The sequence below is a fragment of the Magnolia sinica genome, chromosome 3 (assembly GCF_029962835.1).
Source record: "Magnolia sinica isolate HGM2019 chromosome 3, MsV1, whole genome shotgun sequence".
Classification (NCBI taxonomy): domain Eukaryota; kingdom Viridiplantae; phylum Streptophyta; class Magnoliopsida; order Magnoliales; family Magnoliaceae; genus Magnolia; species Magnolia sinica.
Window position 1 is genome coordinate 97,676,778 of NC_080575.1, and position 72,089 is coordinate 97,748,866.

The window sequence follows — 72,089 nt, forward strand, 5'->3', positions numbered from 1 at the left end:
AAACCAGTACATATTTTATTTAAACCATTAATTAAAAAAGCTTTAGCCAATGATTAGAGATGTTTTCAAGATACCTTAGGTAATCACGGCAAGTTGATGGACGACTTTTCCCTCCACCTGCAATTAATGCAAGTGACCAAATCTTAAGGTTGCCAAATGGCACTGCCACACGCAACCAGAACCATCACAACCCTTCGTCTACGTCTCTGGTTGTCGCTGGAAATCAACATATAGTATGCTGACACGTGGTAAGAGCAGATAGCTCACGGGGGACGTGGATTGCCTACCATAGGCTTTTCCACCCAGTTGGAAGCTAGAAGGTGGGCGACCTTGATGGAAACGGATTGGCTACTCCCCCTGCCACCAGCCCGGTAGCTGGTGGTCGTGCTCTGTGGGCCCCACCATGATGTATGTGTTTCATCCATTCTGTTCATCCGTTTTTACAGATCATTTTAGGACTTGATACCAAAAATGAGAGGTGGAGCACACAACAGGGAAACAATAGTGATTGGATGTCCACCATTAAAATCCTCCTAAAGCCTTCTGTACTGTTTATTTGACATCCAATCTGTTGATTAGGTCATACAGGCTCAGATAAAGGGAAAAAACAAAAATCAACTTGATCCAAAACTTTTATGGCTCCAAAAGATTTTTAATGGTTGACGCTCAATCAACACTGTTTCCTGTAATGTGGTCCACTTGAGATTGGAATATACCTAATTTTTGCTCTCATTCCATAAAATGATCTGGAAAATAGATGGACGGCATGGATGATACATATACATCATGGAGTAGCCAATCCATTTCCCACCTTGATGTTTGTTAGAAATCCAACCCGCCCGTCTGTTCTTACTTCTTACCGCTCGTTTTAATTTGGAAATAAATGCCCACAGTTAAAACCTTCTTAGGTCCATCAAGATGTTTATATGCCATCCAAACCGTTTGTAAGGTCATTCCCATTGGGATGAACCGAAATACAAAAAATTAGCCTGATACAAAAATTCCAGGGCCGTACGAATATTTCATTGGTGGTCGTTCAATCCCAATTTTTCCTTTCGCGTGGCCCATTTAAGGTTTAGAACAGCCTAATTTTTTATCGTATACTCTTAAATGATCTTAAAAATCGGATGTACGGTCTGGATTTCTAACAAACATCTATTAGGGCCCCACTTAACAACCCGGAGCACGAACTTACTTTTTTGCACGCAATCTGCGTCCGCTCAAAGTGATTTCACTGACTCAGCGACTAAACCGGTCTGACTAAAGGCTGACATAAGGAAACATGGCGCGGATTGGGTACTGCCACCACCAGAACCTAGTTTGAGACGGACGGTCCTATGAGGGGCTCCATTGGTCCACCAGGATGTATATGCTTTATATACACCGTTCATCGATTTTGACAGATCATTTTAGGGCATGGGCCCAAAAATAAGGTAGATTGAAGAATCAAGTGGACCACACCACAGGGATTGAATTATTACCGCTGAAAACTTCCTAGGGCCCACCGTGATATTTATTTACCATCCAACCTGTTCATAAGGTCACATATACCAGTATGAAGGGAAATCATAAATATCAGCTTGATCCAAAACTCCTTTGCCTCTCAAGAAGTTTTCAACGGTGAGCTTTCAATCCCCACTGATTCCTATAGCGTGGTCAACTTGAGTATTCAATCTGCCTTATTTTTCGGCTCGTGATCTAAAATGATATGTCAAAATAGATGTACGGCGTGGATAAAACATATACATCACTGTGGGCCCCACAGGGCCACTCACAGGACCGTCCTTCTCTACCCAATCCGCGCCCGGCTGAGATCTTGTAAATACGGCTGACTTGTCGTGTCAGCATGACATCTGAGCCGTAGAAAAGGTTCGCCCCACCTTGAAGATTATGTGTCAGAAAATTCAGGGCCATCCATTCATCATCTGAGCCACATTGATCGCCACAGCAATTATAATTCATACGTGTCGCCTACCTAATTAATGCCTGGATAATCATCATGGAGGGCCCACCTTTCGGACGACTCAGATGTGTCAAACACATGTCACTCGTCACGTAGTCTTGTTAGCTCATTTGTTTAGCTTTTTTCTTGTCATAACTCCTAATCAAGAGATTAGAAGTTGTTTACTCAATCAAATCAAATGGGTTTCTTTAATTTCATGTCTTAACTACTATTCGTTTTAGTGGGGTTTGTTTCACCTACTATAGTTTTTTCTAAGGTTTCTTTCATGACCTGTAACACTCGAATCAATTTCAAAATCTTAATTGCAATGTTTCTTTACACGGCACGCGTGACATGTGGCAGTCTGGTTGTTGATCCAGGTGATCCTATCATTGGATTAGGTTACCGATGGTGTAGGAATGGTCGCCTTGAAATGGACGATTCAGATGGGAAATGGTTAACGGTCACTATTTCAACCATGGACCATCCAGGGTAGGAATAACTAAATGAACGGTCTGGATTCACTTCCCTCCCTGCCACGTGTTAGATATTGGTAACTGGATGCCTTTCCCAGGTCCAGCCAATGCAGTACTTTGAAAGTTTTTATGGGTAGGGGAAGAGAGTAGATGTGGTATACACTTGAGTTTGGGTGTCTTTCGATCCTAACCCTCTATTTCGTAGGAGCTAGGCAGGAAATATGTCATCATTGGTTCCTTTTGTTACAACTTTTCACGGGAGGAAAACATTGATACTCTGGCCGAGTGGGACCGATGATACGCAGGCACTCCAGAGGTTATTTAGAAATTATAATTGGCATGCAAGTAATTTTAACCAAGTGTCCAAAGCATATGCCCAATTGAAATGTATCATGACCTAAAAATTAAGATTTTTTCATCAGTTAGAATGTATCCAAGCAAAATTAATGGATTCAAGCAAAATTGTTTTGGTGGAGATAACTTATCTCTCGTTTTGCAAACTCATTTATGCATAGAATATAAGAAAAATAAGAACATTGTATTCAATACAACTGAAGTAGGACATGCCACTCATGCATTCCTATCACTGTTTGACATACAAAAGAAAGTAAGTTGTTAGAACCACACCTACTTCTATGTAGGCATGACGTAATTGAGATCCAAGCATCTTCCCTACGAAAAAATTTATTCTGAATTAATATAGAAAAATTGTCATTCAAAGTTTTGATTATAATAGAACTGTAGCTTTTTATCTAAGCATTGTCACCAAATGCCCAACCTATCGAGTTTTATTTAACAATGGTTTTAGGATCAACTTACTCGCTCGCCTACCTCCATTTCGAATGAAAATGTACGCTTTCAGTTTAAATTTGAGATGGTAAGAAAATTTACTATTTTTAGTAATTTTTATTTTCGTTATATCTACTTGTTTTTAGAGTTTTATAATTTCCGTCTTTTTAAAAATTGCCTGTAATAATGCTAGGAATGCTTTAGCAAGGTTTATGTTAACGTTTCTATTTCAGGTAACTTCTAAATGAATTAAAGAGTTTTGATTTCCGGTAACTTATAAATGAGTTAGGGTTTGCTTCTTTTCTTTTTTTAAAATTATAAGTGATGTGATGTAATTAGAAAGTCTTAGGATATTTCTTAAAACAATTTTAATTTTTTTAAATCTTATAGATTTAAGAACTACCTTATAGATTTAAGGTTTTGTTTACTTAAGGAATATGGTGATCATCTTCTCATTATTTCACGCACTTTCTTGTGTTAGTTGGTATCAGAGTGAGGCTTTTTCACGATTCGATGACATCTACCGATGGTGCGGAGAACAATCTCATGGACGCTCCTCTAGGGAACGATCCTATGACAGTAACGACGTTTGAAGCTTTTCAGTGGGAGAATTTACAAGCCTTGCAAGGACTATAGGCAGCAATCGATCGTTTGATGGGGGTCTTAGGACAGACTCATGTCATGATAATGAATGGCGTGAGGTTGGTGTTGGGGCTCGTGGTCATCATGTTCGTGGGGTGATACCAATGAATATTTGCAGACCACCACCCAATAATGGTGGATCTTTCGATGATGAGATTGATGGTATGGTTCTCCAGCAAGGAGAACGAAAAGGCATAAGGCCGGATCGAGATAGAGACTTCAAAATGAAGGTTGATCTTTTTAGCTTCAATTACCAACTTTACATCGAGGACTTTCTCGATTGGCTTCTTAAAGTTAAATGATTCTTCAAATATATGAAGATCCTTGATGAGAAAAGGGTCAAGCTTGTGGCTTACAAGTTAAAGAGTGGAGCCTCGACTTGGTAAGAACAACTCCGACTTTCACGAATTAAACCAAGCAGGTGAAGTGTCAATCAGTACATGCTAATGAATGAAGCAGTTGATGAAGACATAATTCATGTCGAGCGTTTATGACTAAGTATTGTTCCGACAATACTAGAATCGTCGACATAGGAGCTGATTCGTGAGGGATTACGCAAGAAATTCTATTACATGTTCGCGATAAATGATCCGGTTGAGATCGAGTTGCAATAAGTCACTAGATTTATCAGTGGTTTACGTACAACAATCCAAGATCATATTCAAATGTAGCCCATATGGATGATGAACGAAGCGGTCAAATTGGCCACTTGAGCGGAGATGCAACTGGAGCTTCCTAATGTACGAAAATATGCTTCAAATAAGGTAATTACTTTCGAACCTTCGCAAGATGTGGCACAATCTCGAGAGAAGGATCTTGTGGAGAGTGTTCCCGCCCTCCTTCAACCGAGAGCCAAGATTCAAGGAGTGGCCAAGTTATATCTCATATGGTAGTAACTGTTGCTACTGGTCTAAGTAGAAACTTTAATCCCTACGCACTGCCTCAACCGGACAAGTGCTACTAATGTGACCAACCTGATCACCGATTCAATGTGTCCTCAGATGCAGATGGTTAACATGGCCATTAATGATGGGGGAGCAGAAGATGGAGATGACGATCTGGAAGTCAATGACACTAAACACATTAAGGATGATGGAGAAGAAGGCGAATGGACCTACGAAGATCACGATGAGTCTCTGATCATGAGGAAGCTCTTGTGCAAGCTGAAAAAGGAAGTAGATCCATAACAACACAATAGTTTTCGAACAAAGCACACAGTGAACAAAAAATCTATGATATGATCATAGATTGCAGGAGTAGTAAGAATATCACGTTGAAGACTATGGTGGAAAATATGCAACTAATGACGGAGAAGCACCCATCTTCATTCACGATTGGATGAATCAAGAAAGTCAATAAAATAAAGGTAATTGAATGATGTCATATTCCCTTCTTCATTGGTAAATATTATAAGGATGAAGTGACATATGACGTAGTTGATATAGAAGCTTGTCACATGTTATTAAGTCAACTATGATAGTATGATGTTAATGTTATATGTAAAGGCCAGGATAATATATTTGTTTTTGCCAAAGATGATAAAAAGATTATCCTCACCCTATATGAATGGAGAATCAACCTAAGACTTCTAAATTGTAACATTTTGAGTTTTTTTCGTACTTGAAATTAGCATATACGCAAGCGTTATTGTCAGAGAACTATATGAGTTTGATTAATTACTCATAAGAAACTAACGAACACGTCCGGTCACTTAAATATTTTGTCTAACCATGTGATCTATTAGTTAAAGACCAATATCTAAGTGACCCACTATCGATAAATCAGAATGTTGTAATTAACTACAATATACCTAAAATCTACTTAACTAAGGGGTTAGATCATGATTACTTTATGTACAAAAAAAATTAAATTGACAAAGTAGCTATTTACTATAAAAATCAATGAATTAAGGTAATTAGTACCGAATTACTAGAGCTAGGCAATCCTGACCCGATCTGACCAAATCCGATCCAATCTGAACTGATCCGACGGCCTGTATCAGTGCGGATCGAGTAAGGCAGTCCAAATCCGAAAGCTTTTCGGATCAAGTTCGGATCCATACCTATCCGAACCGATCCGAACCAGAATCCGATCCGATTGGATCCGATCCGGACCAGGTCTAGTATTTTTACCCCTAAGGTATATATTTTATCCTAACCTTTTTACACCCGAACGAGCGCCAAAACCCTAAATCTCCAAATCCCTACCCGCTGGATGCTACCCGGCCTCTCTACCCGAACGCAAGATGATTCTTTTGTTGTTAATATTTCAAGTGGAAAAATACTAGATTTTTTTTGTATTTTCTTAGAAAATAGGCCCTTGTTTTTTTTATTTTCTAACTTTTCTGTGAAATTGCAAAAGAAGGGGAAATTGGTTATTTTCCTTTTCAATCTTGATTTTTGAAATCTGGGTTTTATGAAGTTGGGTTGCTTCTTCTTGATTTTCACCCCAAAAGGTAACCTATTTCTTCTATTTTTGTCCATTTTCTTGTGAATATTACTCTGAGAATGATGCATTTTATGTTGGTTTTGTAAGAAAACATATTGTAGAATGGAAGAAATAAAAGATGAGATTTTAATGTTTTCTTAATTTTTTTTTCCTCTTCATGTGTAAATTTGCTTAAGCTGACATGTCGTGAATCTTCGTCATTTCAGGTAAGTTTCAAGCTTTTATCATGTCCGCCACTCTTAAAATGCAGAGATTTATGTCTTTCTACTCCTGTATTTAAGCAACAAAGATGCATGCTTGTCTGAATGAGTATTGTAATTAGAGCTAGATTTCCTTCAAATTGATTGTTTAGGGGTCTGTTTGGCTCGTTGTTGTTTTTTTTTTTTGAATTTTTCAATATATATATATATATATATATATATATATATATATATATATATATATATATATATATATATATCTGGACCGAACCATGCCCAATCTGATCCAACTCGGTTTTTCTGACGGAGTCGAACTCAAATCGGACCGGGCAATGCACATTTTGGATGGGTTCGACTCAGGTGACCCGGACTCGGTCTCGGATGGGATTGAGTTCGGGTCAAGCCATTGAGATTTTAGATCGGATCGAGTTTGACCCAATCCGATCTGATCCGGACTGATGCCCACCTCTACGAATTACAATTTTCACTTATTTTGAATGGATCATATCACAAACATAGGTCATCCAGGGCTAGATAATCACACACGATAAATTTCGTTAACTGTTTATTTTCATAAATATCCAAATTAACCAAACAAGTTTTACACCACTCGTTAGTGGGCCGCTAAACATGAAACTATAGAAACACGTTCGTCTTAGCGGGCTTGATGTACATCACAAAATAAACCTCATAAATCACATCTCGAATCGTTCAACTTGAGCTCATAAGGCGAGTACATGAGATGTGTGAATACCCTTAAGATTTGTCAGGAACTTAAATTAGCCTTTGTACCAATAGATCATGACCAAATTTAGGGCATCAACCTAAATTAATATCTTACATATATTCGTATAGCCGCGACCTCGATCGATGATCGGTAACCATCAAATTAATTTTTAATCATATCCATCGATCGGCGCATCCAAATGACGGGATGATCGTATCCATACGTAAATCATCACTAGCGACAACTAACATATGTCATAGATCAACTTGTACGTCTCTTGGTGGGCCCTAATAGTAAGATACAATCTCCCATAGGGTTATAATATTAAGTACGTAGGCTTTATGTCCATTTGCACCACACCTTGTACTATAAATACCCATTTATTTCACTCTCCCTCTCCCCATACGAATTTGCCCTAACAAATGAGAGAAAAAAGAGAAAGAGATGAAGAGATAAAGAGGAAGAGAATGAGAGTGAGTGAGAGGAAGGTTCTTTGTGCTTATTTTCACCAAGTTTTCTTCAATCAAACCTTAGCTATTGTCTTCCTCTGTCGGATCCACCTACACTTGTGATAGGAGGTAAGAAACACATCATATCTTCCAATTTAACCACCTACGGTTAAATTTTATGAATCTTATATGTTTTCATTCTAATTGATTTAGGCTTTGGTGATTTTTTAAAAAACCCTAACTTTAAGCGCGATTAGGTCGCGTGAAACCCTATTAAGGTAAAGACTATTCTTCTACGTTTCCTTTTATCAACCCTTGATGGTGATAGACTATGATGTCTTGTCGATAAGTAAAATACTAACTATGCATTTAATGCTTTATCGTAGTAACCCTGATATTGATAATATTAATAGTTAACATGTATGATGAAATACTTACTCAATAAAATATTTATCCCATTGGAGTTTTGTTACAGCTATTTTTTTTTATTATCTTGTTAGTATACCCCACTATCAGTTCACACTTCACTGTTAGCCACCCCCACTAGGGATCGATACCAAGACCTCAGTATTGAAACGAGGTATCTTTCACTTAGTCTAATTTTGTTACAGCTAATGATTATGATTGTTGATGCCAAGTTGTGTTTAGTGTATACCTTGTTTTAGGCATGTTTCATACACTTGTGTTTTGGTATGACGATGGTATTTGCGGATTCTAATTGATGTACCCTGGAACATATTGCTTTGTATGGATTTAAGCTTGATATACTTGTTAATGTTAGCATATTTCTATATCATTGTTTAAGTTCATTTTCTAAATTAAACTATCATAGAGAGAGATCGAGCCTTGCCAATTGATGAAGCAATGGATGGCCGCCGTAATTGGTCATTCCCGACTAATGTGGCCAACCTAAGTGGAACATGGGCGATCAACAATAGTCAAAAGTATATGGGATGCTTTGTGCCAAATGTCGGTTTGTCTACAATCTTCCCTTGGTCAATTAGATCAGTCTAATACCTGGCTCGATCGCCTTTATATTTGGTAAATGTATGACACATTAAAAAATCTATGATACCCTGTTACCAATGAATGAGGTTCACTCATAACCATTAGTGTGTTACGATTCAACAAGTCTTGAGGGCTGGTCATGGTGGTATGAGATACATGTCCAAACTATCGACCTACATTAGGGTGACGTGCTTACCACATCGGTAAAACATTGGGTGATAAGCTTCCCCGTAGTGACCACCTAGCTACCATGTTGGTAATGGATTAGATGGTGTGCCTTCACCACATTTGGGGCTTAGGTGACGACCTTCACCCTAGTTGTAATTCTCCGTAGGCGACGAGCCTTACATCAATCTAATTGGGTTATATAGACTACTAGGTGATGAACCCAAATATGGATCAAGGGACACTGGCGATGAGTCGCCTAGTGTCACAATGAGACATGTGATCCAAGTAGAGACATGTGTTACGTTAACGGTATCATAGCTTCGCCAACATGCTGTGTGAAATGAAAATAATAACTTACCTAGCTAATCATGCATACCATCACATTGTTAGGTTGGGTTGTGGGCCAACCATTGCGCATATGTTGACGTCCTCACTGCTAATAACATTGATATGGAAAGTTTACGATTGTTGTATTCCCAAGCTATGTATATGCATTTCATGTCATCCATGCATTTAAAGAACTATTCTTAGGGTTCGTATGTTTTGTAATGTTGTTATTGCGTATGCCTGAAAGTGGTTGATAACATGTGAAACTTCGGATAATAGTAATATTAAGTCGATAACTCATTCCCACCTAAGACGATATTTTAAAACATTAACCAGACGATATTATTGATGCAGGTACCATCGAGGTCTCAAATGTGGAGGCATAGATCGACTCACTTCGTTGCTGATATTTTTTGGGCGTTAGGTAAAACAGAATACTCTACACTTTATTCGTTATAGACATGATATATTGGAGTTCCTAGCTTAGTGGACTCCATGGTTTAGTATTTATGGATATTTATTGTGACTTCTATAGTCCTCATTTGGGCGAACACCACTTTTAGAATTGTATATTTTGAATATTAGCCATATATTTCTAGGTTTAATTATATATCTCCACTTAACTTTTAATGTCATTGATTTAAAGTTACTCTGATTATTGATCATGCGTGAATGTTAACCGAACTACGTAGGCATGGGGAAACTCACCCACGTGCATTATTGCTAGGTTTACACTCGGAAAGTCAGGATCAAAGTCTTCATACTCGGGTGCTAATTTTTGGCGTGTCACATAAAGCAGAAGGGCAGACTCTCCTAACCATATAGAATTTCGTGAAAAAAAATCAAAGAGAGAGGAGAGATATATGCATTGGTCATAAAGTGGGAAGAAGTAGAGACCACAAACATTATAGAGAAGTTGAAATCGACATTATAGGAATTTAAGGTGATAATGCTCGATGAACTTTCCATTAGGTTGCCCCTCATACCGTATATATAACACCATATTAACCTCTTCTGATAGGGTAAGTTTGTCTAATTGCCTTCATTATCGAATAAGCTTGAAAGTGTGGGAGATCTTACAAGGGCAAGTGGAGGAACTGATATGTAAGAATCTAGCGAGGAAAAGTATAAGTTCATGTGTTGTTATTGCCCTATTAACGCCCAAGAAGGATGAGAGTTGGTGCATGTATATTGACAGTTAGGTTATAAATAAAATAATTGTGAAGTATTATTTTCTTATACCACGACTGGAAGATATGTTAGACATGCTGGAAGATGTGAAGATATTTTTTAAATTGGATCTAAAGAGTGGTTTTCACTATATCCGTATTCGATAGGGCAATGAGTGAAAAATGATATTTAAGACCTAAGAGGGTTTATATGAGTGGTTGGTTATGCCATTTAAACTTTTGAATGTGCCTGTTACAATTATGAGGTTGATGAACCAAGTTCTAAAATCGTTTATTGGATGATTCGTAGTAGTGTATTTCGATGATATTCTAATTTATAGCTAGGGTGAGACAAATCATGTGGAGCATCTTAAGTAGGTGCTTTAGATTCTTACGAAAAATGAATTGTACCTCAATCTAAAGAAGTGTAATTTTCTTACAGATAACCTCTTATTTATGGATTTTGTGATGATGTTCATGGGGATTCATGTAGATGAAGAGAAGGTGAAAGCCATCAGGGAGTGCTTGGTTTTGAAAAATATTGAGGTGCGAAGTTTTCACGAGTTGGCGACTTTTTATCATTAGTTCGTAAGGAACTTTGGTACCATCGTGATCCCTATTACTGATTGCATGAATAAATGAAAGTTTCAGTGGGCGAGGAGGCAGCCCGAAGCTATATAGAGATTAAGGAGCAATTGTTTACCATTGAAGTAAAGTGTGATGCTTCTTATATGAGTAGTAGAAGCGTGTTATTTCAAAAGGGCATACTGTAATATTCTACAATGAGAAGTTAAGTGAGACTCATAAGAAATGGTCAATATACAAGTCGGAGTTATATGCAGTCGTCTAGGCCTTAGGCCATTGGAGACATTATCTGATACAAAGAGAGTTTATCCTTTATACGAACCATCATGCATTCAAATATATTAATAGTCAAGCTAATGTCAATTGTGTGCATGCCAGATGAATTTCTTTCTTGTAGAAATTCATGTTTGTGTTGAAGTATAAAGTAGGACAAAAGAAGAAGGTTGTCGATGCACTTAGTAGATGAGTGACCTTACTAGTTACCATGCGTAATAAGGTTGTGGGGTTCGAGTGCCTCAGAATTATATGCATATGACAACACTTCAAGGACACATAGGCCAGATGCTAGGCGGGTCAATTGAGTGACTTGCATAATCGAGAATGGTTTTCTCATCAAGGAAAACCAATTATGCATTCCACGGAGTTCACAGCGAGAGCACATCATTCATGAGTTATATGGCGGTGGCCTTGGCGGTCACTCAGGATGAGATAAGATTATAGTCCTTTTGGAGGAGCAGTATTTCTAGCCACAGTGGAAGATGAATGTAGGGAAAGTAGTGCAGAGGTTTCATACATGTTAAACATCTAAGGGGTGGTCACAGAACACAAGCCTTTACACCCCTTCACTTGTACCTGATGACTATTGGGATGACTTATCCATAAACTTCGTGCCAGGTCTTCCACGGATCCAGCGAGGTACGGATTCAATATTTGAGGTGGTTGACAGGTTCTCCAAGATAGTCCATTCATCTAGTGTAAGAAGACTTTAAATGTGACACGTGTTGCTAATCTGTTCATCAAAGAGGTCGTGCGACCACACGGCATCTCAAAGACTATTACTTCATATCATGATACCAAGTTCCTCAATCACTTTTGGAGGACTTTATAGCGGCGATTTGACATCACCTTATGGTTTGGTAGCACTTACCACTCTTACAGGGATGGATAGAAAGAAGTAATGAATTGCACACTCAGGAACATCATACATTATATCTTTAGTGATAAGCCCAAGTAGTTGAATATTGCTCTTACGTATGCAGAGCTTGCCTTCAATAACATGCATAATCGGTCCACTGCCAAGTTCCCATTTGAGTTTATGTATTGCCAAGTTCCCAAGCATACACTCGACTTAGTTTCGTTGCTTAAGTTACGAGGTATGAGTGTTGTTGTGGAAAACACGGCGAACTGGATCGCAATAGTGTATGCCAATATCTAAAATAAGTTATAGGAATCTAATGCCAAGTGTAAGGAATAAGCTAATAAACATTGGTGCCACAAGGTTTTTGAAGTAGGTGATAATATGCTGGTCCACTTGCACAATAAAAGATTTCTGACTAGGACATATAACAAGATGAGGAATATGAAAATAGGTTTTGTTCCGATGCTTAGGAAAATCGATGATAGCACATTTATTATTGATCTTCCTGAGGATATGGAGATCTCACGAACTTTCAATGTAGCATACCTTTATGAGTATCATGACTAAGTCCGTTGAATAACTCGAAGACAAGTTTTTTCCAAGTGAAGAGAACTGATGTAAGATGTGTCAAAGATGCATTCTTAGTATATCTGGACTAAAAGAAGCCCAAACGAAAACGAAAGTAATCGGTTAGAACCAGACCCAATCTTACATAGGGTATGATGTAACTGGGTCTCAGGCATGTCTAGTAAAGATGCATTATTAGCACAACTGGATGAAAAGGCACCCAAACAAAAGCGGAAGTAATTCATCAGAACCGAACTCAGTCTTATATATGACATGATATAACTGGGTCCCAAGCATGTCCAATTTCTGGATGTGAAAAATTTATTATTCAAAGTTTTACAGTAAAATAGCTGTAACTTTTGATCGAAGCGTCGTCAGCAAACACGCAACCTATCGATATTTATGTAACAATGGTTCCTTCGTTTCATAGGAAAACACACACTTTCGGTTCAAAATTGTGATTTTAAAAAAGTTATTATTTTCTTTATATCTCCTTATTTTTATAATTTTGGAATTTTTACTTTTTGGAAGTTACTTGTAATAATGCTAGGAATGCTTCAATAAAGTTTATTTGGATGTTTTATTTTTGACAAATTAGGCTTTAAAAGAATTTCTAATTTATGTAACTTCTAAACAAATTAGGAAATTATAATATTGAAGAGTTTTTATTTTGGATAACTTTTAAATGAATTAGGGTTTGTTTTTTTCTTTATAAGGTGATATAATCAAGAAGCCTTACGGTATGTCTTAGTATAATTTTGAATTTTCTGATTTTTTTTCAATCATGTTAGATTCAAGAAGTACCTTTTAGATTCAAGGTTTTGCATACTTGAGAAAGATGGTGATCTTCTTCTTATTATTTCACACCCTTCCCTATTCTCTTTGCAAAAACAAGAATTAATAAGAAAGATAATTTGCCTATAATACGAGGCATGCAAGGAATAAGATGTTACATGCACATATTTGAAACGTGTTAAATGCCTCGTATACATGATTATCTAAGTTTAAGCGCCTCACATGTACACACGTGCCACCATCAATCATGTGACAACATATGTCAATGTCGATGTGCCATAAATGGCTCACATGCCACCATTCATATTATGTTATACTCCCTATAACATGACTTAGGCAACTCATGCTGACACAATTGGAAGCAGACAACCCAAGCTGACCCCACTTTGCTTGCATTAAAACAGGGATGGTTACAAATGAAAACTATCTATCTGTGGAGGCCGATTGTGGGCGCTACCAAAATCAAGATGGTTCAACCAAACTGATTTTGGTACGGTCTCAGCGACAGTGGGTGCCGCGATGTAGCTAGTTCAATTTGAGTTGATTTATGCCATGTTTACCATTTCTAAATGCCTGCATATCAAATGTCATACTCAGCCGGAGTAACAAATTATTCCCCATTTTCAAAGATACATTTTTTATTTTTTGACTTTATTACCAAATGTAGAAAAATGGGATCTTGGATACTTAAACATTTTTCATAGAACTAGATTGAAATTTTTAAGAAGAGAATTTTGGTTCCTACAACTGATTATCTCCCCACGTTTGCCAATGTGGCACATGTGCGTGTTATTTAGGTGGTTGTTCATCTAGTCATTCCCACCGCAGTTTTCCCTGGCCCAGCAACCAGTTAAGTCCGGCTATCAGATGGGCCATGGAGATGCATGGGAGGTCTCACTTGACAATGCTATTTGCTATTTGCTCAAGTGCACACTACCACCCAATCTCACATGCACATGTAGCATAGGCATTTGATGGCCTAGGACGAATCACATCCATTCATTCTTGTACAGGAATGGCCAGAAGAATGAGGCCCACTTGCAAGTGCTTCTCAAACAAACATAGACCATGTTTAACAAGCAATTGGAAAATGCCCCATGATTAACACATAACTGCATTGAATTGGTTTCGCCCAAAGCATCGGAGCAATGATCTTCCATGACTTTTGTGTGCATCCCACGGTGGGGTCTTGGACTGGAGTGAAGTCAGTATCAAGGTAGTCGTTGGAGTCCCAAATTTCTCTAGAAACCGCTGGTATGGTGACAAGTATTTTTGGCAACTGGAGCGTTGATTTGGTGGGCCACCACATGGATTGGCAATGGGCCATAAAAATTGCATTGGTTAGACAACCCAGGGCCATCCAATTGTTGTGAGATTTGGCCATTAACTGCATACCACTGCCCCATTTTGAGTTCACCACCCCTTTATTAGGCCACGAGATTTGACTCGCTGCCACATATTGATAGGCTTAACAGGGGATTGTCCATCCATATCACGGCCCATGAGATCAACGGTCCTGATCACTTTTCATCTCTCAAGTTTCCCAACCCTATAGAAGTTGCCAAAGTCGATGGGCCACCTTTTGTAGACCCCGAGCACTTTGACACTCTTAGTGTACCCATGCTTTTAGACACATGGCTGGTTAAACCATCGTTCGAGACCATTCTCTGCTCACTTTCCAGTGGCTGCTATGAAATGTCTCACCATTACCGGAAATTTTCCATCTGATCAATGCCATATAGAAATGATGGCTTCGATCAAAGGTCCAATCATCAAAATAAACAGTCGATTCCCTACGTAGGACTTTATCTAATGTCTTCCAGTCCAATGTCAGGAGCCTATTCTCATGGCACACTTATACTCCTACATAAGATAAAGCATAAAGCTCGATTAGCTCACTCTACTCAACTCGAAAAAGCTCAATTCGACTCGGTTCGAAACTAAGTTCGGGCCAAGTCGAGCTGATTTTTTTAACTTGAAAAAATTTCATGCCAAGTTCGAGCTTACCCGAGTTCGACTCGACTCGTTTCGAACACCAACTCGAATCGAACCAGTTCGGTGACTTGGCTATTTTGATATTGATGTTGCTCAGCAAGTGTTTGATGAAATGACTCAAGAAAGTGTCGGCTGGTGGTGTGGAAGGTATGGATATGAAACAAATACCCTTGTATCTTGATTTTCATATTGCCAAGTGTTTGATGAAATACCTGCAAACCAATGGTGCTGCTTTACATTTTGTGAGAAATTGAAAGTGCACTCCATGTGTTTGAGAAAATGCCGCAAAGGCTCGATCTTGACTCGAATTGGCCCGAGCTGCTGACCGAACCAAGCAGAGCTGATCTGAGTTCGAGCTGGGGACAAAGCTCGACTCGGTTCGACTCATGTACACCTCTGCTTGTGGTCGAACCCAATGGTGGAGACCTTCCATACTAGCTATCATCAATTCGCTCACACAGGACGATTCCATGATAATGTACTTAGAACATGTTAGGTGGTCATGAAAGAACAGGATACTAAGTCCATGGAGCACGACTCTCCCTTGACTAATGATTGTTGCGTCCAATTTCAAATTCCCAAAGATAACAAGAGAATCTCTCCTTTTAAAACACACACAATTCAAGATATACCCACATACCAATACAATTAAGATACCCACATACTAGTCATAGCATTAATAACATATGTGCATACAACCTACTACCATCATAATCTACAATCAAGATCATCAAATCAATAGTTAAGGTTAACACATTGGCTTTGGAAGACACCAGTCAAAGAGATGAACAAACCCACCCCATCAATGTCCTGGAAGATAACACAGTGGAGCTAGAAGAAATGTAATATGGTAGAGACATCCCCTCTAAAGGATATATGGCCGAGTAACGTGCAAATCATGTCGGCCCATATGCAAGGCCCTAGCATGGATGGTAGTCATAAAAATCACTCCTACTGGACAATCCTATAAATCTGATCAGTGGCCATTAAAACGTAAACCATCTGCCTTAGTTCCAACCAATATATCGGATGAACAGATCCATACATCACCCTGCCAATATTATGGTTCTTCGGGCTCTACCACATCATCCCCCAAGGAAGGTAAGCATTGGCTCCTATGGTAGGATCAGTTGGTGTTTGGTGTCCAGATCTGTGATTGGTGTCTTGACAGAGTGAGTTTCTTGCTGACTCAGCACAAAATCTCATTGACTCAGTTGAGTTTCAAGTCAAGTCACCCAATCTTAGAACACCATGATATGCTGTCCAGCATCATGGATATCATGGATCTTGGAAACCATTGTGCAGTCAAGATTTTGGAAGTGGAAATGATGTTGGATGCAAAGGTGGGTTCAGCTGGCACTGCTGCAGAAGATTGCAGGTGGGTATCTGGTGGGGCAGGTTAGCCTGTCGGACTTTTGGGCCCAACCTAATTCAAGTCATGCTAAGGCTGGAATACTAGGACCGATGCCAGGCCCATGCCTAATAAGCCTACTTGTTAATCAGGCAGGTCTCGGGCTGTCTAAGAGCCCATAAGCCCAAGCCATGCTATCCCAGCTCCTCCCATTTAGGGTTCCAAGGGCATTTTTGTCATATATCTAAACAAACCAGATCTTCCAAAAAAGTGGATGGCAGGGTTCTGGCCTAGCCCAACTCGGGCTCAGGCCCTGATAATCATCACAGGCCTGGCTCAGTTCTGTTTGTTTAGGCCCATCAAAAGCCCAGACCAGGCTCAGGCCTAGGGTTTACTATACTAGACAGGTTGGGACAGACTCGGCCCAGCCTGCGGACCACCCTACTGGGTGCAGGTCAAACTGGGGGAAGAGACCCGAACAGTAAGGAGCCATTAATTGCCCACTGCAGAATCACTGGATGCTGGGCATTTCACCTTTCTGGAGGGAGTCAAATCCTTGGGGATTCAAAAGGGGGTAGGCAAGTAGAGTCATGAATCTAAAGGAGCCATGAGATTTGCAAATCTATGACTCATCACTCTATGGATCCAAATAGCCCCTAAAGAATTTATAAACAAGAGAAATCACAAACAGACTGAACGCCAAACAGAATGAAGGGGGAATATGAAAAAAGAACAATGCATACAACTCACCACAAGGCAGAGCAGTGTTTTCTTCAGCTCGTAATTTAAAAGGCACTATCCAAAATCTTTTAATTTTACTTCAATGCACATGCAAAACCTGCTATAGCTCTTCCTATGGCTACCTTTCTGTTCCTACTGATACACCATGCTACTGCTGTTTGACCTACAAAAGAGGGAAGGAAAAAAAGGGGAAAAAAAAATTTACTTGATGATATTATCCAGAAATGATATCTGCACCCACCCTAATTTATTTGCATACATTTCCATTTTGGGAATTGAAATGGTACAGATTCTTAGTCTTTCAATGCCCAAAAAATGGACAATAGTGATGTACGCGGATTAAAAGGAGTGGGTGTAAATAGCAGCTCCCTAGGTCCATACATATGTTAGATGGGGTCCGGGTTGAATTGGATGTCACCCCATGTTGCCAACTTGAGGTTGCATTTTTTTAATCCTTATCTATATAGTATTAAAAAGTATAAATAATCAGCTAGAACTACCTTTGTTATCTGCGCACTACTGGCACTACGACTTGCGGATGGAGAGATCAATGTGCAGGTAAGCAATGCAAGCCACGAAAAGCAGGAAAAAGACAGAAACCAACATCAGCGGCTCCGCAAGCATGAAAATAGGGTTGAATTTATAGTAAACCTGCGAAAAAGAGAGGCCATTATGACAGGAGATGTTACAAATGCATGGGACTGCATAACACATAGGAGCAGGACAAAAACCAAAATGCCAATTTGTCCGTACAATGACGAAATATATCATCACACTGGCGTGTGTGTGGTCTCAAGTCAAACCGGTTGGACTATAAGTTAAGGTCCAACCAGTGGACAACTTCCAACCTTTCATGTATATATAACATCCAACAAATCCAATAGGTTGGCCCAATCATAAGTCACCTTTTGGAAAATTCAGCAACAGCCACTTATTAAGTGGACCAAACTTGTGTTTTGCTTTTACCAATGGCTGGACGTTGTTTTTTATGGTGTGGACCACTTCATGAGTATATAGGGCTGACTTTTGCAATAGGAAATCCTCCTGGTGGAGCCAACCTTTCAGCTGGACTTGAGATCTCATACATATACTGCTATGCATACATACGCATATGAGATTTCCGGCCATATTCATGCATTTGAAGCAATAAGAACCAAAGCTACAAATACATCTTAGTTATCAGCAGTCTTTTATGTCCATACAAGTGACAATCATGTACAATATCTGGACTGCTCGTGTTGGTCTCTACTGTGGGCTAGTCGTACCACGAGAATCATGACAGTGGGGTGATCATAGCTTGTGTGTGGAGGATTTCCATGTTGAATTTTGACGGTTAGTTGGACTGCAACTGTCCATTTACTCATTGTTTGAAGTCCTGCAATTTTTTTCTAAGATAATATGAACATATTGATTTTTGGGGTACAACAAATCCATGGTGGGGCCCAGCAGATGAACAAGATCCGGATCTTGCACATGTGTGCTGCATGTTGTATGGAGATAGACTGCTCAATAACTAACTTGGATATAATTCCTGGAAATTTGAAATATAAACAAGAACACTGGAACATGAGGAAAGGAAAATTGAGTTTTTCCCCTATTCACATGTTAATGAGGGACCCAGAAATGGGTCTTTCCAGTTTTAAAGAAAGATCACAGATCACTTTATGTAGTTGTATGTTCACAGCAATGTTAAAAAAGTTCACTATCTGCTTGGAAATCAGCAGAGTCAACACTGTTTGGTTGGGTTTTAGCATCTACTTCAAAATGCCCATCTTACAAGAAACTCTTGGCAGGTTGATGTTTTATAAATTCAGAAATTTCCATTAACTGGCTGAATCCAAAGCAGTCATCAAGAGACGGACTTGGAAGTCAGCTTTTCGAGCATCGGATAGTATAGTTGGGTTGGAAAATCACCTGGAAAGGAATGGTATGCTCAGGGACGATGTTTTCCTTCTTCAGAACCACAACATGCCTTCCAACAACATCAAGGTATGAATAACTTCTCTGCAGGAGAATGAATATTTTTTAGAATTTAAGAACCTGCAGAAGTCCCTGACGATATGCCATAAAAAACATTCATGCATCATCATCATATCCTAATCAGTGTTTTAAATAGCGGTATCATGTTGTGTAGTGTTCAACTCTCTATAGAGTGTAGCTTACGTGTTCAACTCTCTATAGAGTGTAGCGTAAGCTACACGATATGTCTATTTTTATTTTTATTTTTAAATATGATAAATAGTAAGAAAGAAGCAAAAAATATAAAAATGCCTAAAAGATTATTCATTTTTTCAAGTATAAGCATGTTCAAACAAGTTATTAATTATCATTTATCAAAAGCCAATCCACATATATAAATGTCATAAACCAAATCAAATAATTATCACATCAACAACTTTCTAGGCAAACCACTTTAATTAATAATATCTAATTGAAAACCACAAGTTACAGCTCACAAGTATGAAAAGAAGCAAAAATCCCGCAGGTTTAGAGTATGACGTAAAACACATATGTCATCTATACAAAGAGGGGTTTTTCAAAACCCTTTTTTAAAGCTTAGTTTTAAAGGTTTTTTAGCGTGTGAGCTTCACACCAACTTTAACAAAGGATCACCACCATTTTAAGTGAAAATAAAGAAAGAAAGGTGTGGTTTTAACTTTACATTTTAAGTTTTTTTGATATATAATGTGACTTGTACACAATTTTTAACTAAAAATTTTAAAAAATAAAACAAAAAATCATTGTAGCATACGCTATGACCCCTGTAGCATACGCTACAAGCCTACAAGGGATTTATGCTATTTAACCACGCTACACTACATAGCCTACACTACGAGCGCTATTTGAAACATTGATCCTAATCCCAGCTTTATGATCCCACTTCACCAATTATTCAAAACAAGAGTTCTCCTGATCACTGGTGAGAGTCCAATGAATGGCTGCCTAGGTGACACCAACCTCCTTTACCTGGGCTTTCACAGGCTGCCTACATGACATCAACCTCCTCCTTTACCCAGGCTTAGGACTAGCTGCTGCACCAATTCTGGGCAGAGTTATGAATGGATGCTTACATATATTTACATACATCTAATACCCAAATGCATTATTAATTATGAGCTGTTTTCCAGGAATTTTGAAAATTTACTGATTCACTTATTCAAGCTGAGAACTTATGTTTTCTCAAATTCTGAATAGGTTCAAAAATGCTGCAGGAACTTAATTTCCTGTTCTTATTTTCATTTTCCTAGAGAAAATTATGTGGCGGTCATGCGAACATGGACTTTGTCTCTATATACAAGCATGCATACAAATGTGGGAAGTAATTCAGTACAGTTGTCTCAGTAGAACTTCCACACAACCCACCTTCCACAACACACATGGAAGGAAAGCAGAGGATCTGGACTTTCTGTCTAGTGGTCCCTACCGTGGACAGCACATGGTTAAAAAACCATAGGAATCCTAGCCATCCAATCAGTGGCTTTCCAATGGATTGTATACAAAAGGATAACAAAAAACATTGAGGCGGATGCTCCATCCCACAGGCTGAAGAACAGGCATCTAGATTGAGTGAATGCTCTCATGCCAACAACCCATCTGAGGTAGCAAATATTAGAAATAAAATAATAGGAATGCCCTTTACAGATTTAGGTATTCCTAGGAGAAGGTCAAAAGCAATCCAGTTCTCTCACTGCCATTGGGAAATCTGCACTGAGACCAAGGGTTGAATCGCTGACTACAGTAATGCCCAATAGAGAGAGAGAGAGAGAGAGAGAGCAGAAGAAACTTTTTTTTTTTTGAAAGATAAGAGCGGAAGAAACATAATTTTGAGAGAACAAACAGCCAATCAATTGAATAGCATGAAGTTTCCTCCAACAAGCAGCACAAATGGGGCAAATCTGATCATGACCCATCTGACAATCCAAGTGAACACCACTGGTGTATGGAAAGCAATCCTGCAGCTTTCCAAAGGATCATCTTTTGGGAATTCTGTTTTAGGTGGCTGAAATTGGGCTCGTCCAAAGCACGTCCATTCCTAAACCATGAGCAATGATGCACCTTGCAGCTCGGCACATACCAGCCCAGGCCACCAGTTAAGGGAGAGTTGGAATGGGTGGACCCGCTATCATGTTTGAGCCATCCTGTTTCGGGGGCTGCAATTAGGCTGCACCAAAGTATGCCCATGCCCAACCCGTGAGCATAGGACCCGCTTTGCAGCCAAGCACAGCTCAACTCATCCACAAGCTGATGGAAGGTCTTGGGCTGGGTGGGTGCCACTATTCAAATGCTCAGCCAAAAAGCACGCAGTAAGTTGACCAGGGCCACATCAACATATTGCATACTTTCTCTTTGGGGTCCCAATTCAGGACTCGAGCCTGGTCCAGGCCAGACCAGTTGTCACCATCTATTTCAAGCAAAGGGGAAACAAACACATCATTGTTCTAGGCATAGCAAACAGGCGTGGCTTCCTAACGATGCTTCAGGAAATAGACTGTATCCCCCTCGAAAGGGCTTCTAGCATAATCAAACAGAAACCAAAAAAACCTAAATGCTCATTGACCCAAACAATCGAGTCGCCAGGCTCTGACAATATGTAAACTACTTGAAACCAGCAAATACCACAAAATCCCACAATGTTCTTCAGGTTGGGACTTCATTATTTCACCATAAAAAACACTTCCAGCTACCCAAAACATTCATCAGACCTTGCTGTTTCCCTGTTCCGTTAGCTAAAAATGTATACAGAATGACAAGACAAAGCTGGAAACCTCACAAATCATCCAGCAAGAATGGCAAACACTAGTCAAGTCATCCTTGATTTTCTGGAACCTGGTTACTCTACAGAAAGGTAACTAAGAAAACCCCCAGCCACCAACCTAAAAAATGCATCCAACATATCATGTTTGCCTACAAAATAGTCACCCCAAGCTCTTGAGAGCAACTGACAAGCCCTGGCTGCGACTGCAATAACAAGGTTGACACAGTCAATCAAGGTAACTAACAGTCCTAATCGAGTGCAATCTTCAATGAGATTGTATCAAGTTTCCACCACCAAATATGAGTATTTTCTGGACTTCTATAACAAATTCAGCAAATAACTTCAATTCCTGGCAACCTAAACAAAATTTCCAGCACAAATCTTGATATCCATGAGGGTCATTTAATGAAATATAAAGATCCCGCAGCAAAAAGACAAATCAGTATATCACATACCGGATTCAAGAATATAAGAGATAGAAAGGATATAGGTCTTCAACATGATAGAGGGGTACAATATAAAACCCTCAAAACAAGTCCACTTTCTTCGTATTTTTGTATTCTTCTTTTTTAGGATAACCACCACTGAAATGAAACCAAAAAAGACGAGAACAAGTCCATGTTTCGTTTCCCTAAAGAAAATACAGGAAACCATAATCTAACTCCGTTTCTTACTCTCTTATGTCTGAATAAACACCCACAGTCCTAGCAAACTTAACAAAACCTACTCTAACTCAACCATAGACTTATTCAATCTCATCCATCAAAATCTAACAAAAAAGACTACGCATCTCCTGAAGTTCCATTGAAAAATTCCACCGCTTTCCCCATGTTTCTATGCATTTCCAGTTATAGGCGATATTATAAGCGTATCGATATTGTTTACATATCCTCGGCCAATGAAACTTGAAGAGATATTGATACTTCGAACACTGCTCTTTCGAACGTTTATTTGCCTTGTTTCAAGGCGGAGGAGTCAGTGGATCACCTCTTCATACATTGTCCCTTCTCTTCGGATATCTAGTGAAGTGTTCTTCGCTTGGCGGGGGTCTCATGGGCTATGTCCAGTTCTATAGATGATCTCTTGTGCATTGGCACGCAAATCTAGGAGGATCCATAGGGAAAAAGAAGTGGAGGGTACTTTTGGCAGTTTTATGGGTTGTGTGGACTTAAGAGGAATAATCGTTGTTTTAGAAATCTTAGTATTTCCTCAATTGGGGTGTTCTCTAGAGTTCTTGTTTTGTTTCGGGATTGAGCCCCTTAGCCTTTTGGTTCCTTGGGGTTTCTTGCCAGCTGAGGGGCTGGTAGTTGTATTTGTTTTTCTTGTTCTTTTGTATTTTCTTTATTGTGTTTTTCTCTTTGGCTTTGCCTAATAAAATTTCTCAACTTAAAAAAAAATTAAAAAAAATAGTACGATGTATGATATTCATCTCAAATTATTTCAAAGTTTGTCCTTTCTTGATTTATGATTATCATAGTTCTTAATGGAATTGCATAGAGGTGGTGAGAAGGCACACGAGGGCTTTTCACTTACCAAGGATGGGGCAAAATAGGGTTTCTAAAGCCAACCCCTTTGAGCTCCAATTCTCAAACACAACATAGCTATGGCTAGGCATGTACTGGTACTGCATCGTTATGATGACCACAAGAAGGATCTCCCAGTTCTACATGAGGTGTAGTTGATGCAGGACAATTAACCACTTGCTCTAAAAGCTCAAACTTTTAGAGTATGGCGAATCAATCCCTTTATCTCATTGCCCAGGCCCCACATCTCATGGGTTAGGACCTCAGTTGAACCCCCTCACGTGCCCTAAATCACATGGATACCGCCTCACAAGGCCGCTCACCCCGAGTGTGCCCCTGCATCCCACAGCTACCCCACTCGAGCCTAGTGTGAAAATGCCCCTGCATTAGTAGTACTAGTTGACCTCACCCTTGTCCAGTAACCACCTGATGCAGGACAATTGACCACTTGCTCTAAAAGCTCAAACTGATAAAGAGTGGCAAATCAACCCCTTTATCTCATAGCCCAAGCCCCACAACAAATGGGTTAGGACCTCGGCTGAACCCCCTCTTGGGCCCCACTTCACATGGGTTCCGCTTCACACGGGATCCCCACCCCCCCCAGCAAGTGTGTCCCCGCATCTCACAAGCTACCCCACTCAAGCTCAGTGTGAAAATGCCCATACGTTACCACCCCCGAGGAACCCAGGATCACAAAGATCAGCGCTACTCTCAGTCCCCAAGAGAAGTAGGAATACATCGAGTTCCTACAAAGTAACATGACAATCGAGAGAGAAAAGAGCCTGAAGGCCCTAGAATTTTGTAGTAGACACAAGATGGGCCTAGATCCTTGAACATTATGGAGAACCCCTGGTACTAGGAATCTAACTAGGAAGAACCTAGATGGTTTTTGGAAGCATCCTTGACCTTTAGATGCTTTCCAGGTGGGAGAATGAGGATTGTACTCAAGACTTGGTCAGACCTGATCCGGATGGAGTCTGGACACCATGAGTCACGACCTGACTCGAGACCGGATGAGTCAGCCTGAGTTGTCAAATCTTAAATCCTTGATTTTGGGTGGTGTATAGCACACAGTGTTCAAATTATCTCCGATATTATCTTTATCTCTAGCTCAGCGATACCGATAACGTTGGTAGTATCAGAAATTCCAGGTATTAGCAATCTATCGCTAAGTATCGCCAACATATCAATATCACTAATATAATCACCAATATTTTCAACTATGTAAATTCTAGGTGTCGCTTGTATTGCCAATGAATAAATATCGCTAATGTATCGCCAATATTTTTTACCATGTAAATTCTACGTAATACTTGTATCATAAGTGTATCAATGATATTTCAATAATATCGCCAATGTATTGATATCATCAAAATTTTGTTTATTAAAAAAAAAAAAATTTCATTTTTTTTTCATGGGCACATGGTTGTATGTAGTGTTCAATTTGTTATTGATAATATTGATAATATCTCGATATTATCGATATCACAACATGCGCGATAATAAGACCACAATCTTTCGTTCCTTTCCAATTGTTGATGATTACTTGGTGAAATATCATGTGTTGTTGATATTTTGCAATATTGATAGATGTTTGGATGGAAGGTTGGATGGTTAAATAGGCCGGATGGGATGCTTGGACTGATTTCTTACACAGCACATGCTTTTAAGGCCCCATTAAATGGAAACTAGTTATGTATGCATTCTTTTTGCAATTTTTTATTTCTAAATTACAAATATGTACATTTTAACATCTCCTGAAGTTTTGCTGAAAATTCAACCATTTTTCCCATGTTTCCCCGCATTGCTGGTTATCAGCGATATTATCGACAATATCAATATTGTTTCCGTATCCCTGGCCAACGAAACTTGTAGCGATACCGATACTTTGAACACTAAGAACACATAGGGTATGCTGGATAATACTGCACTTTTTAGCTTAAAAAACTTAAGTTTTGGGGGAGGCCTATGTTATTTGCCACCACTTTGAAAATGGTGTGACTCATCCTCATCACACGTGGCACTGATTTACAACTATTGAGACCATCCGACTTGTCGTTCCCTATTGTGGATGGGAGCGTATCTCTAAAATCACACTGATCAACAAATCCCAACCATATGTACAACCATTCCAACCGTACATTGACGAGTCGCAACCATGATTAAATGGTCTAAAACTTACACATGAATCTAGCCTCTATAAAACATTAGGCTTTAGAAACATAGCACTCGAAGCCCTAATACTTCAGTGGTGCCCTCACTACTGGCCATTGTTTTCTAAGGTGTGGCCTTCCTGGTGATTGGATATGCCTGATTTTTGGGCCATCCCATCATCATGTAGAGTTCACTTGATGCGCAGGTTGCATAGAAAATGGCCCCACACAAGTAGTTGAATAGAAACTTCAAAATACGATTATGTATACTTGTTTCGTAACATTTGCTGTGAAACTGGTTGGTGTGCCTGTTTTGGGGTTCAATAGAAGTGGGTTTAAGTTTTGATACTTGTTTTGAAAGTGCATTTATTCGAAAAATCAAGCATTTTTTTCTTAATTTTTGTGCTCTTTTTTTTCTTTTTTTTTTTTGTTGAGAAATAATTATTTTATTAACAGCAAAGAAAAACTCTACAAAAGAAGAACAAAAAATAAAAATACATACAAGCCACCCCAAGGGCTAGGCAGCCCAATCCCAAATAAACTGGAAAATCTTACTAGTTGTAGCCCACAAAGGTTCTTCCCTATTCCTGAAGCATCTCTTGTTCCTAGCCTGCGACATAAATTGGAAAAAAAATTGCTCTCTCTCTTTTTTTTAATCTTTGTTTTTACTATTTTTCCTGTTATTTTTACATTTTTCTAATTTTCCTGATAATTTTTCAAAACTTTCTGGGCAAATAATTTTTTTTGGCTGATATGGGCTTATATGGCCCAATATGCCCCATATCAATTGTTTTTGGGCCCCAGGCCAATGCGCCAATTTATACCATTATTCAAAACCTTGGTGAGAACATGCACTCATATTTTTTATGTTTTGAAAAAATTAAAATTTCAGCACTTATAATCTCATATTGGTTTTAGTGATCAAATTGGGGTTAAATGAGCACGGATCAAATCTATTAATATAAGCAAAGGCTTTGGAAAGAAAAGTATGTGGTACTCATAGTCATCTATGGTAGCATACATTATTATATACCAATAATATTGAGTATCAATATGAATTTACAACCTGGTTCACGCTGACATGTGATAACAAACCATGCTTATGCCACTTGGTAAAAGGAAAGGGATCAGTTTTGTGAAGGGGCATTTTCAATCAGTTCCTGAGAAAGAATGTTAAGCACATCCTATTTCTTGTACAGATCAAACTACCAAATGTAGATAATATGCTCCAATTTTTATGGAATATGCCATCATGTGATTAACAGATTCCATGCAATTCCAGATCTTGCAAGAATAAGGTGGAAGTTGTATTACACCCAATAATGGTGTAATCTAAAGGGAAAAAAAGAAAACAAAAAAATAAAAATAAATAACAAGAAGGCCACGTGTAAAATTAAAATAAAATAAAATAAAACTACAAGAGCAGGCATTTTCTCACAAACAAACCATTTGGACATTCAGTCCCTAAAATGCCAATGTTTTGTGGCCGTTTTCTCACCTTTGAAAGCATTAGGGACATGGTAATCTCTATATTGTTTCCTGGATGAAATGACAAAGATGTAAAATAAAATTAAACAGAATTACCTCCAGACTTTGCTCTACTGTGAAAGGAGCTACAGAAAAGGGGTCTTTTGATCCCTCCGGAAGCACCACCTGAAATGTAAATGTTTACGTTTCCTGTTAAAAATATCTGATGTAGTAGTTTACATGAATGCATGCTTCTAGGATCTTGACGTAATATCTGCAGCAAGGAATACAGGAGTAGATTACAAAGATGTGTTTCAGACTTGGAAAACATACTTTAATGGTCAACTTGTCAACCACTGTCTCAACAAGCGGGCATCCAAAACTGAAGTTTAGGTAACGCCTGCCATCGGATGATTCGAAGAGGAAATCTTGCAGTGGTAGCACATATCCAATGACAAATGTGGATTTCCAACCTCCAAATAAAGGATACCGTGGTTCTATTTCGAGTTCCGACTGTTAAAAAAGAAGAAGAAGAAGAAGAAGAAGAAAAAAAAATCATGTCAACATAATATTTTAAATACAGTAATGTTGTGGATTTCCAACCTCAAGTAAAGGATACTATGGTTCTATGTCAAGTTCCGACTGTAAAAAAGCCATAGTTATCGAGTCAGTGTACTTAAACATAACATATGTGCGAGAGTGTGTGATCCTCATATTGAACAGTTTTGACTGCCAATTTCTGTCCAGCCAGTTGGATAATTTCAATACCATCAGATGTGTGCAACACCCAACCAGTCCAAAAGGTTGGCCCCCATTGTGAGGATCACCTAATGTATAAAATAATAATAATAATAATAATAATAATAATAATAATAATAATAAATCAGCCCAAACCATTCATCAGGTGGCACCGGTATTTTTTTAAATATCAGCCATACAATGTTTTATATGGTGTGGCCCACCTGAAGAATTGATCACGCTGATTTTTGCACTAGGTGATCCTCATGGTGGGGCCAACCTATTGGTTGTACGTGAGCATTTCTCTGTATGTATAGAGAGTTTTGGCCACATGTATTCAACTCTATCATGGCTTAGAGTCAAACTGTCTGGGGCAGATGGGTATATATGGTATAATACAACCCCGGTGGCTCAATGAATCGTTTAAAAGTTTGGTTAGTTCCCAAATGATACTCTCAAATCCTTGGAGTCTACTCCTGAGAGACCTTCTCACCAATGACAAAGCTTCATTCAGTGCGAGTAGTTATTTCCATTGCTACAAATTTGGATTGGCCATTACATGTGAAGAATGCTTATTTGGTTGAAGAAGTTTATGTGGAGCAACCACCTAGATTTGTTGCTCAATGGGAGTCAAATAAGGTATGTTGTCTTAAGAAATCAATTTATGGGTTGAAACGGTCTTTAAAAGCTTTGATTCAACAAGTGTAGTAAAGTGTAGTTCGAATTCAGGACGAAATGTAACCAGGCCAACCATTCTATTTTTGTTCGGCAAAGTGACATGCACTACTTTGTTGGTGGCATGGTGTGCCATAAAAGCTGTTATGTAAAGGTAATGGTCGCAACCGTTACATGTTATGGGGCCGTAAAGGCCGTAATAGGCGTAACAGAAAAAATGATCTGTAAAGCCCGTTACAGCCCCTCATGGTGAGCCGTAAAGGCCATGACATAAAGGTAACGGCAGTGTTTTAAATATCGACAATATCGGCCGATATATCTTGTATCCCACCTGTGCGATACGAAACTCGCAAGTAGTACGATATGTCTCACATGTTCGATCTGGTAAGCATTTTCGATTTTCGATCCTTTTTTTTTTCTATAAATCATGTTAAATCAGTGTTAAATTGTTACAAATCCATAGTTTTTCATGTTTTGCATGAAAAATCATGGATTGGGAGCTTCAATTTCGAGATTTGGAGGAGATGGGTTGAGTTGCGGAAATTTTTTTTAAAAAGTGAAAATTTCCCACTTTCTTTGCAATCCTTGTGTCCAAACATAAAATCAAACATGTATATAACCCAATCTAGTTATTCTTCTTTTGCTTTTGAATGTATTGTTTGTGTTTCCACACGTCTTCTTACATTTATAAATTATATGAATAGACTTTGAATATACTTGCATCAATTCAGTTAGACAATGCATAGATTAGGACCCCATGCAAAGAAAACCTATTATGAGCACTTATTTTTTGTAATTTTTTTATTTATAAATGTGTGTTGATGTCTTTTTTAACAATCATTAAAGTTTCATTGAAAAATTCGACCAATTTCCCCATGTTTCCAACAACAACGATACATTACGCGATACAACCGATATATCCCATGTGATAACCGATACATATCCATATCCCAAGGGCATGATACGTAACGCAATACCGATATTTCGAACACTGGGTAACGGTGGCAATCATTACACGTTACGGGGTCGTAATGGACATAATAGTCGTTATGGAAAAAAATGACCCATAACTGCCGTTAAATGGCCTGTTATATCCCCTGTAAAGGCCATAATAGCCCCGTAATGGTTTGTTACAAGGCATATACGGGTTTTTAAATATATATTTGTTTTCAACTTTATGGGGTAGATATAGGCTTTTTAAGTTTTTTCTTCAATAAAAGAAGAGATCGTAAAAGCCATTATGAGGACCGTAACAGCCATTACGGCTCGTATCGTAAAGGTAACAGTGGTGGCCTACCTTGCAACCTTTGTAACGGCCCGTTACGCCCCCCATAAAGGTAGTAATGGCCCTATAATAGTCCATTATGAGGTCAATACAGGTTTGTTGGGGGGTTTTTCAAATTTTTTTTATATTTTTTTAAAAGATATTGTAATAGCCATTACGGCCCCTGTAACAGCCGTTACACCCTGTATTGTAAAGGTAACAGCGGTGGCCGCAACGGCCACCATTACCATTGCGGAATACCTTGGTTGGTTGTATATGTATACAACATCATTGTCACAAGCAGTAACAGTACAAGCGTTGACAAGTTGAAGAAATTCTTACAACAACATTTCTATTTTTAGGACTTGGGCGATATTCCTTGGACATTAAGGTGGACTCTTCCAAACATCTATCTGTTTTGTCTTAGGGTGGAGGAGACAGTGGATCACCTCTTCATTCAATGTCCCTTCTTTTCTTCGCTTAATGGGGGTCTTGTGGGCTATGCCCAGTTCTATAGGCGACCTCTTCTATGTTTGGCATGTGGATCTGAGAAAAGCCTTAGGAAAAAAGAAATGAGAGGTCATTTTGGTAGTTCTTTGGGCTATGTGGGCTGAGAGGAATAATTGTTGTTTTATAAATCTTGATATTTCCTCAGCTGGAGTGTTTTCTACAGTCCTTGGTCTGTTCAAGGATTGGGCTCTTAGTTTTTCGATCCTTGGGGTTTTCTCGCAAGCAGAGGGGCCAGTTGATGTAATTGTTTTTTTCTTGTTTGTGTTTGTTCTTGTTCTGTTTTTCTTTGTCATTCTCTTCTTTTTGGCTTTGCCTAATAAAATTTCTCATCTTAAAAAAAAAATTTTAAAAAAAAGGTGGCAAGGTGGGCATCAACTTGTCACAACAAGATTTACTAGACGAGACAAGTCTTCTAGGAGCCAAGCCTGCCAAAACTCCCATGAATACAAATCAAAAATCTCATCTGGATTAGGGTGAATTAATTAATGATCCAAGGAGCTATCGTTGACTTGTAGGAAAATTAAGTTATCTAACAATCACCTAACTTGATATTACAAATCTTGTCAGTGTGGTTAGTCAATTTATGTGGGCTTCCCGGGCTCTTCATATGAGTTCGTGCTTCATATCCTCAGGTATTTAAAGGGAGCTCTTGATCATGGTATCCTCTACAAGCGAAATGGTCATCTTCAAGCAGAAGGATATTCTAATGCAAATTGGGCCGATACTCCATCTAATAGTTGACCTACATCTGGCTACAATACTTTTGATGATCTTATAATATAGAAGAGTAAGAAGCAAAGTGTTGTGGGCGGCTTGTTCAAGTACTAATGTAGAATACAAAGCAATGGCCCATGTGACATGTGAGCTTATTTGACTAAAAACATTAATGGGAGAACTTGGGTTTATAATTGAGGTTCCTATGAGCTTATTTCGCTAAAAACATTAATGGGTGAACTCGAGTTTATAGTTGAGGTTCCAATGAAGCTTTTTTTTTTTCTTTTTCTTTTTTGAAAGGTAATATGGGCTCGAACCCATGACCTCAATGTTGAAACGCACTTTGTCTACCACAGAGCCATGAGCTGTCTCTTATATTGCCAACAATCATGTCTATCATGAGAGGATCAAGCACATTAAAGTTGATTGCCACTTCACCCGGGAGAAAGTTGCAACTAAGGAAATTTATATGTTATTCATTAAGTCCCAAGATCAACCGGCAGATATATTTATGAAATCTGTGTCATACTCAACTGGCTCGTCTCTTTATCAAGCTGGGCATTCATGAAATATATGCTCCAACTTGAGGGTAAGTGTAATTGAATGTGAATGTGGGTTGTTATATGGCTCATTCCTAAGCCCATCTAGGTTTAGGATGTGATGGTTATTTTTTCCTTTGTTGTTAATGGCATTCTTGTAAATATTTAAAACTATTTTAATAGACATGAGAGAGGTGGGAACATGAAAACCTTAATTCTCATTCTCTTTCCCTCTCTTTTTCTTCTTCTCTTTCCTCATTTCTCAATCCATCCACAAAGGTGATTTAAGTAATGCGGTCTCGTGGGCTGTAGGTTCAACCTATCCTTAGAGGGTCACCAATTTAGTTATCAGCGTATGGGCAGGCAGGTTGTTTTCATGCACACCCCAAGAGAGGCAAATCGTAAAATGGATGAGCTTGCTAAGTCTGGGTCATTGAGGGATCCTTACATCATCAACATGAACTAACCTCTTTCATGAGTGCCTATTTGGTTGTCATTTTTGTGGTCTGTTTGAGAGGTAGGGGAGTCTGTTTTGGTTTCTTTCTTTGCTATGTTATGAGCAGGCTGTGACTTGTTTCGTTTAAGGTTGTCTCTTCTCTTTGTAGTCTTTCTTTTAACAAAATTCAGTGTTATTCATCAAAAAAGGAAAAGAAAAAGGAAATCCAGGTGCTTTAGATCATATGTGAAGTATGCAGCACTAAAAAGGTATCATGCGTGTTTACGAATATGACAAGTTCTTGAACATTGTTTGTTTCTAAATCCAAATTATATTTACTTGTGAAATACAAAATCCAAAATGGCCATATTGTCTTTGCTGCTATGAAGAACCCATGGTACCTGCAGAGTTTGAAAACTTAACAAATAACTATATACATGAAAGCTCACAAGTTCTAGCAAACATGTTCCTTTTTGTCGAAAAAATGAATCATGCGTGACTTACTACTGATAACTAAACATTTTGATGATATGGGAGCTAATTCTATTTCGGATCAGTTATGTTGATCAATTGTGCAAAGTAAAATGGAAATAATGAAGTAACCTAAAATACACTGAATACATAAAAAGGAAGGCAACATTTTGTGCCTTTTCAAGCAAGCACATAAATAATAAATTTAATCCTCTCAAGAGAAGAACATGAAATGCTAACTTCAAAGTCACTGCCCACTAAAGGAACACTAAACTACATACAATCCACACTTAGGGCAGGCCGCATAGAAACTCTACCTTTTCAAGCTGAATTGATATAATTCTGGTATAACACGAGCAACTCTAAATCCTCCCAATAGAAAGAGCAAAAGATGCTAACTTACCTTCTGAGAATCAGCACGCAAATGTGAAGTTGAGATGTTCCCAATTTCATCCCGATAGTAGACGGAGTGCACACGAGGAGGCAGTCTTGCAAGAAGATTCTTAAATGAAGAAACACCACTAACAGATGGTCTTGATTGATATTCAACCCTGCCAAAAAGAGGTCCGGAAAGCTGAGGTCGTTTTTGGCATTTTAAATGTCATTTTTGTGCCTAAATATATTTTTCTTTAGAAAACATTTAACCTTTGTGTCATGTCCTTTAGGCAGATAATGAACTTCTTCCCAGTGGATGTCAAAATTTAAGCAAGTACATACATCTCTGGAACACAACACTGTAATCTTTGTTTTTTATCGACAAAATGCATCATCCTTTATTGATTGTGAGAGAATAGTGATATAATACGTAGGAGGACCTGGTGTCCTTTGTATACCTCAAATGTTAGCATACAAGTACCAAAGTACCAAGAAAAACTCACCCATTTATGAGAAATCAAGAAGAAAACTTGATGGTATTTTTTGTTACTTTCACAAATTTTGACTCCCTCCAAGAATCGAACATACGCACCAATTTACAAAAAGAAAAGAAAAGAAAAGAAAAAGGAATCCTTTAAACCAACCTCGAAAAAACTCCTTTGTGTTTTGCACCTGCATGAACCAGTTTGTATCGCTCTGTGATCTGAAGGCTGCCCCAATGAGATACTTCCAATTCACGTTCAAGCTCCTCGACAACAGCAAATGGATGGTTATTCTCAAAATGCACAATTATAGGAGAAAACGAGTAAGGAGAACGGTCATCATAGCGCCCATACTTTAGTTCTGTACCCGCACGGTTAGTAGGATCAACTCTTGTATAAGATTCCAACTTGGTACTAGGTGTTTTCACGTATGTGGTCTGTTCTATAATATTGTAAGGTGACAAGATTATTGCACTATCACGGTAATATACAAGTTGGGAATCTGACTGGCCAATCTCTGTCGGGAAAGGTTCTAGAGAATGTGTTAATATGAGAAGCACCTCCAAGGTCACAGTTTCACCAGTGTTTAACGGTTTTTGCAAAGAGACAGAGAACAACTGGGCACCATTTGGTGTATCAGGTAACTCAGTGGGGTTTACATCAAGGGGTACAATTGTTCTCTTTTTTCGTTTTCCTTCAATTGAAGCCGCTTTTATTAGTGCTAAATGTTCAGCTTGTGTTGGTGGAAAGGCAAGAAGGATTTCTGCAGCTGGTGATGTTCCAATATTTTCAACCTGAAAGAGATTCACGAATCAAATAGAAAAACTGGAAAACATGAAACTTGCTTGACAATGAAAAAGAAGAAGAATATATCTCCATTTAACCATAGCAAACCAGGACATTAATGAAGCCACCCGATTTCTGATCAAATTTACTTAAACCACCCATAGATCATGTGATACCAATATAGCCATTTGAAGGCCAATTTAACAAAATTCAAAGATTCATCAGGTTTCATCTGGATAGATGGAGGCTTTGGTTGTTGTACTTCAGACAGTTGAAAATCATATATGTAAAATAAATAAATAAATAAAGAAGAAGAAGAAGAATAATAATAATAAGAAGAAGAAGAAGAAGGAAGAACGAAAGAAATAAAGAAATAAAGAGAAGAAGAAAAGAAAAGGACCACTGAGAAAATACCTTCAATGTCAAGTACACCCGTACAATGTGAGAGGTCAAGTCAATCTGCATCACCAGCCAATGTGTAAATGGTGAGATTTCAAACAACGGGATTAGAAGTAAGACCTTAACAGTGACACAACAGTGGGTGAAATAGCAATAATAAACCTGTGATATTAAGTAAACATACATTGGCCCATATATCGAGGGAATCAGTTATATTACAACCTAGCTATTAAATCCAATTAATCAACCACCAATGTGTAAATGGTGAGATTCCAAACATCGGGTTTAGGAGTAAGACAATACCATCAAAAGTGGATGAAATAGCAAAAGAAAACTTTTGATATTAAGGGGTCGTTCAGATGCATGTAAATGAGGCAAGTTGTAAATGAAATCATTTACACTCTGTGTTTGGATGACCTTTTTTACGGGCTGTAAATGATTTACAGCATTTACCCCCATCTCATTTACGGGCAAAAAGGTGAGATTTCATTTATAGGCTCTTCGTTTACAGCCTAACGGCTATATTTAAAAAAATTGACTCTCCATTTACAGGACTTAAACAATTTACTAGCTATCCAAACACAGACAATCATTTAACTGTAAATCATTTAAAGCTTACAGTCAAACAGGACCGGCTGTAAATGGTTTACACTTGTAAATCATTTATCCCTTAAACAATTTATAGGCATCCGAACGACCACCAAGTAACTAAACACCTATGCCTACATAGATCAACATAGGGCATGACTTATCTTTAAAAATTTTAAAAAAAAAAAAAAAAACAAAAAAAAAAAACAAAAAAGCAAACAAACAAACAAACAGCTGTTGAATCCAATTCAAACGACGCAGAAATTTTACACAAAGAGGAGATGAGAGAAAGCTATCCATTAAGACAATGGATGCCTATCTTGAATTAAAAGAGACCGGCTTACAAGCACCCACCTTCGCTAGAATATCTGCAATAGGATTTGCTACTGTAGATACGTGATTAAAAAGAAAGTAGGCCACACAGAAGACCTTGCTAAATTTTCATTAACGAGAAAGGAATGGATTGCTTCCACGGGGTCCTACTCAAGGCAGAAGCCCAAGCTATGGCTTTTCTCAAATCGCATTGGAGAAAAGACTCCCAAGCTATCGTGATATGTCTAAAATTTCCCAACGAAGGAGACTGTCAGGACCCATACCATCCACAACATGACTCACCAGATTAACGGCCATGATCATGCAAATAAGCATCCAGCAGATAACAAATAAACATAATTACCAACTTTCAATGGAAAAGAAAAAGCTCTTTAACCTTCAAAAAAGACATCAGAAAACAAAAATCCATAAGATCAGTCAACGTATCAACTACGGCGAGATTTTCTTCAAATCCAACCGATCTATAGAGAAACTTGCTTTAAATACTGCCCTAGTGGCCCTAATTTCCACATTTTACAATGGAGAGAATAAAGATGAGAAAACCGTGGAAATCAGATAGATTAGAGAAAAAAGGAGATGCGAGGATCTATACCCTTCGTTCTGCAGTGAGGATTTGAATCTGCTGAGAAGAAGAGGTTTGGATGAAGGAGAGAATCGAAGAGAAGATTACGAGAATTACGGTAGCTCTTCGAGCTGTCATCAGACCTTCCATTGCTTCTACCCTCTCTCTCTAGTGATCCGCAGTCGTCTTTGGAAGACTGCAAAAATGCCAAAACGAGTCGCGCGAGAAAAAGATGGAGGAAATGAGTCCCGTCACACGTGCCAGCGCTGACGGCGTGTGAAAGACCCCAGGCGCGACACGGACGGACGCGGATAGCCTACTGACACTGCGAGACTCGCTGCTGGACGGTCCTCTGTGGGACCCACCATGAAGTATGGCGTTTTATCCACGCCATCCATTCATTTTTCCATCTCAATGTAGTGCATGAACTCAAAAATGAGACAGAGTCAGCTCTAAGTTGGACCACACCACAGGAAACAGTGGTGATTGAACGGCCACGATTAAAAACTTCCTGGACCCACAAAAGTTTTCGATCAAGCTGATATATGTGTTTTACTTTATCCAATTCTGTGTGACCTTATCAACGGGTTGGATGGCGGATAAAAATTACAGTGGACCCTAGGAAGTTTTTAATGATAACGTTCAATCACCACTATTTTCGGTGGTACGAGCTACCGGAGTTTTCAGCTCATTCCTTGAAATGAGCTGAAGTCGCCCGTGGAATTGAAGGGTATTGAATTATACCAGATGGGATAAATATCGTTATTGCACCGTGATTGTGTGTTTGGAAATACAATGGTATTGTAGCCGTCCAATCTCATGTTTGGGATAAAAGTTTTACCATGAAAATACACTGGATTAAGCAAAATCATGTTTGGCAGACTATGGAATTGTAATTATATGGCCAAAAATCTTGTTTAGCAAACCATGGAATTGTAATCAATGGACCAAATTCACAATGGATATTATGTACTTGTATGTGTGTATAATTAGATTATCATGTGTAAACTATATATATGGATGGACCATATGGATAAATGCATGCATCAATATAGGGCTTATATGTGTAGTGAATTTCAAAATCCACTAAATCCATCGTGAGACCAAATACAATTTGATGGGACTAAATGCAATTCCATCCAACCTAATCTCAACCAATTCTATCCTCTCCAAATGTTGGATGGAATTGCATGGAACCAAATGCAATTCTACCCTGTGCCAAATGCCCACTGGAAAAATAGGAAAGCGGATTGGCTTGTGTACCACACACAGGTAGCGTAGTGCCAAAACAAGGGCCTACTCTCCTCGAGCTCTTAGTTGTATGATCAAATGAGAATGATGTATTTTTTATATCCATGCTCATCCATTTTTTGAGATCTTTTTAGTGTATGAGCAAAAAAACGAATCATATCCAAATCTCAATTGCACCACACCATGAATAGCAGCATGGATAATGATTTTCACCACTAAAACATTTGTAGGACTCCCCCATAATGTTTGATTTCCATCCCATCTTTTCATAAGGTTACAAAAACACCGGAGAAGAGGATAAACAAATATCATATTGATCTAAAACTTATGTGATCCCAAAAAGGTTTTAATGGTAGACGTTCAATCTCCCACTTCTTTTTGCAGTGTGGTCCACTTGATCTTTAGATCTGTCTTATTTTTCAGCTCAAGCCTTACAACAAGCTCGTTAAATGGATGGACAGTTTGGATATAACATATACCTCATAACATAACCTATAAAACTTGGTGACATCAACACAGCAGCTAGACGGTTGGTGTGTGGTACAACAGCCAATCCGCTTCCACAAAATAGATGTACGGAGTGGATAAAACACGCACATCATGATGATGGGCCTACGGAGTCAGTGGATCTGGGGAACCGCAAGCCAATTAGTTGGTGATTGGATATCCTTGGTGACCAAACTCGTGGGGCCACAGCAATGGCTTGGAGTGGACCAAATCAGAGGAAACAATGGAGATTGAAGGCCTACAGTTAAAAGCTTCTTTGGATCAAAGAAGATTTGGATTGAGCTGACATCTGTGTTTTTCCTTTAGTCAAACATATGGGACCTATGAACAGGTTGGACGACAAATAATCATTTAGCCAATTGTGTCCCTGTGGTGTCGTCCACTTGAGCTTTCGGATTTGCATGGTTTCTCAGGTTATGCCTTAGAATTAGCTGACAAAGGGATAGACAGCATGGATGAAATACATGCATCAGGGATTGCCTTTTTACCCCCTTACCTAATGGAGATGGTGGTGGGGTGGTGGGAGTTGATTGGACGCAGCTCATGGCAGACATGGGCTGGTACAAATGATTTTAAAAGTTGTTGGCAGTCTACTAAGGCAAATCACCTTTGGGACAATCCCACCAGGCTGCTACATGTCCTGTTGAGTAGGACTCTTGGAAGTGCTTAATTCATTGTAATCACTAATAACAGCATTTGATTGGGCTACATGCTATTGTTAAAGATAACTCACAAATCAACTTCCAAATATATTGGTATTATCTTTGGCATCAACACAGCTGCATCAAATCCCACCACGTGAGGGAGCCATGCTCGGGGGCTCGAAGTGGATGGTGACCTCAACACTGGCCAACTACGTAGTGGAAAAGTTATATGGGCCCTACCATAATATATGTATTTTATTCTCGGTATCCATTCATTTTGCCAACTTATTTCAGGGCATGAGCCCAAAATAAGGCAAATTCAAAACTTAAGTGAACTATCTCACTGAAATGGTAGAGATTGAACACTTATCATTGAAAACTTTTAAAAGTCACCTTGGAATGTGGGATTAGGTGGGATGGAATTGCATTTGGTCCAATGTAAATTCCATCCCAACTTTGAAATCGGTGAAAATGATTGGATTAATCCAAGTAACATACATCTGGTCCAAGAAATGCGGCGAGATTTTCGGTGGATTTCAAAATCCATTGTGTCTGTGGGCATGATGTTGATGCATGTGTTTTATCCACGTCATCCATCCATATGCATCCTTTACGCATGACAGATAAGATGCATGTGCATATAATGACTGGCATTAGTTGTGAAATCTAGTTCGTTAATTATGATTCCATGGTCCATCAAACATTAGTTTTAGTTAATTAAGTGTTTTCCCATAGGAAGAATTAGATCCCAAACATGAGATGGAAGGATCAAAATACTATGATATTTCTATATATAATCATCATGTGATAATGATGTCAATTTCACCTAATTTAATTCAATAACATTTAATCTGTTGTTTCAAACAAGCCCTTAGGGGCCACAAAAGTTTTAGACCAAGCTGATACTTGTGTTTTCCTTTCATTCATCTCTATGTCACCTTATGAATAGTTTGGATGGAAAATAAATTGTTAAAGTTCCTTAATATACATTGACATGCCATCTTCTAATAGCTCGAGCTTTTAGATCAAGTGATGATTTGGCATGGTATCAGAGCGAATTTGAATTCTATGAGCAACAAAATATGCTTCCATAATATATTCACCAGAAGACTTAATATACATGAATATGCATGTAGTGCTACCCAAGTTACTTTCACCAGAAGACTTAATATACATAAATCAACGCCTTTTATATCTCAATCCAAACCGAACACCCTTTACCCCAAGCATCGAGATAGAGAGATAATGATAGTCATTTATGACTGACAACTAAAGTAGTTTAGATATCTATTCAACCATCTGTATGTGCAATCAAGCAATTTAGAAGGGGGGGGGGGGGGGATTGAAAATATTTTTTCTCACCATGATAGTAGAAATAATTCAATTCATACAATGCGTGAGTAAAAAGAATTCAATTATATTAATTGAAATAAAATAAAAATAAAAACTTACAATGATATTCATCATTGATCCAACGTCTATGGCGTAGATAACAACGCCTTGAATTTAAATCTTCCCTAGTCCAGTGACTCAGTCATAGACGAAAGGGTTACACTGCTAAAAAGAAAAGAAAGAGTTTTCCTTGAGATCCAACGCATAGTATAGATGGAGGTGAATTACACTACACCTAATCTAAGTTGGTCTAGTATAGGAGTGTAAACTGACGAAATTACACTGCTCCTAAGTTATAACTAGTCCAACATAGTAGCATAGACGAGTTATCCTATGTTAAGATAAAATATAAGCAATGTTGTGTTGTTGATTTGATTTCATATGTGTTGGGTTGGTGAGAGCCTGGAGCTTTTCAATTTTTCTCCTACTTATATAATTTTTGGGATAGTTGTAAAGAGAAGTCTTCGTAACTACTTCTCATGTTTGCTAACGTTGAGATAATTGTCTAGAGCCAAACATAATTATGACCTATCAAATGACTCCACATATGCTAGTCATTTATCATGGGTTGGTCATTAGTTGTGTGCACGTACTACTCTCATTACGTGGATGAGAGTCTCTCCTGAGTTGTCACGTGTCGTAATAGCTATTTGCTTCTCTGTATAAACGTGAATAATGCGTTGTGATATTATGAAAACTTAACATAGTCGTTACTCCTTACTCCGCTCCTCAAATATTTTCAACCATAAGGACCATGCGAGATGTCATAATACACTGAATTTATCACTAGGTACAATCGTATTTTGGTCGATACCTAACCTTAGTCATGAAGCCACTGTGGTGATTTATTGGTTGTAACGCGTGCATAAGATATGTCACATGTGTCCTTTTTTGTAGTCAGTTGGGCTTATCCTTTTTGAGCTACTCATGAATTTCACGGATCTTGATTTCATTCGGCCGTCATAGTAGCTAAAGAAATCTTCTTTACGTCTCTTGTTGAAATCTTGTTACCACGTGGCATTATGTGAGTTATTGGAACTGACGCGGTTAGATCAAGCGTAAATATAAATATAGTTGGGCCATCCTAAATTTTTCATACCTAAAATCTTTAAATTCATGTGAGATTGCCACTCAGAGTTTTATAACACTATGATTTTTTGTCAGTTCTTTTGTCCTAATGGGGCACAATAGATGAATGGATAGGACAACATGTAAACACAAGGTGGGTCCCATAAAAAACTAACGGTGGAGGCTTTACCCCACCTATTTCCTATCATATGGCCTACCTCAACTTTGGATGATCATAAAATTTTGCATTTAAGGGTTAAAATGAGGCAGCGTACCTAATGGACTGGGTGGATCTCATTGAGGTTGCAACACATATTGGGTGGTGAGGAGCTCACCACTCATTTAGTGAAATGGCCCACAGGGCAAGATTTGAGGATATGGATTGCGACATGCCTCATCGGACAAACTTATTCACTCAGGGGTTATGTGGGGCTATTTGTGATGTATGTGTTTTATCCATGTCATAATTCATTTTGGCATATCATTTTAGGGCATGAGACCAAAAAGGAGGCAGATCAAAGGCTCAAGTGAACCACGCCACATAAACCAATGACGATAATAATCCTCATTCTTGAAACCTTCCTAGGGCCCACAATGATGTTTATTTACCATCCAACATGTTCATAAGGTCACATGGACCTGGATGAAGGGAAAACACAAATATCAGCTTAATTAAAACTTTCATGGCTCCCCATAGGTTTTTTAATGGTGGGCGTTCAATCCCCTCCATGTGGTCCACTTAAGCTTTGATCTACTTTATTTTTGGGCTCGTATCCTAAAATGATCTAGCAAAATAGACGGACAACATGGATAAAACTTATACTTCATGTAGGCCCCACAGAGTTTGTCCATGTAGAGGCAAGATGTAAACAACTTATGAGTTCGATCGGTAGGGCATACCCTATCCCCAGTTAGGAAGATACAGGGTCCTTCAGGGTCCACCCTGATGTATGGGTTTTATCCACACCGTGCATCCATTTTTCCATATCATTTTAGGGTCTAAGATAAAAAATGAGGTAGGTGACCCACAAAGTGGGATTAAACACCTACAGTTGAAAACTTCTTGGGGCCACAAAAGTTTTGGATCAAACTGATATTTGTGTTTTCCCTTCATCCAAGTATATGTGGCCTGTTCATGGTAATTAACCGTCATGGTGGGCCTGAGGAAGGTTTCAATGGTGGGTGTTGCTAACATTGTTGTTTCCTTTCGTGTGGTCCATTTGAGCCTTAGATCTACAACATTTTGGGGCTATATATCCCAAAATGGTATGCCAAAATGGGTGGTAGTGTGGATAAAGCCCATGCATCGGTGGCCCTTCAAAGAACTTATTCATTCCTAGCTAGAGTGGGGTAGCACCCAATCTAAAAAAAAAAAAAAAAACTAGCTCATTTCTAATAAGCGTACTGTCCCACCAATCAAATCGTGATGAGCTCCTCACAGTCCAATCCACATCCTAAAAGTTTCACCCACATGGCTCGCCAGTGATTACGGTGACAATTTATAACCTTTTCAGTGAGCGCGACTTCATTGTGACTCGGAACCAACATCGTGGTTGCAACCCTCAACTTAAGACACGCCATGATGAATAAATTGTATATCTACATCGTCAATATATATATTTTTAGCTTATTGTATGGCATCGTCCAAAAATGAAGTAGATATAAATTGTAGATGGACTTCACAATATGAAACAATAGTTATTGGTCATTAAAAACCTTTTTGTGGATCAATAAAAGTTTTTCGATCAGGCTGATATTTATTTTTCCCTTTCATCCAGCCTTGTTTGACATTATCAACAGGTTGTATGGTCAAAAATTGTTATAGTGGATCCTAAGAAGTTTTTAATGGTTGGTGTTCAATGATGATTGTTTCCAATGGTGTGGTCCACCTGAAATTTTCATCTTCATTATTTTTGGGACAATATCCTAAAATAAGCTGTCAAAACATATGGACTACAGGAATATGTAGTGCATGCATCGAGGTGGTCCTGATGATCAGGGTCACACCCACATAGCTAGTTCTGGTCGCAGCCAAAGTACATTTGCTTATATATGTAAGTTGCTGGGTCTATTGGATCGAAACGTTCACGGTTGGATCCAACTAACGATTGTGGCCCACAGGTCTACGTTAATCAGAATCAGTTGATGATTTTCTTTCTAACTGTTAATTTTTTTCCTTTTATGAATGCAAGCCACTTGCTGAGCGAATCCGCCTGATTTTTAGACCAGCGGAATCATCTGTTGGTTGGTGTGGATGTTGCCACATCAGTAAATATCCTATAATTTAAAAATGCATGAAGGAAATGCCCTTACTAATTTATGTTTTTTTTTTTTCACTTTTTAATAATGGTGTATTCAAGCTCGTATTGATGGGCTCTGCAGAAGTGGGTGTGTTCACTTTTCTACACCATGATGGGCTCACAGAACTGAGTGTTTTACACCATAATGTCCTGAAGTTTTGCTATTTTGGACTTTTCAAAAAATCTTAAAATTTTTCAATACAATTAACTTATGTTATCACTTACTGACCATTAACACTTGATGTTAGCCTGTATGTGGGTGGTACCAGTAAAGAACCGCACAAATTCGATTAATCAACCGTAGAAAGGCAACAAATTCGTCTGATCACTTAAGCATCGAGTTTAGCCTCGTGATTTGTTCACATATGGCCCAAATCTAGCCGACCTATTACTAACTAATCAAGACGATCACAACTAAATTAAAAATCTACCCAAGCTCAAGACGATTAGGGATCAAATCTTAATTAATAAACCAAATTGACTCATTTATTCGACTAACATAAGAACCGATGGTTTAGAGTGATTATGAATGAATCGTCATTTCCGTTGGTGCCTATTTGATTTTTCGGCTCAAGTGTAATTACCATGTAAATGAGTAATAATTATTCAAGAAATGTCTTGATTATCCAAATGAGATCTAGACCGCTCGTTAGAGAGCCACTAGTTCTAAAACTATAGAATAATGTCCACCTCACTGGGCTTGACGTCTATCACGGGTGGTGAACCAAGAAAGTGCCAATAACTACTCAACTTGAGCTGGAAGCCAAGTGTTTGAAATGTGCGAATCCTCTAGGCTGAAATATGAAACTTAAGTGAAATAGACCCCACTCTTTCACATAGTTGTGACTTTTTGACCGTTAGATCATAACCAAACTCGAGGTACAGGTTAAAGATATTTTCCTACTCATATCCGTATAGTTGCAGCCCCGATCGAGCATCGATGATCGTCAATCATAAGTGGGCCCATACGGCTAATCGAAGCGTCTAATTGCTGCTCGATTGTGATGGAACGTAGATCCCATGGTAGGACACATGCCTCTTAGTGTAGATGAGCCAACAGGCCCCTGAAAGGGCCATGTGGGCCAAAACCAGCCCATTATGAGCAAATATAATGGGAAAGAGGCCCCCAGGGCCATTTGGGCATAAAATCTGAGACTATAAAAGGCCCATAAATTCTCTCCCATATTCCCATACGAAATTCAGCTGCAAAAGGGAGAGAGGGAGTGTTGAGAAGAGAGAGATTTTGGGGGAGCTTGTGTGGCAGATTTCCCTGCCATTGCTGGCCACAACGGAGCTCACGATAGCGCCACACCGTAAGGGACAACCCAATAAGAGAAAAAAGGTAACTATCAGGCCCTCTTCGTAATTTGCGCCTCATAGGTCAATTGCATGCGCCCCTTACAAGCTAATTTCATTGGCGCAGGGCACCGACACGCTAGCCTATAGATCCCAACTTTAGAAGCGGCACTACAAATCGACGAACCACCTTTAGGTACGGACCATTATCCCTATATTGCCATTTATCGAACCCCATATCACAATCAATGATTTGTGTAGTGAGTAAATAATTGCATGTTAACCAGCGAGTGCTTGTATGACCCTTCGCCTCCAATAAATTGCTAATCATGTGTAACGTAGCTCGAACATTCAATTGGGTACTAGAATAAGTTGAAATTAGAAAATTTGTTGCTCATGCTTCCTATTACTCACATGCTTATGCACTCAATATGCTTTACCTCATATGAATTACTATGTTAGCCGTAACGCGGCTTGCATGCTTGATAAAATGCCCACTAGAGTAGAATTCCATAATTTGTTGGTTGCATCCCTTTTTATAGATGCATAGTTGATTTATTAGTGTTATTGATTAACTAGGATTACTTGGGTAGTCGGGTTGATCGGCAAACTGCAGATCCATAAGGGCGGCCCTGACAAGGTCGATAAATGTACAAAAGAAATGGTGCGCTAGATTCACAGCTCAACAATCCATAAACAACTCGCACAGTCCACGGTGATCCACCCATAAGTTGGACGTAGAAAGCTCCTCTTCCCTATCCATGCTCACCTCGCTCGGCTCGTCAAGCTCCGCCTCACCTGTATTTAGTAAAAGGTCTCGTTGGTGTTTTAAAACACCGTCCCAGAGTGGGAATGAGTAGCTAACTCAGTGGTTACTATTAGCCTTAAGTTAGAACAAGCAGCAATTATATGATGAATTTAATGAAAGATATACATTCACAGATTCCAAACTAGTCTTGTTAATGTATGTACATGTATTATGATATGATGTATGACCTCGCAATAATACTCCCTCGATCGACTTCGTCTAACAATCGCGCATGACCAACACTCTCTCATTGCGACCTCAATTGCCGAGTCGCCAAATCCTAGCTAATGTGATGCGTGAATAATATTAGTCGAATATTTAATTAATTTCGTTCATCCAGCAGATTGGGGAAACTGGTACACCCCACGTATCATTGCCCTCAACTGGTTGCGAGGCCAAGACCCCTCAACGTGCCAGGCCAGGACCCTGTGATTATTGATCCCATTGGGTTCCCTATCCCTGATTCAAGCACATGAGGAGTGCTGAGAAGAGGGATCACTCGCGGTCACTACGGGGAGGCTCGTCACCCTAGCGTAGGCCGACAGCTCGGACACATTGTCTCATTCTACCATGCCCGGCTCTCGAGTCAGTGGATCGGTTTCAGATGGTTATCAATGAGCTTCAATGGTTGAAGGGTGTTCGAGGTTCCATATAGGCGTGAGAAGACATGGTTAACAAACATAGTTGGTCAGTAAATGGATTAGACCGTGCGAGTTCAGGCAAGTACGTGACGGACGACATTAGTTGCAAGTGACTTATGTAGTCCAACTACTATCGCCCGTTCGCATCCACCCAAATCCGTTGGTCTAGCCTCAGGATAGTCTTACCAACGGGACCACCATTTCTCACCTCAGTTTCCTGAGCAACCTAGGGATTTGATGGTATTCAAAAGCACTTCAATAAATTAGGGTTTATCATCTAGCACAAGTGATATCAAGTAGTCATACATTAAACATATAAATTCAGGTTTCTCTATAAATGCGACTACTAACATTATTACGAAATAAATGTGCAAGTGTGTTGTGTGGGTTAGTAAGGAAGCCAAGAATTTCATGTATCTCATAGTACAAAATACAGAAGGGTTAATGCATCATACATGTTATAAGAAAATATTGTGTAAAAATCAAGCAAGGAATAAACAAACAATCATCAAATTCATACCCAATCATGTTGAGGAACAACAAACATTCCATAATCATTCCATGTTGATTGAGAGGATATAAAATGTAAGGTCTTACCTAAATTTTCTCTAGATTATTCAAATACATCACCCAATCAAACATAATCATTAGATTCATACTAATTTGGTGTTAGGCTACCTAAGAATAATAGTCCTTACCTTTAAGAAGGAATCTTCGATTTTGAGCTCCTAGGGTCAATGATTTGTGTAGTGAGTAGATAATTGCATGTTAACCAGCGCGTGCTTGTATGACCCTTCGCCTCCAATAAATTGCTAATCATGTGTAACGTAGCTCGAACATTCAATTGGGTGCTAGAATAAGTTGAAATTAGAAAATTTGTTGCTCATGCTTCCTATTACTCACATGCTTATGCACTCAATATGCTTTACCTCATATGAATTACTATGTTAGCCGTAACGCGGCTTGCATGCTTGATAAAATGCCCACTAGAGTAGAATTCCATAATTTGTTGGTTGCATCCCTTTTTATAGATGCATAGTTGATTTATTGGTGTTATTGATTAACTAGGATTACTTGGGTAGTCAGGTTGATCGGCAAACTGCAGATCCATAAGGGCGGCCCTGACAAGGTCGATCGCCCCATACTAGTCCAATTGACCCGGGGCGAATGCAAATAATCGACGGTAGTCAAACTACATAGGATGCTTGCACCCAATGCCGGTTACGTCGATGTTCGCCTGAGTAAACTGAACTAGCCTAATAACCAACCAACCATGTGTGTTCACCATGTACGATCACATTTGCCTGAATCCGGAGCACCCCATACCAATGAGAGGCCTGCTAATAACCATTAACGGTACGATCCTTAAGTCTTATGAGTCGGGCATGGTGGTATGGGATACCATGTCTATGCTGTAGGCCTACGATGGGGTGATGAGCCTCCCCGCAGTGACCAATGAGCAATCAAAGAGCTTATGAGCCTTGTACATCAAAATGTAATGATGTCGTGACTATTCCACAATTGTGTTTACATAATTTGTGGGTACCCTCCACTGGTCAATGGGCGGCCTAACCTTATGTGTCCGGGCTGTATCATTTAGGTCTATAGTGATCAGTCGAGCCAGTATTAACCTCACATTAATTGGGGAGTTGTCGTGTAGGTGGTAAACTCTAATACGGATCAAGGATCGCAGGCATAAAGCCGTTATAACCGCCCTGGGCCTAGCAATTTGGATAAGGCCATTGACTAAATAGAGGTGTTTCAGCTTTTCCAATTTTGCTAGATAAACGGACTTAAGTAATTACTCGGCTAACATGAATATTCATCACATCGCATTAGTTTAGGTTGTGGTGACTTGGGAGTTGTGATTGCGTGTTGAAGGAGTGTTGGCATTTACGAATGAGGCGTCGAAGTATTATAATCTAATGTGTGTTATAGTTTTTTAAGGCTCTATCTTTACATTTGGTTTAATACATTGTTGGAAAGCTTTTGAAAATAAAGTTTTAGTTGGATAAACCATAACTTTAAATTATTTTCAATATTAAAATTTATCCTTTAAATTTACAGAACAGACGAGGGAAAAGGAAACATCATCAAGTATATATTTTACTTTCCAAGTGGCTCCTCTTTCTTCTTTTTCTTCCTGCTTCCCTAATTTTTTTCCCTAGGTATGAATTTGGCGTTTGGACTCAAAAAACTTTTATTATCCGATTATCTTATGCTCAAGCTTGAGCTTTTACTTCCTAGCAAATGGAATGTTTGGAACATAAGGCCACTCGGAAGTACTATATAACATAGAAGCCCAAATCTGATATGATTAAGATGACATTGCCCATTTGGAAGGCCGATCAAGTTTAAAGCTATCAAGGATCAACAAATCTAATTACCAGGTAAAGTATTAGAAAATCTTATTAATAAACTAACATTAGAAAGAGTGTTTACTTTTCATTTTGCATATTGGTATAATAAAAAAATTCCATGTTGCTATTTTTTCAAGTGTATTACCTGTAATATCTCTCGGATCGAACAGTTGAGGGTTTTGAAACGTTCACCCATATCTAAGCTTTTAAGCAGACAATATCAAGTTGGAACTAGTGACCAACAAGGTCAGCATGTTGTTGAGCCAATATTTATTTTTCCCATTTACATTGGTTTATAAAAATAAATCAGCTTAATATTCTATTTTACTCATGTATGTGTGCAAGATGAATTTAAGTGCTTTGAATGAAAAATGGTGCTAAAAAGCATGGATTGGATGCTCAAGAATCACCGAGGCAAGGGATGGATTTAAGAGACCAAGATTGAAGAATTCACATGCCAAAGATCTAAGAAATTCAAGTAAAAAATAAAGAAAATTGAAGATTTGAAGTGAAGAATCTTGAAATCGTCCTGAAAAAGTGTATTCTGAAGCTCTGAAGTCTATTTTGAAAAACTGCGTAGCAAAAAATATATTTTAAACAAACTGTGCAGCGAGAAGTCTATTTTGAGAAATTACGTATATTTGAGGCGGTTTCTATGGTTTTTCAACTTTGTACAAAAATTGATGTTCCTTACTTATAAATAGGGCTTCTTAGGGCATTTAGGATTTTTAAAGAGTTTTTAATTTTATTAGAGTTTTATAAGTTTTTTTTTAGATCTTTTCTATTTGCATTTATTTCTTTCTTCTTATTTTTTTCTTTCTTATTTTAATTATGTTTTTCTAAGTTCCTTCTAGCCCAAGCTAGAAGGGAAGCACATGGGTTTAATAATTCTTTAAGATTATGATGATTGATTGTTTTAATGATGAGAAGAATGGTATATGCATGTTATCTATTATTTAGGTTTTATTTTTTTTCCTCTTGTGAGATCCATAGGTTTCCATCATATGAGATCCACATTGATGGATAGGCTTACCCTAGATCAATCAGATTTCCTAGATAAGAGAGGTTCTCAACCTGTTATATTTCTTTGATTTTCATTATCTCATTGATATTGAATTCTTAAAATCACTGACGCTTGAGAATATATATCAATGGTGCAAATTCATGATTTTCTAATATTTTATATCACTTATTAAAATATTTAAACTGTTTTATTTTTCGATTAGGCTGACCATAGTGCTCAGATCCTAGTTGTGTTATCCAAGTCATCATGATTTTGGAACATTAACCTATGTGTGAAACTTTGAAGCTTGGGTGTTATTTTATTCGGTTAAATTACATCCATTCAAAAATTCTAAAATCAAATCATCGTTTAGAGCTTATAAAGACCTACTGAGATAAGGATCATATCACAATCTTAATATACTTGGTATAAGGTTATCTCACACAATCTTGCTCAAATGAAAAGACTTCTCCAATATGATCAATGCTTTCGCAGTGACTACGAATGTTCAAAAAGCCAATTCCTCATAAAATGAAAAAAAATCCAAGGATGCGATAAAAATTCCAAGTGTAGCGAGATTGATCCTGTAACATTTAGGAATCTCGACAATCAAGTTGGAAAGGAGATTTGAAAACAATTTGATCCCATAATCATTAAGGATTTTAAATTGGCTGGAAAATCCAATCAGGTTGCCACCTTCCAACCTATATAAGTAGCATGTTTATCATAGTTTAGCTTTAGATTCCTTCACTTCTATCCTGTCCCCTATCCTGCCCCATTGTAGAACATCCAAAGTTTAAGATAACTTACATCGTAAATATTTCTTATTTATTTATTTATTTGTTGATTGTGCTGAGCTTCAACTACAATTTAATAAAATCGACAAATTCAACCTTTAATTTTTAATCATTTTTATCCATTATTACGTTATTGAGAAACACAAGGTAGAAGATCACCATTGGAAGAAAAGTCAAGGCAAGGTAAGATGTTTCCATTCAAAAGGACAAACCCTCTCATTTTAAATCCCCCAATCGAACCAATAATGGTGGCTGGACAATTACATCAACTTTCACTGGTTGAATCCTACGGTTGATATGTCGCCAGGGCTTCAAAGCATTCAATCGAACACCAAATCGACTCCAACTCTACAACACCCGCACTATCGTAATGCTTACGTTAGACCAAATACGGACCTTAACATGCATACGGCATCGCGTTTGATTGAATGCCCAACACGTGTATGATGCCTACTAACAGTAGGGGCTACCGTATGTGCCGCTTATGCGTTCCACTAAAGGTGCACGTGCGACAAAGGAGATTCAAAATGGTAAACAAACGTAGGAGTGGACCATTGACTAGTTATGTTCCAGCCGTTCATTCAAACACAACCAGTCGAATGATCATGATAACCTATTCATGCGATTTCCGAACCGTACACCTTCCACAAACATCATCTCCGGACGGATGGTTCAGATCAGCTGAACTTGCATCCATGCAGGCCCTATCCATCAAGACATGGGCTCTTCAAAGAATCATACGGCAACCTCATCAATAAAAAAGATTTATTTAAAGAATGAGAACCATTTACACTGATAAAACAATGTGAAATGAAGGTGTGGTCCACTACTTAGAGAAGAGACTCCTTGGTTGTGACCCCATTAGATTTCTTGACCTCTTGATTTTCTTTTTCATGATGGCCCATCAACGGTGCACTCTCCTTATCCTTGATCTGCAACCACACAGAATAGAAAATTAATCCTTATATTAGGTCTATTGTGGGGCCCACGTGATGTGTGCATCAGATCCACCCCGTCCATTAGGTTAGACCATCAATATTAGTATGTAGAATTAAAATTCAGCCATATTGGGAAACTCAGGTGGGCCACATCACAGGAAACAGTTGGGAGGCCATGCTAAACCAATAAAACCTCCTTAAAATGTTTCTGGGGTCCACCGTGTTCTGTATACACATCCAATCCGTTCATCTGGCAAGCCTGTGGGCCTTTTTGTCACTAGACGAATCTGATATTTGTGCTACCCCACATAATCGGAGTGGCCCACCAGCTGAACGGCCCAGAAACCTGCTATATCATTTCTCACTCACCTGAGATGCGAGGGGTAGCTCATGATCAGGCACGTTTTCAGATGGCCCAGCACCTGGTATGTCACAGGCGACGTCTTCCCGATCACGAGGAACGTGCTGAAGTTCACTGAGACGGCGATCAAGCACGATAGGACGATGAATATCTACGGATCAAGATAATCCAACGGTTATCATACATCACAAACGAAACACGTGCATCAGTGTTTGCATGGGCATGCACGTAAAGATCTCTACAGATATGCAAGTGCATGTCAACTTTTCCCCTTGTAACTTCATATACGTTTTCCGATGATCAAAAGGTTAGATTATTCCGTTGAAGATTTTTGGCACGTGGGTACGCACGATCATAGGGGGCCGAAGCATGCCCCAACTGCCATTGGCTGGCGAATCATCATGATTTTGAAACATTAACTTGTGTGGAACTTTGAAGTTTGGGTGTTATTTTATTCGGTTAAATTACATCCATTCAAAAATTCTAAAATCAAATCATCAGTTTAGTTTTTATTACTTAGTTTGTTTTACATTTGATTTTTTCCTTCTCACAATTCATCTAGTGAGACGGGCATTATTCTATAGTTTTGAAATAGTAGCCCGCCAACGAGCGGTCTAGAGCTTGTTTAGAAATTCGGGGCATTTCTGAAATGAATTTAGTAGTGAGATTTCTCGTGGGCAATGATTAGGGTTTGAATTAACTATGTTCATAGTGTGGCCTATTTATAACCAGTGAAAGTGGAGATTTGGTCATGATTACTCTAAACCGTCGGTTTTAGGCTAAAAGAGTAACGGGGTTGATTTGGTCTATTAGTCAAGATCCGGGCCTTATCTGACTCGGCTTCGGTTAGATCTTTAATTTAGTTATGATTGTCTTGATTAGTTAGCGATGGGTCGGTTAGATTTGGGCCCTACGTGAGTAAATCATGGGGCTAAACTTGATGTTCAAGTGATCAGGCGGATTCGCGAGCTTCCTACGGTTGATTAATCGAACTTATGCGGTTTTTTTTTACTGGTATTACCCGTGTATGAACTAACATTGAGTGTCAATGGTCAGTAAGCGATAATATAAGTTAATTACATTAAAAAAATTAAGAAATTTTGAAAATTCAAAACAGAAAATCTAGGATGTTACAATGGGAGTTGTAACGCGGCTTACATGTTCGATAAAATGGCCAATAAAGTAGAATTCCATAATTTGTTGGTTGCATCCCTTTTTATAAATACATAATTGATTTATTAGTGTTATTGATTAACTAGGACTACTTGGGTAGTCGGGTTGGCCGACAAACCGCATCCATAAGGGCGGCCCTGACAAGGTCGATCGCCCCATACTAGTCCAATTGACCCGGGGCGAATGCAAACAATCGACGGTAGTCAAACTACATAGGATGCTTGCACCCAATGCCGGTTACGCCGATGTTCGCCTGAGTAAACTGAACTAGCCTAATAACCAACCAACCATGTGTGTTCACCATGTACGATCACGTTTGCCTGAATCCGGAGCACCCCATACCAATGAGAGGCCTGCTAATAACCATTAACGGTACGATCCTTAAGTCTTATGAGTCGGGCATGGTGATATGGGATACCATGTCTATGCTGTCGGCCTACGATGGGGTGATGAGCCTCCCCACAGTGACCAATGAGCAATCAAAGAGCTTATGAGCCTTGTACATCAAAATGTAATGATGTCGTGACTATTCCACAATTGCGTTTACATAATTTGTGGGTGCCCTCCACCGGTCAATGGGCGGCCTAACCTTATGCGTCCGGGCTGTGTCATTTAGGTCCATAGTGATCAATCGAGCCAGTATTAGCCTCACATTAATTGGGGAGTTGTCGTGTAGGTGGTAAACTCTAATACGGATCAAGGATCGCAGGCATAAAGCCGTTATAACCGCCCTGGGCCTAGCAATTTGGATAAAGCCATTGACTAAATAGAGGTGTTTCAGCTTTTCCAATTTTGCTAGATAAACGGACTTAAGTAATTACTCGGCTAACATGAATATTCATCACATCGCATTAGTTTAGGTTGTGGTGACTTGGGAGTTGTGATTGCGTGTTGAAGGAGTGTTGACATTTACGAATGAGGCGTCGGAGTATTATAATCTAATGTGTGTTATAGTTTTTTAAGGCTCTATCTTTACATTTGGTTTAATACATTGTTGGAAAGCTATTGACTAACTCTACATCTTGGCCAATGCTAAAGGTAATTGTCCTAATGGCTTCTCAAAATTCAATTGTTTTAGATGTTAAATATAAGTTTTAAGTCACATTTATTAAGTTATGATTTTATTTTAGGGTGCTTTAGAAGTCTTAGAAGTTTAGTTATGTTTAGAGTCCTTATTTAAATCATGTAAAATAAGTTAGGTTAGTTTGAAAGTCTTTATTACTTTTTAGCGCATCTAGTATTTTTGAAAAGCTCATAATTTTAAGCTTAGAGCTTATATGAGCCATACTTTTATAACATGATCTTTTCCTTATTTTTAATAGAATTTTATCCTTTAGAAATTTTGCATAACGCTCCTTGTGGATTTAAGGGTTATCATGGAGAAAAATCAAATTAACAATTGTCAATATTTTAACTTTCTCATGTGGCTCACCTAAATAAACTTGCGTGCCTTTCGTGTTGCTTACACCTGTCCTTATGCGTCCACGTAGGCTAATGAAATGCCACCATTATGTACTAACGACAGACGAAATTTTACTTATGCCTCGAGGATATCTTTTGCCTCATATCCTTTGGCGATATGTCACCTACCAAAGATAGAATGATTCAGAACCATAAGATGTCTGCGGATAAGATACTATGATGAATGATATGTAACCCTAACACTACTGCGATAAATGATACATGACCTTAACACGAGTGACACATGTGGTCGAAGTAGTGTGCTCGATAAGCTTATAAAGACCTACTGAGATAAGGATCATATCACAATCTCAATATACTTGGTATAAGGTTATCTCACACAATCTTGCTCAAATGAAAAGACTTCTCTAATATGATCAATGCTTTCGCAGTGACTACGAATGTTCAAAAAGCCAATTCCTCGTAAAATGAAAAAAATCCAAGGACGCGATAAAAATTCCAAGTGTAGCGAGATTGATCCTGTAACATTTAGGAATCTCGACAGTCAAGTTGGAAAGGAGATTTGAAAACAATTTGATCTCGTAATCATTAAGGATTTTAAATTGGCTGGAAAATCCAATCAGGTTGCCACCTTCCAACCTATATAAGTAGCATGTTTATCATAGTTTAGCTTTAGATTCCTTCACTTCTATCCTGTCCCCTATTCCGCCCCATTGTAGAACATCCAAAGTTTAAGATAACTTACATCGTATATATTTCTTATTTATTTATTTATTTGTTGATTGTGCTGAGCTTCAACTACAAATTAATAAAATCGACAAATTCAACCTTTAATTTTTAATCATTTTTATCCATTATTATGTTATTGAGAAACACAAGGTAGAAGATCACCATTGGAAGAAAAGTCAAGGCAAGGTAAGATGTTTCCATTCAAAAGGACAAACCCTCTCATTTTAAATCCCCCGATCGCACCAATCGCACCAATAATGGTGGCTGGACAATTACATCAACTTTCACTGGTTGAATCCTGCGGTTGATTTGTCGCCAGGGCTTCAAAGCATTCAATCGAACGCCAAATCGACTCCAACTCTACAACACCCGCACTATCCTAATGCTTACGTTAGACCAAATACGGACCTTAAGATGCATACGGCATCGCGTTTGATTGAATGCCCAACACGTGTATGATGCCTACTAACAGTAGGGGCTGCCATATGTGCCGCTTATGCGTTCCACTAATTCCAGTTGCCACGCTTAAAGGTGCACGTGAGACAAAGGAGATTCAAAATGGTAAACAAACGTAGTAGTGGACCATTGACTAGTTATGTTCCAGCCATTCATTCAAACACAACCAGTCGAATGATCATGATAACCTATTCTTGCGATTTCCGAACTGTACACCTTCCACAAACATCATCTCCGGACGGATGGTTCAGATCAGCTGAACTTGCATCCACGCAGGCCCTATCCATCAAGACATGGGCTTTTCAAAGAATCATACCGCAACCGCATCAATAAAAAAGATTTATTTAAAGAATGAGAACCATTTACACTGATAAAACAATGTGAAATGAAGGTGTGGCCCACTACTTAGAGAAGAGACTCCTTGGTTGTGACCCCATTTGATTTCTTGACCTCTTGATTTTCTTTTTCATGATGGCCCATCAACGGTGCACTCTCCTTATCCTTGATCTGCAACCACACAGAATAGAAAATTAATCCTTATATTAGGTCTATTGTGGGGCCCACGTGATGTGTGCATCAGATCCACCCCGTCCATTAGGTTAGACCATCAATATTAGTATATAGAATTAAAATTCAGCCATATTGGGAAACTCAGGTGGGCCACATCACAGGAAACAGTTGGGAGGCCATGCTAAACCAATAAAACCTCCTTAAAATGTTTCTGGGGTCCACCGTGTTCTGTATACACATCCAATCCGTTCATCTGGCAAGCCTGTGGGCCTTTTTATCACTAGACGAATCTGATATTTGTGCTACCCCACATAATCGGAGTGGTCCACCACCAGCTGAACGGCCCAGAAACCTGCTATATCATTTCTCACTCACCTGAGATGCGAGGGGTAGCTCATTGCTCTGCTTCTTTTTATTCTCGTGAGTGCAGAAGTAGGAATACAAGCCCATCCCTAAAATAGCGACGCAGATGCCTATGATGTTCCTCTCCGTGAAGGGGTCATGAAGCAACGTGTATCCAAAGGCCAGGATCAGGCACGTTTTCAGATGGCCCAGCACCTGGTATGTCACAGGTGAGGTCTTCCCGATCACGAGGAACGTGCTGAAGTTCACTGAGACGGCGATCAAGCACGATAGGACGATGAATATCTACGGATCAAGATAATCCAACGGTTATCATACATCACAAACGAAACACGTGCATCAGTGTTTGCATGGGCATGCACGTAAAGATCTCTACAGATATGCAAGTGCATGTCTTATAGTGCTCCCGAGGAATACGGTTGTAACTATCAGCAAGCTGAAATGCGTGTGTGGGTATCCAGACCATTGATCTGGTGGGCACTGCTCGGTATGAGAATTTCCCCCAAAAATCTTCCAGATCGGAAGATTGCATCGATCCAACCTTTTCTCCCTTCTGTAACCTTGCGATACTAACCGTCTATTTCCAGGCGACTGATCAAAAGGTTAAGATATATTCCCGTCTAGAAGATTTTTCGGCCACCACGGTGGGACCCATCAGATCGACTGTGGGGATCGCTGAACCATGACCACACTTGCACGGGCTGGCGTTGTGTCGCATCCCCGGTTGCGATAATCCCCCACGTGTGGGAGCCGTACACATCCACACGTGGGCGCGTGTGTGAGGTCTGACCTTCCATTAGGTGAGATACAATGTTTAGATCTTCTAAGAAAGAAAAATCAGGCCATTTTACTCCTTGGATGGGCCACAACATATTAAAACAATTGAATGGTTACGAAAAAAGATTTTAACCGTCAATTTACTTTGTAAGTGGTGTTGGCCCACCTAAAGAGCGAATTGTCTGATTATTACGTCAGAGGATCTAAACAATATTTCCAACCCTAAGAAAAGCTCAGATCTCAAACACGTGTTTCATATTTGCACACGTGCCAACATGTGGATGTAGCTGTGTAGGGCTCTTAGCAATCCTCCTACAACATGTGTACATACATGCTCAACCATGCAATTGCAATATCCCATCTCGAAGATCTTAGGGTCACCCCAAAGTGGGACCCATCAAAGTGTGGATTACTGAAACATGGCATATGCATGCGTGCATGATCTTCGCGTTTGATGCCATGTGTAAAAGGGTGGTAGGATAGATACCAGGACCAAAGGAGAGTATTTGTAGGCAAAGACATTTTGCTTGGTGAGGCATTGATCGACGAGTGGGCCCGATACAAAGAGTATGGCCGCTTGGAACGGTGCAGATTGGTAGAGCAGCTGCGTTGAGGAGATGTTCAGCTTCTTCTGTATGGTGTTTGTCATCTTTTGTTGCATCGGGAGTCAAGGATACAAGTTACAACCTAATATTATGTTACTTCTCATTAATGAGTTAAATCCCAGCCGTTCATCAGGAAGGACATATACCACTTGTTTGCCGTTGTGAAAATCAAGATGGTCTGGTCATAAAGGTGGGCCGCATTTGTGAAGAAATTGACCAACATTTCACTTTAGCCCACCTGATGTTGGTGTCTGTAGTGGCCTTGTTTTTGGGCCATGGAACATACATGGTGGGGCCCACCTTGGTGTGCATTTTTCAGCCAACCTGTCCACGGTCAGGTTCATTCATTTATTTGGGGAGCGCCATAAAAAACAATGGACAACCAGCCAAAAACCTATAAGATTCAGGTGTGGCCCACCTGAGGCTTGGATCAGATTGAGTTTTGATATGCCTCATTTTCACGGTAGGGAGACCCTGATGGACGGGTTGGATGCAAGGCAAACACCACGGTGTGCTCTAAACCAATAAACAAAATAAGGGCCCCACTTTCTTGAGCATGGTTTTAATACTCAAAACCATATGGTTAGAAAACATGAGTCATCTAGTTTGAGTCACCCCAACTCGGCGGGGTCAGATTGATTCACTCCCAACCTTTTAATAGATCATGGAAGAGAGAATGGAAAAAAAAAAAAAAATCAGTTCTTGTTAAATAAATACTTCTAAGGATACAATCTGACCAACACATGTGGTCGCAATCGCTAGGACCGAGAGAATTGAGCCGAGGAGATTGAGTTGTAGATCAGTGATGGATGCGATGCCCACTCCCATCAGTAAAACTAAAAGAGATAGCTTGATATTTTTGCTGCAAAAAATAAAATAATAACATAAAAGAAAACCCAAGTAAATAATTTAATATTTATCAGTTAAATTGAAAAAATGAATTGAAATAACTAAAAAATAAAAAAATAAAAAAGAAATATTGGCCATTAGATATATTAGTACTTCACCTAAATTGCTTCTTTAGGAAAATGGTCTCCAATAAAACAGTAAAAGGAATGATTGCAAGCTTGGTCATCTGCATAATCAAGATGCAAAAGGAATGATTACAGAAAAATGATTTCATACAACCAGTTGTATGGAACAGGAATGATTTTATCTTAAAATTAAAAGAAGATGAAGAACAAAAGATAGTAGGAGTGTGAGATTTAATACATTCATTAATTAGATTGGCTCCATTAAATTTAAATTTATTTAATAATTTATAATAAATGTTTTAAAATATTTTTCACTAAATTAAGGGCCATCTTCGTTGATCTGGCAGTATCTTAGACGTCAATTGATATCTATTAAATGTGTTTGGTCCACCAGAAGATGGCCCACACCATAAAGATCATGGGACAAAAACAAGGATTGATCACCAATGGTTAAGGTGTCCCACCCAATAAGTGGGTTCCTACAATTTTCTCCTCAGGTGGGTTTTCTTGTACTGCTGTGGCCCATCTTTTATACGGATCGGATTTTCTACACGTATCACAAATCTTCGTTTGCAGAAGTTCAAGATACAATGTTGCATGTGGACGTTTATTGCGCACTTGAAGGAAATACAAGAAGCGAAAATAAACGTGGAGTTAATGCATGCATGGCACGTGCATGATGATCTTGACCATCCATTTAGAAATGTTGTTTATTGGACAATCCCAACTGTCCTATTAACGAACATTCCTCGTTTAATGGGGGCATTTTTATTTTTCTCTCTCTCAAAGATTCGATCAGGGCCGTTAGGACAGTCCTATCAATGTGATTTTTGATCTACGGCCAATCGAACGTCATTGCAACTTAATGAACGGTTGAGGGGCTCAGACCTGGTAGAAACCAATGGAGTTGAATCCCAAGCTGAGGTTGAGAAAACCGATGGACACGCCATTTAGAACGCCGAAGAGCATGACGGTCTTCATATCGACGGACTTGGGCTCGAAGAAGTTGAAGCGCTGTGCCACGTGTAGGGTGCAGAATGTGACCATCAGATGCCAGCTTGTCAGCGTCGTCGCTGCACCAATCATTTTAGATTGTGTCAAACTCCTGGGTTGCGCTAATCAACTGAGTCGACTCTCGATTCAAGGAACATGTGCATGGGATCTGGGCCATTCATCAAGTGGGACATGATGTACTATCCACGTCCCAAAAGTCAGATGGATCATCGAAAGCAGACCATTGAACCAATTTTCCGTACATTTGTGGCCTAGCCGGTGAGTGGTTTCGGGACAGGGCACGTTAGTGGTGTGCCTTATCTGATTCCTAAGAGGTATTGAATCGGATATTCAAGGGACACGTGTATGAGATGCGGGACGTTCATCAAGTGGGGCATTATAAAGAACTCCCCCTGTCCCAAAAATCAGGTGGGTCCACATATCAAGTGGGTCACATGCATACACCGGATGTGGACCATTGGTTCCTTTTCCCGCTCTTGAGTGGCCTTCCGGATGACTGAACTGGACTGATTTTCGATCGGGTGGGTCCCATCTAATTCACAGGGGAGATTGAATGGCGATTATTCAAGGGATACATGCATGAGATCCGGACCACTCATCAAGTGGATGCACGATGAACTCTCCGTCCCAAAAGTCAGGTGGGCCACATGCATGGTACATCGAATGTAGACCATTGGTCCCTTTTCCCATACGTATGGGGTACCCCAGACTAGGACATGTCAGCGGTGGGCCCCATCTGATAAATGGCCTGGATCTCGCACAGCGTGAATTATAAAGTTTGGTGAGTTGTCAGTTGGTGAGGGCCTTTTGCTTTGAACTGACGAAAAATGTCCACTTTACCCTTACGTGGAGTGCACGTACACCCTGCATCCTACTTTTTTAGGCGCTATTTGGTGGGCCATGTCCATCAGTGCCCCACCTAATGTGGGAAACGGATTGGCTACTGACCCTGCCACCAGGTCTTTATGACCTAATCAACAGGTTAGATGTCAAATAACCATTACAGACGGCCTTAGGATGTATTTAATGGTGGACATTCAATCACTGCTGTTTTCCCATGGTGTGGTCCATCTGAGATTTAGATCTATCTCAATTTTGGGATCTAGATCTAAAATTATCTTTCAAAATGGATGGACGGCGTGGATAAAACACATACATCATGGTGGGGTCCACATAGCACTGACCACTAGTCACCTGGCTGGTGGCAGCGTCCCTAGCCAAACGGCGTCCCCTAATGTGGACCCATGACCAAAAGACATGAATGCCATCCTTGTATCGCAATAAAATCTGGGTGGTGTGAACTGTGAAGGGTAATTTAGTGATTTTGTGAGAGAAGACTGACCGAATGGAAAGCCGAGCGAGCTGATGAGAGCTTTGTTGCAGATGACAATGGCCACTGACGATGTCACTGAAAGGACTAGAGCACCGATGACGCCCAACTGAAACCCGGGCGCGTCCGCCATCATTCTTTTCTACTCTGATCGTGTCCTCCGAAGCTCCCCTGCCGTTGATTTAAGATACTTAATGTTAGCTTATGTAAATGATGGTAATATCTAACAGGGCGTTAAAACAATCATGATTAACGACCATGAAATTGGGAAGCGGATTGGCTGGTGTACCATACAACAGCGATATAGCTGTGTGGGTACTTGTCGTGCGAAGACGAGCGCTGACGCTCCTCGAGCTCCGAGTTTTACGACGGTTAAAAGTAGATCAAAGTTACATGGCCCAAAATGATGTATTATTATATCCACACCGTTCATCCATTTTTTGAGATCGTTTTAGAGCATCAGACAAAAAATGAATCATATCCAAAGCCCAACTGGACCACACCACAAATAGCAGCGGGATAATGATTTTCACCATTAAAACATTCGTAGGGCCCTCTATAACGTTTATTTTCCATCCAATCTTTTCATAAGGTCACAAAGACATGGATGATGAGTAAAAACAAATATCGTATTGATCCAAAACTTCCGTGACCCCCTAAAAGGGTTTCAATGGTAGAAATTCAATCCCCCACTTCTTTTTTCAGTGTGGTCCACTTGATCTTTTATATCTGTCTTATTTTTCGGCTCAAGCCTTATGAATATCTCTCCAAATGGATGGACGGTTTGGATATAACACATACATCATTGGGACCTACATAACTTGCTGACGTCAACACAGCAGCTAGATCGCTGATGTGTGGTACACCAGCCAATCCGCTTCCATATAACGCATTCCTCGTGATGGGACCCACATACCACTAAATCTGACGAAAATGCCCCTGCTTCTTTGCCACGTTGAATTGAAATTTCAATAATTCGGAGATTTAAACGTTAAAGCAACGGGGCGCACTCTAGTGGTACCGGTACCGATGTATTGTGGGGCCCACGTGTTGCATAAATTAAATCCAAACCGTCCATTAGATGTATCATCGCATGCTACCGAATTAATCTAAAATTTCAGACAGATCTGTGAATCGAGTGGACCACACCACTGGGTGCAAGTTAAGAGGATATGCCTACCCTTAATTTGAGCAGAGGGCCCCATATTGTGTACGTGGAATCTAAGCCGTTCCGAAAGGTCAAAACCCATGTTGGTTTGCAATTCAGGTGGGCCCCTGTGCAAATCAAGGATGAGCCCAGGCTCTCACATTTTCCCGGGTATTGTGGCCCACCTGAGTGTTGGATCGGACTGATTTTTAACACTCGGGGGTAGCATGAACCTGTGAAGGAAATCTGATACGTGTATACGGTGGGCCCCACCATCAAAATCACCTGGCGGAAAAATCAGGTAGGCCACGTCGTGGAAATCAAAAGACGGCCAGTGGTCTGACTCGGAAACAGCAATGGCCCACCTAATGAGTGGATCGGCCTGATTTCCAACTCAGGTGATCTTGACGGTGGGATCTACCGTCAACCTGGCTCTGAATTTCAGCAAAAAACTCAAATGCCGTTGAGAGAGAGAGAGAGATTCCGAAGAAAAATCCAGAAAGAAAAGAAAGACCCACCTCGAAATATGAAAATAAGAATGGCTAGGCGAACCTCAAAACTCTATAGCCGCGATTAAAGGTCGAGCACGTCGCTGCACTCGCCGCTCGGAAATAAAGGGCCGAGATTCGCCGAACTCAAAGAGAGAGTTGGAAATGACTTGTGTGAGAATGTGATTTGCGGCCTTTTATTTTAGATTTCAGAGGTGGGTGAGTAAGGCCCTTATTTTCTGCCGTCTGATTTCGTGTTTTGGGCCTTTTCTGGTCGAAAGTTAACGGCCACTGTAAGCAAAGGGCACCCACGGTTTTTCCATGCCATTTTTGGATTCTTATACAGCAGAACGGAAATGCCTTTAAACCCCCGTTTGCCATCCACTGCTAAAAATAAAAAAGCATTACTGGCCATGAACCCGGAATTTCACTTTTTCTACCGTAGGCCCCCTCCTTCATACAGAGCTTTTCTTTATCAGAATACCCATGAGTGACCCCATGCAACACACGCAAAAGCAGAGCGGGGCCCACTTGAGTTTTAGATCTAAGTCATTTTGAGCCATCATTTTAACATGATAGATTTCATACAATCCTCGTGATGGGCCTCACACAATCTTTATTTTATTGTGGCTCACCAATAGTATTGTTAGGGAAAGCTACACGCATGGGTAAGCTGGAAGCGGATTGGCTAGCTGGTGTGTTGACGTCACCAAGTTCTTTGGGTCCCATTATGAGTTATGTGTTATATCCAAACTGTTCATGCATTTGGAGAGATTGTTGTAAAGCTTGATTCGAAAAATAAGATAGATCTGAAGATCAAGTGGACCACATTGCCTAAACCAGTGAGGGATTGGACGTCTACCATTGAAACCCTTTTGGGGGTCACATAAGTTTTGTGTCCATATGATATTTGTTTTTCCTCTTCATCCAAGTCTTTTTGACCTTATGAACAGATTGGATGGAAAATAAACGTTATGGTTGGACCTACGAATGCTTTAACGGTAAAAATCATTATCCAGCTGTTATTTGTGGTGTGGTCCTGTTGAGCTTTGGACATGGTTCATTTTTTGGATAATGAGCTAAAATGATCTCTAAAAATAGATGAAACGTGTGGATATAATAAATACATCATTTCGGGGGCCATGTAACTTTGATGTATAACTCAGAGCTCGAGGAGCGTCAGGGCCGTGAAATTTAGAGTATTGTGAAATAATAATTACATTTTTCTAACTCTTAAATTATTTAAATTTCATTTAAAATGCATCATCGGGCTAACTTATATGTAGTGCATAGATACGTATTCTACCACTTTGGGTTCATTTCATAACATTCCGACAAAGTGTAAAATGAGGCGGTGGCACTTTGGACTTTGAATATAAGTCATCTTTTAATAATCTAATATGTTTATACAAAGTTTTTTTTTTTTTTTTTTTTTAAAATTTTATATTTACATTTTACGGTGGATGGACAGCCAATAAAATATTAAATTTAGTTATAATTTCAATCATTTGAAATTCAATTCTTTTGATTCGACAAAGGGATGAAATATTCAATCTCAATCTCAAAGGATGTTTGTTTTTTCATCTACCAGTGTAAGTAATTACAAACGAGTAATGATTATTTAACCATGTAGTTGGGGCAACCGTCCTAAGGTTGACACTGATAGGAGCTTGACCATTCAGTAAGCTCATTTTAAGGGACAAGCCCAAAAATAAGGCAAATTTGAATTTCAAATGGACCACACCATAAGAATGGTGGGAAAAGAATGCTTAACATTGAAAACTTCTTGGGGCATAGAAGTTTTGGATCAAATTGATATTTGTGTATCCCATTCAATGTAATATTATAAATAGGTTGGATGATAGATGCACATCCCCATGGGACCCACAAACTTTAATGGTACTTAATCCTTTGTGATTTTGTGCTTTTGGATATTGTTTTTAAGGCATAATTACATGCTTATTTTTCTCTTAAACAAACACCTTTCAAAAGTAATTATTAATTATTTGTTACCCAAAGTACCAAGATAAGTAGATACGTGATATGTGACTGAGATCAGATAAAATTTGTTACTTATTCTGCCACTTGCACAGTATGTTAAAATGATTATGCGAAAGTTAGAGGGTAGAGTTTGCCCTTTACTAATGAGTTACACATTTGTCTTTTATACGAAATGACTTTATAATACATATAAAAGAAAAACAGGAAAGAAAATCTTACAGTCGCCCCAGGGAGAGCAACTACAAAACACCTTTCTGAATATAGAACTTTGATTGATGTTTGAACTGAATTCAGCGTATGAGCGTAGATCCAAATTACAACGAAAATTAATAGCTACTTGATTAATGCTATGGATTACATTAAAGAATATAAGTAGACAAAATTAAAGGATTACAATATGGAATATAATTGACTGACAGAAAGTAAAATGATTATACTAAATAATGTAAATGAAAGATAATTGAAAGATAGATATGGTTTGATTGGATTGGCACGAGAGGATTTGTTTTGCTGAATTCTTTTATTATTTATAACTTTAACTTGACCATCAGGATGCTTTTCACGTTCTGACGGTTGCTATAACCGTTTCAGTACCACTGATTTTCTAAACTTTTTCTATGTTTTGACATCGTTTCAGCACTACATGACCTTTTGAAGGCTTCCTTGTCACTTGTCTTAGTAATTGCTCCAAGGTTCCTTGTTGACTCAACCGCATTCGAATCGGTTGCTTGGTCGACCACTTGGATGACTCTCGGTCACTTGGTTGACCTTTTGGATGACTTCTCGGCCACTTAGTCGACTTCTTAGATGACTATCGGTCACTCAGTTGACCTCCTGAACGACTCTCGGTCGCTCGGTTGATATCCTGAATAACTATTGGCCGCTGAGTTAACCTCGTGAATGACTCTTGATTGCTTAGTTAACCTTTAAATTCCTTTATAGTGCTCTCTTTTGTCATTCAGTCAACAGTAATTTTGTAAAAACACTTTAAATATTGTTGAAGACCTTTAACATTCTATATTTTTCTACGACAGAGACAACCATGGCGCTTTGGTCAACTGCCTGCTAATACATGGTTTAAGAAAGGAACATGGAAGCCATCCATTCAACTAAAAAGGGCCGGGAACTGGAAGTTTGGATTCTTCCACTATTTTCGAAGGATTATCCACATTACCGTCAGTCCCATTAGATCAACGGTTTGGATCACCAAACCTTGTCCCCCACATGTTACTACTAGTAACATGGTAGCGCGTGTGAGCAGGCCCCACCAATGTCCCAAAAGATGGTTGAATTGCTCGGTTGCATGGCTTGTTCGAAGCGAGTTTGATCTCCAATGCGCTGAGGCTGCATGTCACGACCACACTGTGGTGCCAGTGGATGAGATCTGGTCCGTTCATTCATCCAATGGTGAACGGGGGGCGTCGAGCAGCTATGATTGGCTAATCGCAACCATTTAATTGCTGGTTCAAAAAGTATACTAAATGAAAGCGAAAACTACTGATGGTTCACATTCAACTAGCAAAAGTTTGGTCAGGATCGTTCCATCATGGAATATTTTGGTTGCTGGCCAATCAACGGTGGAATTCAAATAATATCTATTTTATCATTTAGCTCCAAGAAGAATACGAGGGGCCCACATGATGGACGGATTGGACATCATGCACACATCACAGTGGGCCCCAGATACAACGTTCTAGAATAAACTTAATATGCATTGTAGCGGAACCGGCCTCGATCCCCTCCTGACCTGGATGGGGAACCGGTGGATCCGTTAATGTCAGGCCCAGGGTGATGTATATGTTTTATATCCATGCTGTCCATACGTTTTTCCAGCTCATTTTAAGGCATAAACAAAAAAAATGAATTATAAATCTCTGGCGGACCACACCATAGGAAGCAGTGGTGATTGAATGACCACCGTTAAAAATTTCTTAGGGACTCAAAAGTTTTATATGAAGCTGGCGTTTGTGTTCTCTTCATCCAAGCCCTTGTGACTTTATCAAGAGCTTGGATAGCAAGTATACATTACAGTAGGCCTCAGGAAGTTTTTAATGGTGGGTGTTCACTCACCATTGTTTCCTGTGGTGTGGTCCACACGATTTTTGGATCTGCTTCGATTTTTTTTACATACCATAAAAGTATCTGGGAAAATGGATGGACGGCGTGGATATATATATATATATATATATATATATATATATATATATATATATATAACACTACTGGGGCCCTACAGTCACGGATCCATCGAATCCGCGTCCTTACGACTCACCTTTAAACGCAGTACATACACACGCCAACATAGAAAATATGCGCGAATCTGAGCCGTACATAAGGTGGGCCCTTACCTATAAGATGACATGTTAAAAAGTCAAGACGGCCCACTCAGCAAGCAGGGCACACGCACAAGTTGAATGTGGAACATTAACTAGTCCTTTTGGACAGTCCATTCGAATTGTTTGGAGTGGCCAACTATTTAGCAGACCAGATTGGTTTCTGTATCCATTCATCCTTAAAGTGGGGCCCACCTTATGCACCACGCTGTTTCCAGTTTGGCACGTGTGCGGCATGTAATGGTGCGTGTGGGGCTAGCAAAGATCCTTGCAAGCCAAAAGGTGACTCATCTTAATTTCACCCATGAAAATAAATAAGGTCACACACGTGTGAGAGCGTTCCCATCCATACGTAAGCATACGTGTTGCCAGGGTGTTAAATGGTGATGGCTTATCTGCCATACACGTGTGCAAATCCCTGGCTCATTATGGACGCAGCATGCTGGAAAAGCCCAATGATAACGATGAATGGACAGCTTTAAATATCTGATTTTTGCCCATTGAAATTGGACCTTCTACCGTTCTAATTGTGAAATAACGAACAATTCTATACTCCCGGAGCATGCCAAGATTACCATCTGCACCGTTTTCCCCACCAACCTCTCAAACGTATGGGAAAACCGAGCCATACAAGAGGTGGAGGTAGTAATGAAGACACCATCTCCTGAAAAATAGGCCAAATTCACTCATTAGGTGGGCCACAATTGTTCATTTGATCATATCATTGGCTATCCACGAAATTAATTGAACTACCCATCTGAAGAGTTGGGTTGACCTGATTTTTACGTCAGATGATCTTTATGCTGGGGTCCACCTTTTGCACGGCTCTGATTTCCCAAACACATGACACGTTGGCAGGATAAATAGTGTAGCATGGTAAGCTTTAGCACTATGGGTCATTTTTTAAAATTTTAAATGGCACAAGTGAAGCCGAAAACAAAAACAAGAGAGTATATACATAAATATATATATTACCTACTCTCCGTAGGTTTTGTGGAAACATGTAAGCTTCCTATGCAAGATAGGAAGGTGAGACAAGCATATTTCTTTATGTTGAAATATCTCCCAACGCAAGCAAAAGCTTTGCAACCTCCAAACTCTCAATTGTGTGTTTGGTGAAACTTCCAGCTCACTCAAAATCTGATACCTTCTAATCCCACATTAAACATTATATTGTTGAGAAATAATCCTGTGCTCCCCAAAGCACCATAAGTTATGGTGATAATAATTGAATCAGGATATTTGGGCAGCCCTTTCGTTTGATCCAGACTGTCCATTAGGTTTGGCATACATTTTATGGACGGCTATATGAAAATCACACTGATTGGATGACCAAATCCATAAGTTACAATAGATGTGAACGGATATGGATTTGGCTAAGGTTGGGCTTCACTTTAAAATCAGGTCCATCTAAGATGGACCCACCACATGGGCCCGAAGTTATTTGGGTCAGTCCGTTACAGTCGTATGGGGATTTGGATCAAGTCTCAGGTGGGTCAAATATCTGACAAAGCCCATCTCTTTTTGTTGGGCTTGTAAATGAGATTCCAGCCTACTCAATTGGAGGGTTGTTCCATAAGCCAGCGGAACATCTGGGCTATTGACAACCTTGTTTTAGTGGACGAGAGGAGACAAAGGCAGGTACATTTCCACCCCTTGGATGTGGGATGTTCTTCGAAATGAGCTGAACCTTTAATGGAAAATCATAAGCTTGAATTGTACAGCTATGCTTGTTATGTTTGTATATTGTCCCATGTATATATATATTTATTAAATTATATTGAGATTTTTTGATATTTGTGTTTATTTGTGTGAATGTGATTGATTCGTGACAATGTATACTCGTAAATATTTAGATTTGTCATCTGAAGAGATGTGTCTAACATTTGTTAATTAAAAAATTGGTATACTTGTCATACAATGTAGATAATTATACCGGCATGTATAAAAGAAGTGATGCATAATGTATATTGAGATGCATACACATAAGAGATGTACCTCTATCCCCATTTATGAAATATTTAGGATGGGTTTTCACAAAAGTAACCAAATCATGTGATCTTGCTATTGCATCTTGGGATGGATCATTGGATGGTTGCTCAACGTTGGACTCACAAGAGTTCAACATGAGGTCATGGGTTCCAGCACCTATTGTTGTGCGAGTGCGCAGTCATGTATGCAGTGTGTGAGTCATGTATGCAGTACGTGTGTGATATAAATAAATAAATAAATAAAATAAAAAGGATAGGTTTTCACAAAAGTCGGCATAGTCAGCTCATCTCTAGCCAAATCATGTGAGCTTGTCATTGCGTCTTGGGATGGCTCAAAAAGTGATGACGATGCGCATAAGATTCATATAAGCTGCACGATTGAATAGACAATTGAATTTTATTACTAACAGTTCTGAAAAAATATATTTATATAGTATTATACTAAAATTTTCAACAGGCTCTAATTGAATTAGATATGTGACCATTCCGAGTGAGCAGATGCAATTAGTAGATTGCAATTCCACTCTCGCCTGGGTGATGGCCTATGAATTGAAATTGCTTTTATTTTCTTGGTTGTGCAATGACATGGGGAATGTCTTAGATTTAGATAATTTAACTAGAAAATTTATAAGATAAATATACTTCAAAATATACGGTTGGCTAGAAACCGTAAAATCGCTCATGAACTAGGACATCGCTAGACTTCCCAACCCATGCGACTCCTATGGTTGATCTTCACCATAGATTCTAGGCAAGGGACTTCGTTATGGAAAAGGAATGGATTAAGTACTGTTTTCTGTCTGTGCAATGCACGGTTTCTACTTTACAGAATTTTATGATTTTATTTTATTCAAATGAACTTCAATATCACTACATTAGGCCATATTGTATAGGATTGCAGGATCTCGGGTAAGTAGAATAAAAGAAAAATAAAAAGAAAGAGCAATAGAATAGAGAAGTAAACATAGGGTATGTGTGTATTGCATATGGGTATCTTTAGAATGTGTGGAGTGGAATATGGATTAATTTGAGATACGAGAAGAAAAATGAAAAACTAAAAACTTTATTTTGACAAAAGGGATGATCAGATGTCCCCGATCCCAACCCTACTCTTTAAACTTTTATAGCTTCTTTTGATTTGATTATTTGTTGCTTCCATTTAGACAATGTAATGGTGCATTTGGGTCCTTTTTGAAGCAGACAAGGATTGGAGTAAATCTTCATGAGTGTGTCTTTCAATTGGTTGCGATGCGAAGGCCTCGACTTGGCTCATTGTGTACTTCAGTCAGCCAGGATCTGTAACGTCCATATAGCCACGGCCTTGAATGATCATCGGTGACCGTCGATCTAAGTTAGGGCCTTCCCAGTTGATTGGCATGCCTGATCATCATACATTTATGTCTAAACAAATATCACATTGTTGGACACATATCCATGCTTTAGATTGACCCATATGCCTTCCGCCGGGTCCCATTAGTGGGAAACAACCCCCTCAAGGGTTAATATAATGAATAAAGGGTCATTGGGGCAATTTGCATCAATTCTGGCTTATATAAGGCCCTTATTTGGGCACCCCCTGTCCCCATACGAATTTTGAGCCTAGCTTTGAAGAGAGAAGAGAAAGAGGATAGAGGAGAAAAGAGAGAGAGAAGAGAAAGAGGATAGAGGAGAAAAGAGAGAGAGAGAGAGAGAGAGATCTTGAAAGTGTGAGAATTTATACACCTTCGCCCTCTCATCTCCTCTATAGCAACATTACCCTTTATTAGTGTCGATTCCGTTGGATGCCTTGCACAAAACCTTAGGATCTAACCTTCCAAAACAAACCAGAATTATGGGATAATAAAGCACTAAAATAAATCAAAGCATAAACCACATGACACCAGGGGATTTTACGTGGAAAACCCTCAAAGAGGTAAAAACCACGGGACCTTGTCTAGATCAACAATCCACTATAAAGTAGAACGTTATAACCGATCACAAGCACACACCGCTTGGATCAAACCTTCTTCACTCACGCAAGAGTGGATGAACAATAAGAGAACAAAAGAAAAACGGAGAGATCTCACCGATCACGAGGACGTAGAAGCGCTGAGACATGCACTGCGAAGTAGATCAACTCTAGGAGCAGAATCTCCCTTCCATAAGCTTTTTCTCTCTCTCTCTTTTTTCTCTCTCACCTTTGATAGCCATAAGCCCTCCTAGAAAATCTTTAGGAAACCTTAGAATACCCTAGAATGCACCTCATTCCCGCATACACCCCTTTATATAAGAATAGAAAGAGGTAGAATCAAAATATGAAATAAATTCTACAGAATCTGCGTCTCTGCAATCGCATCTGCGTAACTCTTCGATGATATCGAAGGTCCTTCGATGACAGCCTTCGATATCATCTAAGGTCCTTCGATGATATCGAAATAGGACAAAAAATTGTCCAGCAACCAGGGGTGACAAATTTCGACAATTATCGATGAAATCGAAACTAGTTCGATTTCATCTAACCCAACAATGAGGAGAAAAATCCCCATCAAATCTCTCCCTTTTCGACTGAGGAGGAATTCACCTTCTTCAAGCCAACCTGGTTTCTACAAACCTCAAACTTGCCCTTGAGCAAAGCCTTGGTCATCATGTCTGACCCATTATCATCTGTGTGGACCTTCTCAAGCTGTAACACATTATGTTCCAAAGTATCCCTGATCCAGTGATACTGAATCTCTATGTACTTCGACTTGGAGTGCTGACTTAGATTTTTACTCAAGTGTATAATACTTTGACTTGGTGTTGTCAGCTGGTATCTTGACAATCCTGGCAAAGAGCATTGGGCAGCGGTGAAGTGGATACTACGGTATCTAAGAGGCTCATCTAGGTTAAGCCTATACTATGGTGACGAAAAATCTGTGTTAGAGGGTTATACAGATGCAGATATGGTAGGTGACATAGACTCAAGGAAGTCTACATCAGGGTTTATGTTCACATTTGTAGGGGGAGCGGTTTCTTAGTAAAGTAAGCTATAAAAGGTCGTAGTATTGTCGACGACATAGGCCGAGTACATTGCAGTCACAGAGGCATGTAAAGAGATGCTTTGGATGAAGAGATTCTTACAGAAACTTAGCCTGAAGAAGGAG

General features: G+C 39.2%; 2 protein-coding genes and 1 long non-coding RNA gene across 6 annotated transcripts; all 3 read right to left on the minus strand.

The window, feature by feature from the left end:
- Window positions 1–15,969: 15,969 nt before the first annotated feature.
- On the minus strand, window positions 15,970–16,409 carry LOC131240352 (uncharacterized). The gene is made up of 2 exons (XR_009168718.1): window positions 16,179–16,409; window positions 15,970–16,140 (listed from the first exon to the last, which is right to left on the minus strand). It is a non-coding gene; the product is annotated as an uncharacterized LOC131240352 (long non-coding RNA).
- Window positions 16,410–17,469: 1,060 nt separating this feature from the next.
- On the minus strand, window positions 17,470–36,486 carry LOC131240351 (dolichyl-diphosphooligosaccharide--protein glycosyltransferase subunit 1B). Of its 2 annotated transcripts, XM_058238514.1 has the most exons (9): window positions 36,319–36,486; window positions 34,821–34,865; window positions 33,783–34,414; window positions 33,167–33,314; window positions 27,750–27,929; window positions 27,534–27,602; window positions 19,432–19,521; window positions 18,018–18,168; window positions 17,470–17,680 (listed from the first exon to the last, which is right to left on the minus strand). In XM_058238514.1, exons 1-8 carry the CDS (start codon window positions 36,436–36,438, stop codon window positions 18,043–18,045), a joined length of 1,410 nt encoding a protein of 469 aa, XP_058094497.1. In that variant the 5' UTR covers window positions 36,439–36,486; the 3' UTR covers window positions 17,470–17,680; window positions 18,018–18,042. The 2 variants fall into 2 exon arrangements, with proteins under 2 accessions (XP_058094497.1, XP_058094499.1); XM_058238516.1 differs by lacking the exon at window positions 27,750–27,929.
- A 14,620-nt stretch (window positions 36,487–51,106) lies between these two features.
- Window positions 51,107–63,033, minus strand: LOC131240353 (UDP-xylose transporter 1-like). 3 transcript variants are annotated; one of them, XM_058238519.1, is made up of 8 exons: window positions 62,673–63,033; window positions 61,020–61,178; window positions 59,552–59,736; window positions 58,697–58,764; window positions 58,419–58,551; window positions 57,572–57,733; window positions 56,320–56,592; window positions 51,107–51,287 (listed from the first exon to the last, which is right to left on the minus strand). In XM_058238519.1, the coding sequence occupies exons 2-8, from the start codon at window positions 61,141–61,143 to the stop codon at window positions 51,186–51,188; spliced, it is 1,047 nt and encodes a 348-aa protein (XP_058094502.1). In that variant the 5' UTR covers window positions 61,144–61,178; window positions 62,673–63,033; the 3' UTR covers window positions 51,107–51,185. The 3 variants fall into 3 exon arrangements, with proteins under 3 accessions (XP_058094502.1, XP_058094501.1, XP_058094500.1); XM_058238518.1 differs by lacking the exon at window positions 51,107–51,287 and adding an exon at window positions 55,761–55,941 and having other exon boundaries at window positions 61,020–61,173; window positions 62,669–63,030; XM_058238517.1 differs by lacking the exon at window positions 51,107–51,287 and adding an exon at window positions 55,761–55,941 and having other exon boundaries at window positions 62,673–63,029.
- Window positions 63,034–72,089: the final 9,056 nt, after the last annotated feature.

Coding starts and splice junctions, on each gene's coding strand:
- LOC131240353 (XM_058238519.1), bottom strand. CDS start 61,143: ATGATGGCGGACGCGCCCGGGTTTCAGTTGGGCGTCATCGGTGCTCTA. Junction 57,734..58,418: donor CCACATGTGTTGGTCAGATT/GTATCCTTAGAA, acceptor ATGCAACAAAAG/ATGACAAACACCATACAGAA. Junction 51,288..56,319: donor AGCTACCCCTCGCATCTCAG/GTGAGTGAGAAA, acceptor GTGTGGTTGCAG/ATCAAGGATAAGGAGAGTGC.
- LOC131240351 (XM_058238514.1), bottom strand. CDS start 36,438: ATGGAAGGTCTGATGACAGCTCGAAGAGCTACCGTAATTCTCGTAATC. Junction 34,866..36,318: donor TCCTCACTGCAGAACGAAGG/GTATAGATCCTC, acceptor CTGGTGATGCAG/ATTGACTTGACCTCTCACAT. Junction 27,930..33,166: donor TGCGTGCTGATTCTCAGAAG/GTAAGTTAGCAT, acceptor CTTTTTTAACAG/TCGGAACTCGAAATAGAACC.